Raw genomic sequence first — 72,089 nt, forward strand, 5'->3', positions numbered from 1 at the left:
GATATGCTCATGTGCGAGCAAATGCCCCCTCTACCACATAAGTGGGGGGATTTTAGTAGACACGTGGCCTGATGCAATAATCAGTTTCCCTAGTTCATTCCCAGTTTACCCATGTAAAGGATTGGACTTCCTAACCCCCCTAGTTAATTAGCCTCCCTTTTACCCTGTTAGCCCTTACCCTTAAAACCCCACAGACTAAGCTAGTAGCTTTTGGTTTTAGGGCTTACATGCCATCCATAGAAGAAGTAAAGTTACACGGTAGGGAACCTCAGTGCATGCTTGTGTGCATAAGTATTTACATGCTGGTTTCATTCATAAATTCTGGACCGCACATGCCCCGCCCAGATTATGCTCATGGCATGCCCCTTTTTCGTAAAAGAATTTTGTGCACATACCAAAAGTTATGCGCAAACGCGGGGGCCTTTTAAAATTGGTGCGGCATGTGCCAGCCTGACTTCTGCATGTAGCATGGGATCTTCTTGGTGTTTGGGTTCTTGCCAGGTTCTTGTGGCCTGGTTTGCCTCTGTTGGAAACAGGATGCTGGGCTTGATGGACCCTTGGTCTGACCCAGCATGGCTATTTCTTATGTTCTTATCTCCCTGCTTTGTCACACGCCAGGCTTTTAAAATTCATCCCTTGGTGAATCAGGCCCATACTTCCATCTTTATAGAGTGTAATTTTTCCAAAGACACATTTCTGTCAATTCTCTTTCTAAAGATTTCACAGCATTTAGGCAATAAATCAGGCCTGTGTGTCCTTTTCGTCAGCTGGAAAAGATGAGGAAGACTTTTACCTGATGCTATTGTTCAAAAGGGAATGCATGGCCACAATACCAAAGCAGGATGATCTGCTAATCGTAACAAACTCACTTAACAAAATGGGAACAGAAGTGATGAATCTCAACGCAGCATTGATTAAGAGCTATGGTGCATGGACATAGAGCTGATAAACCTTGTAACTAAATACACGGTTCCTTCTGACATATTGCATTAATAGAATACAAAATCAAATTATTTCAGTTCAAATGATATGCAAGCATCTAAGCAACTGTAATCATTGTTCATCAATGTTGCCATTGAAATTGTACATTTAAAATTTGTCATTGATAATCAAGGATTCTGGTGACTTGATCTCTTCTTTTTCTGCATTGGTCTGGTAATGATATACTTTTATTTCTGAAAGTGTACGGCAACAAGTGTGATCAGGTGTTAGAAAGGCATGAGATTTTTGTGCTAGAGTGTCCTCCTGGGGGCACTTACTTAGGCTGCCCTTCTAAATAGATGTTTACTTGGCAGTCATGTTCTGGGTAAGGGTCCAATCAACTTAATATTAGGCAACAGTTATCATGCAAGCAGATGGGCACCGGTGTAGGCAGCCAAGACAGCATATGCAAGCATTAACTCAAGATGCTGAGCACAAGATTTTCTGTCATGGTTTCGTTACACTCACTCATTTAGGGATAGTCCTCTTATTTTTATCCCAGGCAATCCGCTTTGCTGAGCTCCTGAGCATGGTCAAATATAATTTGACATTGCTTTAATCACAGTTGCTGACCAATGTATGGCAAAAAATTGACAACAGGCAGTTAGCACAATCAGACCTCAGCCAACCATGATCACGATAAGATAACTGACTATGGTCAAGTACAGGGCTACCATTTACGTCAATACTTTAACCTCATAAAATTAACTTTAATATAAATACAAAATAATTTAATTAACCCAAATGAAGGAAACAAAACCCAGTTTATCCTAACATAATCAGAACAAAATCTCAAATACAATAAGTTAGGCAAATAAAAAATCTGAAAACAGTTAATTAATATCAACCTCCAAAATAAACCAAAATGCACATACGCCAATAAAATGCTAAAAAAAAATCAAAATAATATATCAAATAACACTCAATTTCCATAATCTCTAATATAAACATACCTATCTACACCATTCTTTTAATAATATAACAATAACAATGTAATACCTTTATTATTTGAATGAATCACTTCTTACTTAAATTAAAGCAACAACAGCCACTACATAGACTGTATTTCAATCCATAGAATCTTCATCAGGAGAATCTTTTTAAAAGTTTATGAATACTAATTATTGTATATATATACTATTATTGTTATATTATTAAAATAATGGTGGTTGATAACTGGTATTGATATACTAGTGTAATGGGATTATGGAATTTGAATGTTATTTGAAATATTCATTTAACTTTTTTTGGTATATATTTTGGTTTTTTTTTTTTATTATATGTCTACTAGTCAAAGTACTTGGGGGTTGCTTGGGTTGTCTGACAGGCAGATGCAGTTGCTCTGCCATGACTGAAACTTCTCACAGGCACCACCCCCTTGGGTCCTGCAAAACTCTAATATATAGCTTCTTACTTTACTCCAATCCTCAAACAATTTCTCTCTCTGCTTCTTCTAATTCTCAACTCCAGTAGGGCTTTGTGGAAAACCCCAATTCTCCTTTCAGCTTCTCCCTTCTTAACTCCTTAGCATCACTGGGTGTAGCACCTGTTCCTTCTGCTTGGCTCAAGCCCCTCAAGATCCTTCCTCTGTGACAGCAGCTAATCCATGTGGAACAACCTCTTTTATACTACACCACTATCTTCCCCTTTAGGACAGAGTCACACTGTCACTCATGGATTGGCACACTCTTCCATGCACTCCACTTGTCTCCTAAAGCTGGAAAATTCCACATTTTAACATATAGGCTACATTCACTCTAACCAATTTCCAATATCCATATGCCATCTAATGGCCAGAGTGCCATATTATGACAGACAGACTGACTGACCAACAGAAGCTTTTTATATGTAAAGATTTGGTTGACTATGGGGGCTAATATGAATGGCTTTACATTTTTTGTTTAGCCTAATTTAGGCCTGGATTCTCTAAGATCACAGACCTTAGAGAATACGGCAGTAACGGGGAGTGGGGGGTGGGGGGTGGGCTTGCAAAAGCCGGCAGCGATCGCACCTCCACGGTGCAATTGCTGCCAGCTTTCACACCCAATAGCACTACTGGCACCGATAAGGGTTCTTACCTTTTCACAGCCAGCGATGTTTCCGCCGCGTCCTCCCTGGTGCCGCCCCTGACTCCTCCTCTTCCGGTGCTGCTGCCGCCCCGACTCTGCCTCGATTCGCACAAGAAAAGGGACTTTTTGCGTGCGATCCCATTAGAAAATGACCCCCTTATTGTATTTGAGACTTTGTGTGAGTTAATTATGTTGGGGTAAAGAGTTTTTTTGTTAATTTTGGTCTATTAAATTATTTTCATTTATATTAAACTTAGTTTTGAAGTTTAGTACAAGGCTACAATTTCTAATTAACTACATATTGCTATATAAATTCCTTTTTTAAAATTTTTCTTTTTCTAATACTATGATCTCAGACAGGTTGTTAAATCACTGTATGCTGTATGTTTTTGTAGTTTTTAAATTGCAGTTAAATAAGTTTGGAAATAAAGCACAGTCTACAGAGCATGACTTTGGTGTTCCAAAACATTTTGAATGATTTAGAAATGGGTTCCTATAAATAAACAGCCAAAACATTAGTCATGAAGACAAATGACTAATATTCGTGTTTTGTTTTTTTTAATAGTATTTACTCCTGGCCCTGGTTGGTACCTTTAAACACTGGTGTCTGTGATGTGGTTTATCTACCTGCTTTTACTTTCAACAGCATAAATGATCATGGTTCAAATCATGCCTCTTTCACAGGAGATGTGGATTGTTTTGCTGACTTCTTGCTGCATTCTGAGTTAGACATGCATTTTTTTTTTTTACTGGACGATTTACCTTCATTGGTCAACAGATGCAATCCATAGATAGAGATAAAAAAGAACAGATTCAAAAAACATTTGAGATGATGAAGTAATTTATAAAGGACATTTTCCTATTCTGTGCTTATGGGGAAAACGTGTGTATTGATTAAGAACATAAGAACATAAGAAATTGCCATACTGGGGCAGGCCAAGGGTCCATCAAGCCCAGCATCCTGTTTCCAAAAGTGGCCAATCCAAGCTACAAGTACCTGGCAAGTACCCAAAAACTATCACATGCTACTGATACCAGTAATAGCAGTGGCTATTCCCTAAGTCAAGTCTGGCAACAAACTCCAGAGCTTTATTGTGCATTGAGTGAAAAATAATTTTCTCCGATTAGTCTTAAATGTGCTACTTGCTAACTTCATGGAGTGCCCCCTAGTCCTTCTATTATCCGAAAGAGTAAATAACTGATTTACATCTTCCCATTCTAGACCTCTCATGATTTTAAACACCTCTATTATATCCTTCCTCATCTGTCCCTTCTCCAAACTGAAAAGTCCTAACCTCTTTAGCCTTTTCTCACAAGAGGAGCTGTTCCATCCCCTTTATCATTTTGGTCGCCCTTCTCTTTACCTTCTCCAGTGCAATTATATCTTTTTTCAGATGTGACGACCAGAACTGTACACAGTATTCAAGGTATGGTCTCACTATGGGGCGATATAGAGGCATTATGACATTTTCCGTTCTATTAATCATTCCCTTCTTAATAATTCCTAACATTCTGTTTGCTTTTTTGACTGCTGCAGCACACTGAGCCGAAGATTTCAATCCATTATCCACTATGATGCTTAAATCTTTTTACTGGGTGGTAGCTCCTAATATGGAACCTAACATCATGTAAATACAGCAAGGGTTATTTTTCCCTATATCATCACCTTGCACTTGTCCACATTAAATTTCATCTGCCATTTGGATGCCCAATCTTCCAGTCTCATAAGGTCCTCCTGCATTTTATCACAGTCCGCTTGTGATTTAAGTATTCCAAATAATTTTGTCTCATCTGGAAATGTGATTACTTTACTTGTCGTATTCCTTTTCAGATCATTTATAAATATTTTGAAAAGCACCGGTCCAAGTACAGATCCCTGAGGCGCTCCACTGTTTACCCTTTTCTACTGAGAACATTGAGCATTTAATCCTACTCTCTGGGGTAGATTTTAAAAGAAGCGCGCACGACCTGCCTTCCCCCATTCCCTTCCCCCTAACTTTACCTTCCCACCCCTTCCCCTAACCTTTCCTCCCCGTAGCCCTACTCTAGCCCCCCCAAAACTTTTAATTTACCTTTTGCGCATGCCTCTGGGCAAATGGCTGCTGGGCCTGGAGCATCTGACCCCGCCCCTGGACCGCCTCGGCCCGCCCATGCCCCACCCCCTTCCCGCCCCTTTAGTAAAGCCCCGGGACTTGCACGCATCCCGGGGCTTTATGCGCATCACTGGGCCTTTTGAAAATAGGCCCGACACTCGTAACCTTTTTAAAATTCGGCCCTCTTTTTGTAATCCACAAAAGGACACTGCCTCCTATCCCATGACTTTTAGTTTTCTTAGAAACCTATGATGACGGACTTTGTCAAACGCCTTCTGAAAATCCAAATACACTACATCTTCTGGTTCACCTTTATCCACATGTTTATTAACTAGAGATGTGATTCGGCCGAACTTTTTGGTTTGGGCTTCGTTATCAGCCCGCCACGGGAAATTTTGTTTTCCCGTGGTTCGGGCCAATTTTATTTCGTTTGCTCCCTTGAAATGATGCCCGAAACCCGCCCTATCCCTTCAGATTAAAAACAAAAAACAAAAAACCCCAAACCCACCCCAACCTTTCAAATGTAATTAGTTGCAACCCCCCACCTTCCTGACCCACAAAGCCTTGCCCGACCCCCCCCCCCCAAGACTTACCGAAAGTCCCTGGTGGTCCAGCGGGGGTTCCCGGGAGCGATCTCCCCCTCTCACGCCATCGGCTGCCACTAATCAAAATGGCGCCGATGGCCCTTTGCCCTTAGGGTGTGACAGGGCTATCGATGCCCTTGGCCGGCCTCTGTCCCATGGTAGGAGCAATGGATGGCCCGCACCATCTTAATATAGTGAATCCAGCAGCCCAATTTAGCCTTTCTTCATGGTGAAATATTTATGCTGCAGGATAAATTATTGGTACCTTTAGACACTTACTGATGATTTTCTTTTTTTCTTTATTATTATTAATTTATAAATTTTCATCAGATATAATCAACAAAATGCTAACAGGAAATATATCAGAGTTTAATAATCAAGAGCAGTGCTTCTCAACCCAGACCTTGAGGCACACCTAGCCAGTCAGGTTTTCAGAATATCCACAATGAATATGCATGAGAAAGATTTGCATACAAGGAAAGCAGGGCAAGATTCTTTTCTTAAGATATTCAGAGAGCTGGGTCTCTATTCAAACAGACCCAATTCTTTTTTGCCAAAGGGAGTTGCCAGCTACTTGGGCATTGTTGCATGCATTGTCCAGGCATTACAGTTTGGATGTACAGGTATAAGAATCTGCCTGCCTCCTTTGGGGCAAGTATTCTGAGGGCAGGCTTATCAAGGAAAGTGACAGCTGTCATGCTTAGCTGCCCAGATTTACTAGGTGGCTGCATTTAGCCAATGAAGAAAGGGATGACTTCGGGCACATTCCCTAGATGAGGGAGAGGGAGGGGGCTGAAGGAAGATTTATCCAGCAAGTGCTGATTTTCATTGCTAGGCAGCTAAATTTAGCCTCTAAGATTTAGAGCATTTTTCAATCTTTTAAAACCAGTTGTTTGGGGAGGAGGATGTTATTATTATTTATTTGATTTATATTCTGCTTTTTTTCTGACAATTCACAGTGGATTAAAGTCAGATGTTGTAGGTATTTGCCTATCCTCAGGGGACCTACAATCTTACACTCAATGAACAAGCTTACACTCAATGAACAAGCTTACACTTAATGAACACTCAATGATCATTTCTTTTGCTGAAATGCCAATTTCCTGTACCTGTATTTCTCTGATCCAATAACACTCACCCACTTATTCTTTCCCTCGCTACTAAAGTCTTACAGGATCGGACTCTTACCCCCCTTTTATTAAGATTACCATTAACTATGGAATATGATTATCATTAGTTTAATTGTTAGATATACTTAATATTTGTACTTAATGTTGTTCTTAATTTATTGTTAATAGATTTATTATGTACACATTATTTCTTTTTGACTGTAAAGCTTATTGCTGGTTTATTGTTTACTGTAAACCGAGGTGATGTTATTAACGTGCCGCGGTATATAAAAAAAACTTCGAAATAAATAAAAATCTTGTACTAGAGACATTGGACAGTAAAGTGACATGCCTAAGGTCACCAAGAGTGGCAATGGGATTTGAACCTTGTCTTCCTAGTTTATAACCCATTGCACTAGCCGCTAGGCTAATACTCTGAGAAAAAAAAAAAGCTATTACCAAAAATATTATTTCATTTCATTTTTTAATTCATTTTTTTTTGTTTCATTTGATATTTACTTTTGTTTATTTCCTTTAGTTTCTCCAAAATAAATAGCAAATAAAAAGAATGGGTCCTCCCCTCCCCTTGCTGTGAAAAATGTGAAACACTGCCAAAATACATTTTTTAAAACCCCAGGCCTTCCCATATCCTTTCACCCTCCCCAGGTCTGATCTTACTCAATCCATGGGTAATAATCACAAGAAGCAGTCAATATGGGGCAGAAGACATCCACCGTCGCTCATGCCCCATCAGGTTCCATTGTCCAAATTGCACTGACAGACCCTGAAGCCAGCACTATTTTGCTATATACCTCTGTCTGTCTATCTTACTGTGACCCAGTATCAGCAGAGAAACTACTAAATGGATTTAGATGGAACCTGATATTTGAGAGCTATAGACAAAGAAGAGTAAAAAAAAAATGATACGTTCAAACTATGTGAAATAAAGGTAGCCACTAGCCACTTTGTGTAAAGCTTTTATTGAATGAGGCCAAAGTACTTGTGTGCTTGATTATGTAGTCAATTTCCAAGATAGATGGCATAAACAATGAAAAGTGAATTTTAAAAGCCCAATGCGTGCATTTGGGGATGTGGGAATATGTTGAGCTTGCATGCACCGAGCGGATTTTAAAAGCCACCTGGATACACACATAAATGCCGCCGCATGCACATCTCGGAACTTCTCAAAAAGGGGCAGGCCATGGGCATGGTCTGGGCGGGGCATGAGCAGTACATGGGCGTTTTGATACTTGAACCAGAAATTTACATATAAATACGTACGTGATCCTACGTGCACAGAGGTCCCCTGCTGTGTAACTTTACTTCTGCTATGGATGGCGTGAAAGTTAAAAAAAACCAACAACCTAATTAGCCATATCTGAGGAATGTAAAGGGGCTAAGATAACCGGGGAATGTACAGGTTATCAAACCAGGGGGCCTTGAAGACCTATCTGTTAACTGGGAGAACTAGGGAGGAACTAGTAAAACAGGCTCTGCTTTGAAAGTTACCATCCCTGTTGGGAAAAAGTGTTGACATCAGTCATGTCTATTAGTGAGTCAGTGGGGACTACCTAGTCTTACTTAAATTTTCAACATTCCAGTATACCTAATGAAACTGACCAAATGAGGCAGGAAACTGCAAGGTAAGACCACGTTCTCATGGTACAAAAATAATAATAACCCAAGTACATAAGCATATCTGTTAGAACCAGTGGGAGTACGATTACCTACTTGTTAAAATTCTTGCATTCCTTGCAAACCCTATAGAGATCTTCTGGTCTAAGCAGTAGTTTTCTTCTAGGGTGATAGGAAAAAAAGTTTCTTGATTTTACAATGCCCTGTTGGATTGGTGTTACCAGAGTTATATTTGTATCCAATCTGCTTTAATTCCTATAGTAAATTAGAATGTTTAAAGCCCATGAGTTCTATTACTTGCCGATCTACTTAGCAGCTTGGTTCATGCATATACATTCTCTATGACACCATGTACCACATATGTAGGAATCGGGAGTTCTTTTGTTTCTAGCGATAGAAAAGAACTAAGATGAAATAAACAGAAAAGAATCACTAAGATATACAGAAAATTGACACAATGTGAAGAAATAGTGGTATATCCAATGTTGAGTAGGGAGACAAGCCCAATGAAGGCATAGAAAACAGAATAAACCCAGAAAAGCTGATCTTAGAGAAAATCCAAATCACATCAGAAATTACCAGCATACCCCTAAAAGATGAAAATCAAAGGTCATTTAAAAATGTAATGTAGGTTTTCAAATAGGTAATATGCATTTTACCATTGTGAAATGTAATTAAGATGTTAAGTTTCTTATGTTCTTATAATCTGATATTCACTCGTGGAGGCCTGATGGTCTAGCATTCTCCAAGATGACTTATCCCCAGCTGCTTCCTGAAGTTGCTGCAGAAATATACAAGTGGCTACCTTGATCTCACCAGACAATCTTATTTTCTGTCTTCCTCTTTTCCTGTTTCCTTGCACCTTACCAAGCATGATGGTCTTCCCTGTTCCATTGTTTACCTATATTACAAATCAATTTCTTCTTTTGCATCAAGACTTTAAGAGAACAAGAAGGCTTCATTTGACCAATATTTGACTGATTAGTTCTCCATGCTGTCCATGGACTCTTGTGCAATCATTTCCAATACCACATTTCAAATGTGCCAGTTTTCTTCCATTTGTTCTTTTGGAATGGCCAAGTTTGACAACTGTAGTACCTGATTCACTAAGGGGCAGATTTTCAAAGGGGTACGCACGTAAGATACATGCATACCCCCCGAAAACCTGCCCCAAGTTCCCCCTGTGCGCACAGAGCCTATGTTGAATAGGCTCGGGGGCCCGCGCAAGCCCCGGGACGCACGTAAGTCCCAGGGCTTTCCTGGAGGGGGGGGCATGTCAAGGGTGTGTCGGGGGGGGGGGCATGTCGCGGCGGCAAGTCATCTGGGGGGTGGGGCCGTGGGCGTGGTTCCGGCCCGAGGGCATTTTGGGGTGTGGCTGAAGCCTCCGAAACTGCTCCCAGGCCAGGGAATCGCGTGTGCCAGCAAGGCAGGAGTAACTTGTCTAACAAAGGTAGGGGGGGTTTTAGATAGGGCTGGGGGGAGGGTTAGGTAGGGGAAGGGAGGAGAAGCTGCGGGGGGGGGAGGTGGAAGGAAAGTTCCCTCCGAGGCAGGCTCCGCGGCTCAGCGCATGCAGGCTGCCGATTTCGCACAGACTTGTGCGTACCTACTCCAAATTTTAAAGGATACACGCATATCTATTAAAATCCGGTGTACTCTTGTTTGCGCCTGGTGCGCGAACAAAAGTACATGTGGGCATACTTTTTTAAAATCTACCCCTAAGAGGATAAATTTTAAACTGGCGTGCAGGCGCATATGTATGTGCATTTGCTGGCTGGTGCCCAGAGACACGTCTATGTGCGCATGGAATAAAATAGGCTATTAGGGATGTGAATCGTTTCTTGACGATTTAAAATATCGTCCGATATATTTTAAATTGTCAAAAATCGTTAGAGGCGCGATACAATAGGAATTCCCCCGATTTATCGTCAAAAATCGTAAATCGGGGGAGGGGGAGGGGAAGGGGGAGGGTGGGAAAACTGGCACACTAAAACAACCCTAAAACCCACCCCGACCCTTTAAAATAAATCCCCCACCCTCCCGAACCCCCCCAAAATGTTTTAAATTACCTGGGGTCCAGTGGGGGGGTCCCGGTGTGATCTTCCACTCTTGGGCCATGGCTGCATTAATAGAAATGGCGCAGGCGCTACCTTTGCCCTGTCATATGACAGGGCAAAGGTAGCGCCGGCGCCATTTTGGTTCCTGTCCCCCGACGTCACGAGCGCAGGAGATCACTCCCAGACCCCCGCTGGACCCCCTGGGACTTTTGGCCAGCTTGGGGGGGCCTCCTGACCCCCACAAGACTTGCCAAAAGTTAAGCAGGGGTCCGGGAGCGACCTCTTGCACTCGTTGCCGTATTGCAAAATGGCGCCGGCCGTATGGCCGTATTGCCGTATTGCCGTATTGCCTTCTAATTTCTTTAATGACTTTGGTGCACCAAATCTCTAGATTCTAAAGGTTTTGTTTTAATACATCAACTAGGTAAGTATCCAGTAGAAAATTACTCACCCATGCCTCTTATTGATTATCCTTTAATGTTACAAAGGCTATGTTTAAAAACATCTTCATGTTTATTTCATTAAAAACATTTTTTTCTAATGGAATTAGCCTTATTTACAAATGTTTCAATTTACATTCATTTTTTAAAAATAACCTATCTAAAAAAATCAAAAGTTGTTTTCCAATTGATTTCAAAGTATCTTCCTGTTTAGCAATGGCCCAGACAGCCTCTGGGGTCAAGCCAGGATTCCTGCAGTGAAACAATTGGCTTAACATCAAACTGGCAACATATGAACAAGAATCTTATCACGTCGGTGACTGAATATTTTGGCAAAAGGCTGGCATACTCCAGGGCACTATGTCACTAGATGACACTGGCATTCTTTCATTGATTTGTTCAGTCCTTCATGCTTTTCCCATATAAATTAAGAAACTATAGGCTGTGCTCTGACAAATTGGGCTGTTAGAAAAAAGAGCATGGCCCCCAAGATGTTTGGCAGCCCCGTGTTACTAAAATTTCTGATAGCATTCATCGGAGCACTGCATAATCGTGTAAGTAGAGTTTGCCCTGTTTTGCTTTGGTACTTTATTTATGGATTGAATATTTTATTAATGTCCACTGCGGTTCACTTTAGGCAGCTCTTTTCATCTGACTGGGTGGGGTAGAAATACAAAATGGAAACAAATTGTGAGCCACAGAATTTATATTCAGCCTCTCTGCAATCTCCTCTTCACCCTTCATCAGCTTGTGTCTTTTCAGGGCTGTATCCCTCTCCCAGATGTCATAATACACATTAGGAAGAGGGGCGTGGAAAGTGCAACGTGTTATGTTAGTAGGGGATATGAATTCAACCTATTTCTTTTTTAAGGGGTATTCTGGTTGTAAGGTCCATAGATACTCATTGTGACCTTGGGCAGGTCACTTCACCATCCACTGTCTCGGGTAGAAGCTTAGGGGGTCATTTACTATTTACCACACAAATCACAGAGATCACTAAGATCTCAAAATAAAGGATTATTAGCTGTGGCCAACATTACTGAATACTCAGCTAACAAAAATAAGAGACTGTGTGTTCCTCATAGCTGGCCCAACACTATGGAACTCACTTCCTGAAATACTATGACTGACTCCAGAAAGAAAGAAAGAAATTCAAAAGTGAACTGAAAACATGGTCATTGGTCAATAATTTCCTGCAGCATCCCTTGATCCCTTTTTAAAAATTGGCGTTACATTGTCAACCTTCTAGTCTTCAGGTACCATAGATGATATAATTGATAGTTTACAAATTTCCATAGCAGGTCCGCAATTTCATTTCTCAGTTCTTTCAGCACTCTGGGATGTATACTATCTGGTCAAATGATTTGCTACTCTTTAGTTTGCTACTTTCAAGTTTGCTGAGATTTGTTTCAGTTCATCAACTTTGAATATAATTTCTGGCATGGGTATATCTCTAAATGTATTAATAATGAACCTCCTCCCCTCTATTTGCAAGATCACATAAAAAGATGCTCATAAAAAGTAAATGATCTTCATAATAGGCATCATCGATTTGTGTAACCACTTTTTACTCTGCCTTATATATAATCATCGGTCATTGTCACAATCACTATCATCCAGATGTGAAATTGCAAATAAAATATCCAGTCTTTTCTAAAACTGTCTGAAATTGCCAAAATTCACAAAACTTATCTTATCCGGAAAAGATAACTTGTTTAAGTTCATAACATGGTCCCGTGTCGGGCTGGAACACTGGAATTGAAGTGGGCATTGGGTGTGATAAATTCATTACCAGCAGGCATCTGATTTATATTCAATGGTGTGATGTCAAGTTAAAGGAAAAGGAATACAAGAAAAACCTACAACTGAATAAGATAAGTTTTGTGAATGTTGGCGCTTTCAAGATTAAGTATGAATGTTTTCAGACAGTTTTAGAAAAGACTGGATATTTTACTTGCCACAAATATTTTTTTGCAGTTTCACATCTGGATGATAGCGATTGTGACAATGACCGATTATTTTATATAAGGCTGAGTAAAAAGTGGTTACACAGATCGATGATGCCTATTATGAAGGTCATTTACTATTTATGAGCATTTTTTAATGTGATCTTGCAAATAGAGGGAAAGAGGATCATTATTAATACATTTAGACATTCTCCACTCAACCTCAAAAAAATATTCAATTGATAGTGGAGTTATTTGAGGATTGGATGATGGGTATATCTCTTACATCTTCTTCAATGAATACTGAAGCAAAGAATGTATTTAGTCTCTCTGCTATGGCTTTGCCATTCCTAAGTGCTCCTTTTACCCCTTGATCATCTAATGGTCCAACTGACTCCCTAACATAAGAATAAGAACATAAGAAAATGCCATACTGGGTCAGACCAAGGGTCCATCAAGCCCAGCATCCTGTTTCAACAGTGGCCAATCCAGGCCATAAGAACCTGGCAAGTACCCAAAAACTAAGTCTATTCCATGTTACCATTGCTAATGGCAGTGGCTATTCTCTAAGTGAACTTAATAGCAGGTAATGGACTTCTCCTCCAAGAACTTATCCAATCCTTTTTTAAACACAGCTATACTAACTGCACTAACCACATCCTCTGGCAACAAATTCCAGAGTTTAATTGTGCATTGAGTAAAAAAGAACTTTCTCCGATTAGTTTTAAATGTGCCCCATGCTAACTTCATGGAGTGCCCCCTAGTCTTTCTACTATCCGAAAGAGTAAATAACCAATTCACAAGTACCAATTCTAGACCTCTCATGATTTTAAACACCTCTATCATATCCCCCCTCAGTCTTCTCTTCTCCAAACTGAAAAGTCCTAACCTCTTTAATCTTTCCTCATAGGGGAGCTGTTCCATTCCCCTTATCATTTTGGTAGCCCCTCTCTGTACCTTCTCCATCGCAATTATATCTTTTTTGAGATGCGGCGACCAGAATTGTACACAGTATTCAAGGTGCGGTCACACCATGGAGCAATACAGAGGCATTATGACATTTTCCGTTTTATTCACCATTCCCTTTCTAATAATGCCCAACATTCTGTTTGCTTTTTTTGACTGCTGCAGCACACTGTACCGATGATTTCAATGTGTTATCCACTATGACACCTAGATCTCTTTCTTGGGTTGTAGCACCTAATATGGAACCCAACATCGTGTAATTATAGCATGGGTTATTTTTCCCTATATGCATCACCTTGCACTTATCCACATTAAATTTCATCTGCCATTTGGATGCCCAATTTTCCAGTCTCACAAGGTCTTCCTGCAATTTATCACAATCTGCTTGTGATTTAACTACACTGAACAATTTTGTGTCATCTGCAAATTTGATTATCTCACTCGTCATATTTCTTTCCAGATCATTTATAAATATATTGAAAAGTAAGGGTCCCAATACAGATCCCTGAGGCACTCCACTGTCCACTCCCTTCCACTGAGAAAATTGCCCATTTAATCCTACTCTCTGTTTCCTGTCTTTTAGCCAGTTTGCAATCCACGAAAGGACATCGCCACCTATCCCATGACTTTTTACTTTTCCTAGAAGCCTCTCATGAGGAACTTTGTCAAACGCCTTCTGAAAATCCAAGTATAGTACTTATTTATTTAAGTCATTTCTATACCGTTTTATCAGTGATATTACTGTTCAAAGCGGTTTACAATAATAACATAAAATAGGAGAGCAATTAAATAATAATAAATAGATAAACCAAAAATCAAAAATCAAAAAATCAAAAGATAAAACAAAAAGTAAAACAAGGAATACAATAAGAGAGAATAAAAATACAGAGGGAATAATTATCAATGATATAACTTGTAATGGTAAAAAGAAAAAAATTTGGCGACTATTTTATAAAAACTCAAAGAACAGAAGATCATATAAATATGATTAACTTAAAACACATTTATATAAATAATAAAAACGCTAACTAAACAATGCTCATCTGATGTTGTTATTTCAGACTGGGAGTTGCCATATCTTTAAAAGCTATTTGGAATAGATGAGTTTTCAGTGCTTTTTTAAATTCCTTTGCGCTATGTATTTGCCTTAAGGGGTTCGGCAAAGCATTCCAGAGCGTGGGACCTACTACTGAGAAGGCCCGGTTTCTGGTCATATTTAGTGTAGCATTTTTTACTGATGGCACTTCCAGCACGTTTTGTCCTGCTGACCTGAGTTCTCTCTGGGGTTTGTAAACTCTTAACGAAGAACACAGCCAAGTAGAATCTGTATTGTTTAGTAAAGAGTGTACAAGTGACAGGATTTTATACTGAATTCGGTATTTAATAGGCAGCCAGTGTAAGTTAAATAGAACTGGAGAGATGTGTTGTGTTCGACTTGTGCCTGTAAGAAGTCTGGCTGCGGAATTCAGGATTAGCTGCAAAGGTTTGATGGTGTTCTCCGGCAAACCAATATATAAACCATTGCAGTAATCTAGACCGGTCAAAGCCAATGCTTGCAAGATGGATCGATAGTCACGAAAGAACAGAAGCGGACATAAACGTTTCAAAACGTGAAGTTTGAAAAACGAATTCTTCACTGTTTTTGAGATGTATTGGGTATATCTACCGGTTCACCTTTATCCACATATTTATTAACTCCTTCATAAAAGTGAAGCAGATTTGTGAGGCAAGACTTGCCCTGGGTAAAGCCATGCTGACTTTGTTCCATTAAACCATGTCTTTCTATTTGTTCTGTGATTTTGATGTTTAGAACACTTTCCACTATTTTTCCTGGCATTGAAGTCAGGCTAACTGGTCTGTAGTTTCCCGGATCGCCCCTGGAGCCCTTTTTAAATATTGGGGTTACATTTGCTATCCTCCAGTCTTCAGGTACAATGGATGATTTTAATGATAAGTTACAAATTTTTACTAATAGGTCTGAAATTTCAATTTTGAGTTCCTTCAGAACTCTGGGGTGTATACCATCTGGTCCAGGTGATTTACTACTCTTCAGTTTGTCAATCAGGCCTACCACATCTTCTAGGTTCATCGTGATTTGATTCAGTCCATCTGAATCATTACCCATGAAAACCTTCTCCATTATGGGTACCTCCCCAACATCCTCTTCAGTAAACACCGAAGCAAAGAAATCATTTAATTTTTCCGCAATGGCCTTATCTTCTCTAAGTGCCCCTTTAACCCCTCGATCATCTAACGGTCCAACTGACTCCCTCACAGGCTTTCTGCTTCGGTTATATTTAAAAAAGTTTTACTGTGAGTTTTTGCCTCTACAGCCAACTTCTTTTCAAATTCTCTCTTAGCCTGTCTTATCAATGTCTTACATTTAACTTGCCAATGTTTATGCTTTATCCTATTTTCTTCTGTTGGATCCTTCTTCCAATTTTTAAATGAAGATCTTTTGGCTAAAATAGCTTTTTTCACCTCCCCTTTTAACCATGCCGGTAATCGTTTTGCCTTCTTTCCACCTTTCTTAATGTGTGGAATACATCTGGACTGTGCTTCTAGAATGGTATTTTTAACAATGACCACGCCTCTTGGACATTTTTTACTTTTGTAGCTGATCCTTTCAGTTTTTTTCTAACAATTTTTCTCATTTTATCAAAGTTTCCCTTTTGAAAGTTTAGCACGAGAGCCTTGGATTTGCACACTGTTCCTTTTCCAGTCATTAAATAAAATTTGATCATATTATGATCACTATTGCCAAGCGGCCCCACCACTGTTACCTCTCTCACCAAGTCCTGTGCTCCACTGAGAATTAGATCTAAAATTGCTCCCTCTCTCGTTGGTTTCTGAACCAATTGCTCCATAAAGCTATCATTTATTCCATCCAGGAACGTTATCTCTCTAGCGTGACCCGATGATACATTTACCCAGTCTATATTGGGGCTTTTTTACCTCAAATGTACCTGAAAACGTTTTTCTTCCTCTATGTGTTGAATCTGAAGTACCAGGCTTCAGTCTTGTACTTGTCTTTGAGCCTCCTGCAACTGTGTCCTTAAAGCCTGATGAACGCATCAATCAGGGGATGTGCAAATATGTCAGGCTGGCGAACAACCAAGCAGATTTTAAAAGCCACCCAGATACATGCCTCTGTGTGGACATCTCAGAACTTCTGAAAAACGGGATGGAGCAAGGGCTTGACCTGTGTGGGTATGTGCAGGATATGGGCTTTCAAAGATTTTAACCTGAAATTTGTGCATAAATTCCTACCTTCATTGGTGCATGCTGGGTTCCCTTGCCACCTAACTTTACCTCTGCTATGGATGACATGTAAGTGATAAAACAAAAAACTCTAGGCAAATCAGTGGGGTTTTAAGGGTCGGGGCTAACAGGAGTGAAGGCTATTAAAGCAAGGGGATTTGGAAGACCTGTTCCTTGACTTGGTGAACTATGAATGAACTGGGAAAACTGGCAATGGTGTCAGCAAGTGACCCTTTTAAAATTACCCCACATGTGGTAGAAGCAGGATTTGTGTGTGCATGCATGCATCCACGTAAAATTCAGCACATGTGTGCGCAGCCAAGCAACTTTATAACATGCATATGTTGTAAAATAGCCACATCCTTGTGTGCAGGCCGATGAACATGTGTATATGTGCGCCCATACACCAGTTTAAAAGTTACTATTTTAATATGGAAATCTCTCTCACCAGTTGAGTAGCCTCACTCTCCACTTGAGACACTCTGCTGTTGGCTGTGTATAACTCTTTTGCTAGCTGATTAGTCTCTTCTACAAGCTCTGCCTGAGCCTGCTCACTCTTAGGAATTTGTCTTGGAGCTATCACAATCTATCTTCTTGGTTCCTTTGCTGCTTTTGGCATCATCCTTCTCATCTTTTTTAACTGGCAGATGCCAAGGCTCATATTTAGCTCCTTTTGAAACTTATTTTGCAAAGCTTCTGAGTATCTTGTAGCTGAGATTCTAAGAAAGTAGTATTCTTGTCAAACTGGGCCTTTATGGCCTGCAAGCTCACTCACCTCCAGGCATCTCTTGGCATCTTCTATGGTTTGGAATTCATCCGTCTTCCTTACCAGTTGAATCCTCGTCTCTTTGATTTGGAGTTTATCATTTTTAGCTTCATCTTCAATAATCTTTTTTGTCTCAACCATTTCCTGTAATTTGGAGCTGTGTCCATATCTCCTGGGTCTGGCTAGCTACCTCCCTTTTCACTTGAGATGACTCCAAAGTAAACCTCTGTAGTTCTCCAGAAAGTTGACTGGTCCTTTCTTCTAGATTTATTCAGTCTCATTCAGTTTCCTGAAATTTAGCTTGGGAGCCCTGTAAACTTACTTCAGCTTTCTCCTATTCTTCAGTCCCCTCTTCACAAATTACTCTCCCTCCCATCCCTGATAACGACACCAAATCCATGAGTGATGACCTTGCCCACTTTTTTCAGGACAAAATATCTAAGCTTATTTCCAGCTTTCCTCCCTCCACCTCCCTCCCAAACACCCCTGTTAAAATCCATCACACAACCTTAGACTCCTTTGAGCCCACCTCTTCCACCGAAATAGAAACCCTCCTTAAGAAAATTAAACCTGCATCACATCCCACTGATACCATCCCCCCTAAATACCTCCTCACAATCCCCAACCTGATATCTAAGCCATTAGCCAATATCATCAGTTATTCCATCTCTTCTAGATACGTCCCCTCCTCTTTAAAACAAGCTATAGTCAAACCTATCCTTAAGAAACCTAACCTCAACCCCTCTGAACTGTCCAACTGTCAACCTATTTCAATCCTCCCCTTCTTAGCCAAACTAATGGAAAAAATTAACAACATCCAACTCTGATCACCTTGAAAAATACAATATATTACACCCCTTTCAATTTGGCTTCCACAAATTCCTCAGTACCAAAACTCTACTAATCTCCCTCACTGACACCCTCCTTAAAGGTATGGATAATGGCCACTCCTTCATCCTTGCCATGCTAGACATCTCCTCCGCCTTTGACACCATCAACCACAAGATTCTCCTAAACCGCCTATCCGAAATTGGCATTGCTGGCATCGCCCTTCTCTGGCTTAAATCCTACCTCGATAATAGACTCTACATAGTCAAAATTGGTAACAGTGAATCTGAACCCATCAACCTAACTCGTGGTATACCCCAAGGATCCTCCCTATCCTCCACCCTTTTTAATATATACATGCTACCCCTGTTAGCATGTATATATCCCAGTCATGGACCTGTTATGGTCACCAGCCGTGGCGGTCCATGGCTGGGACTGACTGTCATGGCCTCCAGTCGCGGCAGACCGCGAACGGGGCAAGTGCCTACCCGCGGGGTCTGTCAATACCCCAGGCTCCTGTAGGCACAGGCAGTTCTCTCCTGCACTTCCTTCTCGGCCGTTGCTGCTGATGGTGTCTGGCCGCATGGCTCCTCATCAGCTGGGCTAGCTCTGCCCCCCTTGGGGGATGACTAGGGCCACGTGCGCGGCTGGCTCCAAATTTAAAGGAACCACGACAGGAAGTTGTCGTGGTTCCTCTTCTGGACTCTTTCCTGTATCTAGGTATTTACGGCAAGGTCTGCTCCTCAGACCTTGCCTTGGTATTGAGGCTTGTGAGGTAGTTGCTTGTGCTCAGGGCCCTGGTTCCGTTCCTTGTCCTGCTCCGGATACTTCTTGGACTGCTTCCTTCGCTTTGGATCCGGACTGGTTGCTGTGTTTCCCTGGTTTTGACCCTGGACTGGCTTCGGACCTTTCTCCTGATTCGCTCCCAGACTGGCTTCGGACCATTCTCCTGTCTTGCTTCTGGACTGGCTTATGACCCTTCTTTGGACTTTGACCCTGGAACTGGCTCTTGACTATTCTTCGACTCATGCTCCTGGACTGTCTACGACCTGCTGGAGGCGCCAGCCATCTGGAATCCATGACCTGCAGGAGGTGCCTGCATCCGGACCTGCCTTCAGTCTTCGGTGAGTCTCCTAAGTCCCAGTGGCCAGGTTCCTATGGGCTCCGCCTGGGGGAACCACGAGCTTCCAGGGCAAAGTCTTCAGTCTACTACCGTATCTTCAAGCCTTGCCCTCTGATGGTAGGGACCAGAGAGGGTTGATTCTCTCTTTGGTAGCATTAACCTTACCTCGGACTAAGGGTCCACCTCCTGGTTCGTAACAACCCCTCTGCCATCTCCTATTGGATCTAGGACTCACTCATTTCATTTACGCAGACAATGTCCAAATCCTTATCCCCATTACTAAATTCATCTCTATATCCCTTAAAACCTGGGAAACCTGTCTAGCTTCAATCACCATCCTCCTCTCTAGTCTTAATCTCTCCCTCAATGCCTCCAAAACTGAACTCATTATTATATCACACAATCCCAACACCTTGACATCCACTGACAACAACTTCCCACCTCCCTCAATTCCTATCTCCCAACCCATACGAGACCTTGGCGTAATTCTAGATAACCAACTAAAGCTCAAAATATTCATAAATTCTAACATGAAAGAATGTTACCACAAACTTCATGTCCTCAAAAAACTTAAACCCCTCCTTTACTTTAATGACTTCTGCACTGTCCTCCAGGCCATAATATTCTCCAAATTAGACTATTGCAACTCCATCCTGCAAGGTCTCCCATCAGCCACCATCAAACCACTCCAAATGCTACAAAATGACGCTGCCAGAGTTCTCACTAACACTTGCAGAAAGGACCACATCACCCCCATTCTTAGAGACCTCCACTGATTCCCTATCTTATTCAGAATCCGCTATAAGAATCTCACCATCATACATAAGACACTACATAACCATAATGTTCACTGGCTCAACAACTCACTTCACTTCCACACTTCCATTAGACCCACCAGATCCACATACAATGGCTCACTACACACAGCCCCCTCACTAAATCCCCCCACCTCACTGCCACAAAAGAAAGAGCTAATATCTATAGCAGGACCTTCGAACTGGAATGACATGCCTCCGGACCTGCGGCTGGAACCCTGTTCCCACAAATTAAAAAAAAACCTGAAAACCTGGCTTTTCCAACAAACTTACACATACCCCCCCCCCCCCCCCTCATTTCCCTGCCCTTCCAACCATAAAGCTGTATATATTGACTAGTAAATTCCTAGTTTATAATGTATATATTGACTCTGTAAATTCCTAATTTATAATGTTGTAATAGTATAATGTTATATATCTATTTTCTCCTTATCCAGTTCTACCTTGTTAATTTACCCTATGTTCTGTTTTATGTAATGCACAGTTCTATTTTCACATATTGCTTCTTCATCTGAGAAAAACTGATTTAAATGTTCCCACTGTTCTCATTCATTTCAACCATCTCAAAGCTCCCTCTAACTGCAGCTCCAGCCCTACCTTTGCCTGTAGTTTTTATGCCATTTTGTTGATATGGTTCTTCCCTTCTGATTCCCTCTCTCCACCGTGTCCCCAAGCTAGCTGTCTCAGGTCTCGCCCTGTATCTGAAGCTAGTCTAGCTGGGGGATATTTTCTCTTCTTCTAACCTGTTACCTGTCCTATATTTTTTTTTCTTCTTTCGTCTTTTTGAATCTTGGTCTCTTTGTGTTATCACGCCCCCTTTATCTTTCTCCATATCTACTATGTCACTATCCTTTTTGTCAGTATCAGTGGGGCCTAGTTCTGGCAGGTCGCCAAATCTTTCAGTTTGGCAATAGTGGCACCTTACATCTGTGAAGTTACCCCAGCCTGATTATCTAGAAAACAATGTAAGGGGACTCCTCTCCTATTATTCCCTTCCAGTATTTTTTCATTCCTTTCTGTATCTTAAGGGCACAACTCCTTCTCATGACCATTCTCTGCACAAAGAGGCAAACTTTCAAAACTGCTCATGTGTGTCCATTTAAGCATGTGTATGGGTGCGTGCACATTTGCTACTGTATTTTACTACCTGTGCATAAACAATATGTGCACACTATAAAACATGAATACTTATGTGCACAAGTTCATACTTATCCGGATAAGTTCCAATTTATCTGGCTAAGTAGCAGCAAAGCTACTACCTAGCCAGATAAGCCTGAAAAGAACTACTTATCCATCTAAGTAGCCCTTAATTGTCTTATCCAGCTATGTACAATAGCTGGATAAGTCTAAAAAGCACTACTTAGCCAGATAAGTAACATTTTTCAGACTTTTCCAGCTAAGTAGCAGCAAAGTCACTACTTTTCTGGAAAAGTCAAAATTTAGCCAGATAACAATGTAAAAACATAAGGAGTTGCCATACTGGGTCAGACTGAGGATCCATCGAGCCCAGCATCCTGTTTGCAACAGTGGACAATCCAGGTTACAAGTACCTGGCAAGTACCCACCATTAAATAGATCCCATGGTAATAATATCAATAATAGCAGTGGCTATTCCCTAAATCAGCTTGATTAATAGTAGTTTATGGACTTCTCCTCTAGGAAATTATCCAAACCACTTTTAAACCCAGCTGTTTTTAAACCAGGCCTTAGCTCCGCAGCCAGTACAGCTTCACATGCTTCCCCAGCAGTGAGTACATCATCATGCTCGTGCAGCATGAACACCTTCATTGCGCTCATACCCCTTGCGTGCAGTCAACATTCCTTTAGCAGGGATCCCATAATTCTTTCCACTACCATCAAGTATCCCATACCTTCCCACATCACAAACATCCCAACCGTGATCCAGGCAACCATCGTATTAGAGTAGCAACAGCAGAAGCGCTGGGCTGGGATCATGCTAAGAGGCTACCATGATCTGGGAGAAGACCTTCTAAAAAGGAAGGTATAGGGGCAGGGGCATAAAAGGGAAAGGGCTAGGGTGGGAGGCAGGGGGTGGGGGAGGGGGACTCCCTGCCAAAAAAATTATTTTTAAACATTGAAATGGGCTATTTTGGTTTGGGGCAACAAGTTTGGCCTCAAAGGGCCTTTGAAACTCAGGTGGGAGGGAGGTAGGGGACAAGTATGGGCCTGTAGGCCCACAATATAACAACTTAGTTGTTAATTGGTTTCCCCCCTGTTTTATTGTAAACCGGTACGATAAGACCTTGTCTTGAGTATCGGTATAGTAAAAGAATTTAAATAAAATAAAATAAAAATTATATATATATATGTATCTGTGTGTGTGTGTGTGTTTTACAACAGCAACGTAACTTAACCAGCTATATTCTTTTGAGTATAGCCTGTTAAGTATGACATTATCTGGCTAATCATAGCTGAAAGACTTTGTACCTAGCCGTCAATATTCAAAAAAGTATCCGGTTATGTTTAAGGTTATCTGGCTATGGTTAGTCAGATACATTTCACAGGGGATATTTGGTGGGATATTTACCCCACTGAATATCCAGGACAAGTTATCAGGCAAATTTTAGCCGGATAACATGTCCACTAAATGGCCAACTGAATATTGACCTCCCTGTGTGCAAGTGCGCATACGTGAGGGGATAGCTGTGTGTGGGACTGAGGTGTATATGTGACTGAGTGGGGTGCGTGAGTCATGGTCTTTCCTCCCTTCCCTTCCCTTCCCTCCCCGTTTCCCCCTCTCTAGTCTTTTCTTCCATCTCAGATCATCCTTCCCCTTTCTACCTTTCTCCTCCCTTTCCTCTCTTTCTGCCTTCCCTACAGTCTCCTCTCACCATCTTCCCCTCCTTTCCTTCTTTTTACTCATCTCTAATTTTATTGGTTCTTCTCTTCAGTCAGAAGGAACTGGAAACTGCTTTGGCACTTCAGAATACTCCCCCCCACACACACACATTCACAGTCCTAAGCTACTTTCATTTCAATTTGATGATTTGCCTTCAGCATGCAGGAAGTTGCAAAACTAAAACATCCTGCATAAAGATGGACGGACAGACCCTCGCTCTCACTGAAGCAAATGGGCCTATAAAATTAAAAAAATTAAAAAAAAGAGAACAAGACAGAAAGAGAGAAAGTGAGAAACATTGGTGAAATAAACAGGTTTCCTAGGCAGGTAAAGAATCTACGAAATGGGCTACTTAATATCATGAACAAAACGTTGGCATGCTATTTCTTTGACAGATGATTTGTACATCAGTGGACTATGATTCACATAAGCATGGTTCAGGGATTCTTTGTTTAAATGCCCTTATTCAGTTCTTTTCAGCCCATTCACGAGAATGCTCTACTCTGAAATTCTCCTTTATATTTCTTCAATACCTAAAGTGAATACTTAAGTTCCACTGGCAGTAATTAAGGCACTCATTTTTCTCATTATTCTCATCCCCTTTAACCTCTACCGATGATTATCCAATGTGTCAGGATGTGGCTTCCCTTTACTCCCAGGTGTTTTATGAGAAAACGGACTTTTTTTTTTCCCTTTAATAAACTGTTGGAGTCCTTGCTGAAATGTAAAAATTAAAGCAAACATGCAATTTCTTTGCATAAACATATTTTTCAATCTGCTGGATATTTTTTGCTTTAACTCTCATGAGAATTCCAAGTCAACCATGCAAGGCATAAAACAGACATTGTAAATGAATGGATCCAAAAAGTGCACGGATATTTAAGCATCCATGGTCATATCTCAGGGCTGCACTTTCAACATTTCTCAATCACTTAAGATGTTCTGAAATTAATTTCAATTGTCTCAAAAAATGCTTCTGTTTTTATTTTACAGGTTGAGATATACAGCATACAGAAAAGTGTACACAACAATAATTACTGGGCTCCAATGGTTGCCATTCATTTACATATATAGTAAGTCCCAAATGAGTCAAGCCAAATGATTAGCTGGGACTTATATGCACACCCTTAGCTAAATTAATTCATTTTTGTATAACCCCGTCCCGGGGAACTTACTGTATTCCGGTGGGGCCATAAAAGATTTAATAGTCTTTTTGGCACTCCTGGTTAGCTTTAACATTGTTCTCTTTCCCTAGGGTCAGGATCCTTTGTTGGCAGATGATGGAGGCAGGGAAAATTTACTTTCAGGGCCCAGAGAGACAGAGGTGACCTCTCTACACATTTTTCCACTTGCTGTATTCCCTGGGAGAGGGGTGCGTGTCTTCACTAGGTAAGCTGGATGTGCCAAAGAAAAACTACTAGGGTCACTGATTTAGTGTCCAGAAATACAGTTTTTACTGATAGAAAAGTCAGATGAAATATGTCACAATTCAATTCAATCCATAGCGCCACATGACTTGTCTGTTACAGTCTCTTTCCTCAATCTGTGCAGGAATCTCTAAAAAAGGGCAAAGGAGACATCCACCCTCCAGGGCTTGGCTAAGTGGAGTTCCCAGGTGAGCAGATTATCCTTTAGCTGGATGGAAAACCACTTTCCAGAATTGGTAAAAATGGAAAAATGCAGTCTCTGCACAGAGAGTTGCAAGCTCTCTCTCTCTCTAGGGGGTGAAGACTCCTGATGGGGGCCCTCAGCGTTCGCAAAGTCCTTACGGTTAGGTGCTCTTCCAATACTCTCATCTTTATACAAATCCTTAATGGGTGGGATCCAAGCTGGAACAGCAGCTCCAGTTGTTCCTTCTGGTGGGCAGGAAGAGGGGCAGCAAACACCTCCTTCCACAGCTTCTTGGGACAACTTAGTTTTCCCCAAAACTGAGGTAAATCACCGGAAGGTCCTGGCATCAGGCAACCTCCTTCCTCTGACTTTGTTGAGGGTGTAGAGGGGCAGACCTTTCCTTACCTGGGTGGCTCCAAACCCAAGGTTCCCTGTGCCCTTAGCCCAGGCTTTCTACAAATTAAAGCCTTCCAATAGCCCAAAATATCTCAGCATGCTCATCCTGCTCTCCAGAGAGTGGATAAGCAAGGTACTACATCCCCCCCTCCCCACCCCCGAGCCAAGTCACAAATTCCAAGCAGGGTTTGCTGCAGTCCTAAGAGTAAGCAAAAAATCCAAAATAAGCAGAAGATCCTACACACCTCATAAACCTTCAAAATTAATGCACACTGCTCCCCAAAGCTCTCAAGAGAGAGCTGTTTAAAAAGCCTCACAAAGGAGATGACCGTTCCAGCACCCTCCACGGGAAGGGCTGTACAGAATGGTAACCTCTCCACTCACTAACCTATACTGCCATTAGCTGGGAAAGGAATTACCCAGGGCTTACTGGTAACATGACAGTGGTATCCGTCACATATCGATTGGGGTTTGTATGTTTAGATCTAAGGAAAATAATTACATAAAATATATTCTTTAATTAAGCATTCTGCACTCCCTTTAATAATCATAAGAAATAAAAAAAGAAAGAATTCGAATAGCAGTCGAGCTATGGGATGGAAGGTTTTTGTAGTTTTTTGCACTAAATACCATATGTACGATTATCCGCCTTGTATGGAGAGGTCATAAGCACCCAGTACAAAGAGCTCCTAGATCTCAGAGAAAGAGTATTGCCTCTAGCATGGCAAGACCCAATATGGCAGCATAAGGAGAGGACGCACTATTTGAATTCTCTTATCAGCACTGCTTAGCTTTATTTTTTAACTTTTCAATGATGGTTAGACACAAGGGAAGAGTGAGGAGGCCTCCCCAAGACCTCCAGCAGTGAACTTAAAGCAGCTGCTGATTACAGACTTTCTCTTGCATTTGAGCCCTGTTTCATTAATGAGTCTGGTGCCAGGATAGAGGGAAAAGTAGCTCCTGTCCTCCCCTGGAGATGGAAACTTCATTAATCCCAGATGTTAGTCACTCCTCTAACATCTGCAAGCAGCGGTGGAGTGACCTCTCCCTCTAGGCCTGAAAGTGGTAAGGGGATAGCTCTTTTAGGGGGACCTGCTGCAGATGAGCTGGTTGGAGATGGAGTAAGGGAGGCAGTGAAGATCATGGCAGGTGTCCAGAACATTTAGAGGAGTGTGAGAGGTTGAGGAGAGGCTCCCCTGAAGAGACAAATTAGTGTCCTGCCCCTGGGATAAATGAAGTGGATAGTCCTTTAATTGAGGATACACTTTTCAAATTTGAGATCCAGTTATCCCTTGGGAAAACCTGCCACAGTAACTTTGCAGGTATGGAGTAGACTGCTTCCTCAATGGCAATGTTGAGTGTGAAAAATGTTCCTTGCTCTCAGGTGCAAGAGAGAGGTTTAGCAAGTCACCATGTTAAAATTAAGGATATTGAACAGCATAACCAGCATAACCTTGCTCCTTGCTCCTGGGCTCAACACAGGCTATGTTGCTCCAAGATAAAAGTTTGATCCATAGAGAGCTGGAAAATTTGAAAATACATTCAACTTCCCAATGGTTTCCTTGATATCCCCAGTTGACGGTGCGAATTCCAGGAGATGCTATTCCTCCCTTTGGTAAAGTTTTCGATTTTCCATCTGGAAGAAGGGTTGGAAATCAAGTGGGGAATATAGCATGGTTCTTAGAGAAATCAAAGGAAGATGAGGTGACTAATTATGCCATCGATTGCAATCTCTCAGGACAGAGACTGTATTTATTACGACTTTTGTTTTTAGGAAGTGACAGGTGTTATTTTATGGCCATCTTGAGGTGCATAAAAAGGCTCTCCACTTAGGTGCTAAAATGTTCATTAGATTTCCTTGCAAATGTTTATTAGTTCTGGGTAATACACATAATATTTTCTTTGAGATTTTTCAGCTGTGTTCTTTGTTGGATTTTAAAAATCAGCATGTGTCAGGATCTCTTAACATTAGTGGATGAGGGTCTGGAAGTATGGTATGCTGATCGTGCTCTAAGGTATGTTGTTATAGGACTTACCTTTCTTGTAATAGTTTTCTATTTACTAGGTTATTTTTTTTTTTATGAGTCTCCTTTTATTTATTTGGATCTCTATATTTCTAGTGGTTTAATTGTAGGTATGTGGGGGTCTTTTTTTTTCTTTAACATTTTTTTTTCTTCTTGATGGAATCATTGGTACACCATGCCCTTATACTCTGTTTTTCTTTGTATCAAGTTATTAATTTGTCTATATGCAGAAATGCTTTTTTTTTTTTTTTTTTAAAGAATCTAGCAAGGCAGACAAAGGTATATAGAGGAGATCTTCAGGAACCTAGTAGAGCAGACCCACTCTGGCAGCCTCTATGATGTGAAAGTATTGACACTGTGTTAACCAAGAGACAGGAGCTATGCCCGTCAATAAATATAATCACCAGATTTTTCCAGCTATGGAAGTGAGTTTGCATTTTGAATCTCCCCTTGCCAGAGTCCCACTTTTTGGGGGGATAGGCTTCAAGCGGATATAAGATCCCTTGGAGCATGCTCAATAGTCGGAGAGTTAGACACAGCTGAAGAAGCTAGGAGGAAGGAGCCAGAGATCCCTCCCATGATCTCAGCAGAGAGGGCTAAGTGCTGGAGATCTCAGAGCAGAGAGACAACAGAGAAGGAGAGCTGTTTTTCAGATTACTTCAGAGTCTAAGTGTGTTGATTTTTGAAGAGTTTACTTCTTGGTCTGAAGAGAAGGGTTGCCCCCTGCCTCCCTGAGGATTGGGATTGGATATCTTTTTGATCAAGCAACCAGACAAGTGAGAATGGAGACAGAATGAGACTTCTGAAGACAGAATTAAGAGCTTCAGCGTTGGATAATTTGATTACATTTTAAGGTTTGGGGAAGTTTGAAACACATTTTTTGATATTTTTGGATTGGGGATATTTTTCCAACAGATTGGCTGATGCTAGAAGCCACACTTTAGTTGTTCCTCCCCACTGGTGAGGATATATTGACTGAGGATGAAGGTGGAAGAGATAGGAGAGTGATGAGAGGGTTCACCAGGGACAAGGAAACCCTATGTTTTATTTTGGTTATCTGTTTTATGCCGATTCTCAATTTTTGTGAGTTTTTGCCTGGACCCTGTTCCTTAATTTGCAGTAAAGGATTTATGATGAACGAAAATTTCTGGACTCCTTTTGAATTTTTTTTTCCCTGCTGCTTCCAGTGAAAGGGATGAATGTCTGGCCCACTGGGTTGAGTTTACTTTCTACCGATTTTGTTTCCTTGCTCCTGTTCAGGACTCTATTGCACCTTATTGAGATTTGGTACCTAGAGTGTGAGCTGAGAGTAAGCCAGAGATTTTCTTCCTCCCCATCTGGACTTGGACCCGGATCCATGCACCTCTAGTTATGGATAAAGCACTAGCTGAAGGACCCACTACAACCATATAAGTAGGAGTTAAGTCTCAAGGATTTACTTTATCTGTCCGAAGAAAGAAATTACTGTGGAAACTGTCCTGGACTAGATGGATAAACAGACTGGATTTAAGCATTGCCCCCAACCATCTTTAAAATCTTGATTGAGGTTACTTGTTTATTTCTACCTGCGGTACATTAAGGAATGTTTGTGTTAAATCCTTACTAAACCTCAATGTGGTTTGTACTGCAGGGGCTTCCAATCTGACGGGGACACTGAGAAAATGGTGGACTGAGCGATGGGGGAAAGAAAGGATGCTATAGCATTTAACTTTAAAAGGGGAGACTATAATGAAATGAGAAAATAAGTTAGAAGGAAAATAAATGGAGCAGTGGTGTTGGTTAAAGATTTGCATGAAGCGCAGACTGTTTAAAAATGTCATCTTAGAAGCAAGAGAAAATGTATTCCACAAGTTAGGAAGGGTCAAACGATGGCCAATATGTTTAAACAGTGCTCTGAAAATCAGGTCCTAATGAGAAAAACAGGAAAGGACATAAGAAGCAGCAAATTAGATATAAGAAATTAATAAGGCAAGTTAAGAGAGAAATTGAGCAGAAACTTGCCAAATAGGCAAGAACTATTAATAAAAACATTTTCAAGTATATTAAAAGCAAGAAGGCTGTGAAGGAGTCGTTTGAATCATTACATGATGATCAGGGTGTAAGAAATGTGCACTCAGGAAATAAAAGGTCATAGCACCCAAACTTAATGAATTATTTGTTTTGGTCTTCATAGTAGATGATTTTGGGAAGATAACCACACTGAAACCAATTTTCGTAGTTGATGATTCAGAGGTACCGAAGCAGATCACTGAGAATTTGGAAGAGGTGCTAGAGCAAATAGGCAAATAGTAGCACATCAGCAGGACATGATGATATTTATCCCAGAGTAAGAGTCCTGAAGGAGCTCAAATATGAATTTCCAGGCCTGCCGCTAGTAATCTGTCACCTATCATAAAATTAGCAACTATACCAGGGAACTGAAAGGTAGCCAAGATAATGCACTTTTTAAATAAGGATTGCAGGGGTGATCTAGGAAACTATTGATCAATGAGCCTGATGTCAGTGACAGCAAAATGACAGAAGCTATTTTTAAGAACAGAATAACTGGGAGTATGGATAATCATTGCTTAATGGAGAAGATCCAGCACAGATTTTTTAACGAAAGGATATCATATCTTAATAATCAATTATAATTCTTTGAAGATCTAAATAACCAAGTGGCTAGGAGTGAGTCTATCAATATATAGCATTTCTGGATTTTCAGAAGGCTTTTGATAAAGTCCCTTGTGAGAGGATTCTGAGGGAAAAAAACCACGTTGCATAGGAGGCAATATCCTATTATAGGTGTGCAAGTTTTTGTATCATTATTTCATTTCATTGGTGTGGAGTTTTCATTCCACTTTTTTTTTTAATTTTGTGTTTGAAAAATACAGGTAGCAGCAGCCAACCCTGGCTTCTCCTTCCTATACTTCAAACATTGCGTTCCTTAAAAATAAAACAGCGCCCCCTTCGAGCCTTATCCCCATCTCACCTTACTGCTCGAACCCTGCCTTCAAGCTCAAACGCAATCATGAGCATCTTCATGGAGCAGAAGATATCCCTCAGACAATTCTGCCCTGCTGGAACTCTATTCCAGACAGTGCTGGCAGATGAGGAGGTCGATGTTGTTTTGTTGTCTGGAGGAATACCTGCACCTCATTACACAAGCATCTTTGTTTCAACAAAATGATGCCAGCCTCAGGGCCCACCTGCACCATTCAGAATATAGGGCTAGTGAGGCAGGGGGTGTCGGGGGATCACTCCCACCTCATGAAGATGCTTATGATTTCAGGGGTGGGATGGGGGAGATGGTGAAAAGGCCTGGTAGCACTTTTTTTTTTTTTTTTAAGAATTGCAATTTTGTGGTGGGGTGGGGCAGGGCATGGGGCTGGCTGCAACTGTGCTGCTTTTTTGTTTGTTTTTTTAATAAAACAAAAAGAAAACAACATATTGCTTTTCCTTCATTTTGTAATCAAAACTAAATGAAGCAAAACAAGGAATGTTGCTGAAATCTCCTGTTTCATTTCAAATAAAAACACATCCCTACCTCTATTTTGGATGGATAACTGATTAAATAATAGGAAACGAAGAGTAGGATTAAATGGTCAGTTTTGCCAATGGGAAAAATAAGTGAAAAGTGGAGTGCTCCCGTGGTCTGTCCTGCAGACCAGGGTTTAACAGATGCATTAGTTAAACTGGAAAAGGGAGCAATGAGTGAGGGGATCAGATCTGTGGATGACACAAAATGATTAAAAGTATTTGAAACACAAGAGATTCTGTGGAAATGCAGGAGGACCTTGCAAGACTGGGAAATTGGCCATCTTAATGGTAACCTGGAAAAGTGCAGAGTGATGCATGCAGGGATGGGACACCCTGCAGTTCTGGTGGGCCAGTGCTTGCGTTGTAGCCATGGTTCTGCAAACACATTTTCAATGGGAAACCCTGCACAAGCCTTCCCCCTTTTTGTTTTTTAATCGATTTTCAAAATGAAACAAGATTCTGATGAAATTATGTCAGAATTTAAATCATTCCATTTTGAAAACGACCCAAAACAAAATAGGAAATTTCATCTCATTTCCTACTTTGATTCTCCTGAATGCCCACTCCTAATGTATGCAGCTATACAGAGAGCTAATCTCAATGCAGCTTAATACATGGAAACAAATTTGTTTCTCAACTTCCATTTATTAACAGGTAACAAGAAATGGAAAATGTACAACTTCTGAATTATGACATAAAATCAAGAATAATTGTCTGAGTCCTTGAAAGTTTATGAGTTGGGAGTCATTCTCAAGGTACATTCACTGAATTACTGGGTAAAAGCAATGGATTCTGAAGGCTCTGGAAAGAAAGACAGATGAGACAGTGTTGCAGTTCTCTCTGAGAACTGCTGGCACCAATTAGATATTCTTCTCTACAGGAGAACATTCCCCAGCACACCTCACAGCTTGCCCAATCAAAGCACAGTTTACTAAGGTTTCACAGTGCATTCTGAGTGAAAATCAATGTGAATGTGGATGGAAGTATTCTCTTCAGCTAGCAGATAGCAGCAGACAACATAAACAAACATAAGCATGGAGAACTGACAATAAGACTTGTAAGATAACGTAAGGTTACTTTTGTGTCAGGACAGCTAGATTTTTAAAAAGTTTGAGCAAGTATCTGGAGGATAGTTTGGTTAACAATTACTGGCAGGCAGATGTGGGGATCATCACATTTTACTTCTGAGAATGAGCAACAAGGAATAGATCTCCTCATTGGAATATTCAGGGGACTTCACTGTAGCTTTTAGGATGCTGGGCTCAGTTGACCAATGATCTGACTCTATATGGTGCTTCTTATATAATATCTAGAGAAATGGACCAGTATGCAAAGCAGATTTGTGAAATAATTCATGAGTGTGTTAAATGACTTTGAGCCTAATGCTTCAGAAACATGTGTGATCAATTAATCAAGATCATTGAAAGTGCTATCTCAGATACGACGGTTGGGAAAACTGGTGCACCATTTCTCTCCATGCTCAGCTTTCCTCTGCTTCACCCATGTTTCCAGATCTTGCCCATTTTCCAATGTCATTGCCTTAGACTGCTTGTCTGCATTCCTCTGTCTCTTTGGCCTCTGTCATGGCCTCCATTAATAGTTACTCAGAGTACATGACAAGCAAATTTAATTTTCCTTTTGATATATCTTCTACCAAAGCACCTCCATCTCCTATTATCTCAAACTCTTTCTTTTGAAGTCATATCCTTCCAACTAAACTTCTGTCATTTTTTTATATTATCAGATTTCACATGCATACATTTTTCTCATGATCCCTGTACTAAAAATCTGTTTCAATTCTGTATTCTACTACTGAAATGTATGCATGCAGTAGCCTGTTCTTTGGCTTTTAATCTAGGTTCTTCCTGAGAAAGTACTGTGCATTAAATGGTTAAATTGTACTCTGACTGTAATATGATAATAATCCCAACAAATAGAAGACTTCCCACAAAAGAATATGCAGGAAAATCTCTGTATAATGTGTGAGGAAATGAGAGAAACAGCAGCAATAGCAGGAAAATATGTTAGATCCTGCTACCAGACCAGAAATGAAAGATGACCAAGGACAATACCGTCCGTCATCAGAATCCTGGAACTGTCCTTGTTATGCTCTTTTCTGAACTTTGCAAGGTAGATATGAGGAATGTGCACTGAACATTTTCTGGTTTCATTTTTTTATTTGTTTTGGTTTGTTGTCTGTTTTGTTTCATCTATTAAAATAAAACAAAACAAAAAAAACTCCTTTTTACGTGAACTGTGATCCTGTTGGCAGGAAGGAGATTCTAGGGTGAGTAGGAGGTTAGAATGGGGAGAGGAGTGAGCTCTGAAATGTCATTTTCTCCAAATGGGGACGAGGCAGGGGGAGGGGAAGAGGCTGCGACCAGATCCCAAGATTTGTAATTGTTTAGCTTTACTGGGAGGGGAGGGAGGGCTCAGCCCAGAAGGACTCCTTTCTTATATATTGGGTGGGGTGGGGGGTTAGGGGAATCGTGCCATCCTTTGAATATAACCAGCTAAGTCACAAGTTATCTGGGTGAACTTACTGGCAATATTCTAAGATAACTAGTTAGGTTTAAAATTAACTGGCTAGCGCTGGCTGGATAACTATATTTGGGATATTCAGCAGAATGTTCATCCTACTGAATATTCAGGATGACTTAGCTGGATAAGTTACTATGTTCCTACGTGTGCTGATTCTGGGTTTTTACACGGAGGTAACAATGTCCTGTAGGGTAGGGATTTCCCATTGTGTATATCCGGCTGGATTAAGGGTTTATAGAAACCCAGGACACCGACTTTCAGGAAACACCCTAATTATACATCATTACCTATGTACACACAGGTTTTACAGACAGTAACAGTATGCTACTGATGCATCACATGCCAGGTAAGAAAATGGCCCCACAGAATACTTTTATTATACTGTAGTCATGTGTAAGTTTTCTCTTTAGATGAAACAGGTTAATATTTGCCACTCTTCTGGCCCCTGTGGGTTAATCAAGAATCTTTCTTCACAAAACCATCCAATTTGAAATCCTGATATGTTGCCAGCAGCTACATGTGTATAGTACCTTAGGTCAATTCAACCTTGCTTCAAAATCAATGAAAATTCACCTTTGGCTTAATCCAAAATCCATAAACTAAGAGAAATACTGTCCCTCTTTTCATTGCTTGTCTCTGGGGATTTGATAAAGTATTCTTTTCAGGTCTGAAACATTTCACAAGATTACAAGATTCTTTTTTTTCTCTTTTCATTCAAGGGCAAAATATGTTGATGTGTCATGTTGCTAGCCGCAGGACAAGAAACGTGGATATTTCCTTGTGCAATGCAGGGTCCATTCGTAACTGGTAACAGGTTCTCTTCTCCTTCATTAACCCAAAATGTGCTATATAGAGCAGCAGTTTCACAGCACTCTTAATTTTATAACTCATAGCCCTCAAGGTGCTAGCAATACTGAGATAGCCACAGTGAACCTTTATAAACATCTGAGGACCAGTCTGAGTTCCCAGGGGCGGGACTACAGGTCTGGGCCGAAAGCAACTATGCAATCCTTCCCAGTTCAGATGACACCCAGAGCTCTAGCCTCAATTGGAGCAGACCCTGGATTAAGACTAAGCCCAGGTCTTTTTCCTCTACATTACTTGCCCTCCTAGGGTAACCTTTGGCACCCAACAAACCTTCCAGGGCCAAGATGAGTCATGAGGCAGTGCCTCTATGGCTGATAGTAATGCCTCTAATGAGACAGGATTCACCCCAGCTATGACTAAAGCAATATGGTTAATTGTCAGTTATACAAGACATCTTCTCTATACCATTCTTCCCCACAATTCCAACTTAAAATATTCCATTAAAACTTAGGGAAAGGATTTTTTTTAATGAATTTAGCCCTGGGTAGCCAATGCTATTGCTGGCCTCACAGGGGCATATATATTTTTGTAGTGCAGGGAGAACCCCAGTCCAACAAAGTTAGATTTGGCTCTCCAGAGTCCACAGAAACCATATCTTCCCCATACACGCCCATCATCTGCAGAGCCTTGGAATAATCTTATACTGGCAGATCATTCCCGACACCTTCTTTGTCGGCGTTGGATAGCACTATTCACCAGGAACCCCTGGAGAAGGGCAGCCGAATTCCCTTAGTCCTCCATATTTTTCTGAGACAGATCCCCATGTGATAAAGCTGATATTATTGAAGTAATATCCACATTTCCCTTGTAGGCACTGGAGCACATTGTGTCATGTGCCTGCTATCTGACTGCTCATTGATGGTGGGATTTTCCTCTTTTTCTTTCAGAGGAAAGTCCCTCTGGTATATAGAATGTTTGGTGGATTCAACCTTTTTAAGTCCTGATGGGCCGATACCACTGCAGGTAAGGAGTCAAACTAAAGTGGGTGCTCTGGTTGGGGAATTTGGAACTAGAATCCCCTCTTCCCCAGTTCAATGCGGGGTGTCCCAACCTGAAGTATTTGTTTCATCTACTCCATTAAGCCACCCTGAGAAACCTGCTGTAATAATTTTGGACTCCTTATGGACAGCAGATACTATATTGGAACCTGCCCTTTCTTCTATGATAGATTCTGTGCCGGGTTCTAAGGGGAATTTTTCTGTTCAGGTCAATGAGCATTCCCAGAAGATTCAGCAACAAGCTGAATAGAGACTTTTTTGACCAAAAAAAATTAGAATCCTTAAGATGAAAAAAGCTTAGTCCATTGCTTATCAGATTCATTTACATATACTGTTCAACAAAAAGAGTAGCTCTGTCCTTAATCACTGAATTAGAATCTTCAAGGAAACGAGAAACATCAAATACGTCATCTTTTAGATCACATTCATGAGACTGAGAAGAGACTACATTTGTTGAAGGCAAATAATTTTTTGAAACAGCAGAAATGACTTCCTTGGAGACTCTCAGGAGATCTAAAAATCTCCTGAACATCTCCAAGGGTGAAATAGTAGAACACCTAGGAAAATTCAGAAATTTCAAATTAAATCTTTTGGCATATTGCAATTACCTACATTTTCCAGTTTCCTATGTAAAGCAAGATTATCTTTAATAATAGCAGTATTGTGCTCAGTTAAATCAGAACATTTATCTCCTAAAGCAACTGTTTTCCCTGATGTGGTTAACGAAACTAAGTTTTGTAGGAAAATGTTTTTGGAAAGAAAACAAAAAGTTCTGGATATAGGTGCAGCATTTTTATTGAAATTCCCATGTAAATGTATGCTTAAGAGTTAGTTATATTAGTTTTATTTTTTTTTATGATCCAACCCAGCTGGATAATTTCCTGATGGTCAGTTCCTCTTGGTATGAATGCTGTTCCATAAGTATGCATATCAACCCAATTTAAAGATGGCTTATTATCTTTGTTTTTTCTTTAATTTTCCTGGTAATTTCTCCCCATGATGTGGTCTATAAGCAGCCTTCTCAGTTTTAGTTTCTGCTTTACTTGATTTCCTTATTTTTCATGATGTACTCAGGCTATCTGTATTTTTCTTTCAACTTTATTTTTATCATATTTAAACAAATATACCAAGAAACATGTCTTGCACAGAAAAGTGGATAATTAAGAAAAAAAAAGGAAACATCTACCATAAAGAAAAAATAATGAAAGAAATACACGAAAACCCACTAAATTAAAATGAGAGAAAAGGCCACAAATCAAGGAAAAACATAAGATGAAAGAAAAAGTGGGACAGCTCACTGAATCTACAACCCAAAAATATACAGAAGGATACACACAAATTTTGGCCAAGAAGATGAGCGTGCAGGCTAATTTCTCTGGTGCATTTATGGAGCAATGAGGAAGGGAAGGGGATGGCCCCCTTCTCTACGTTAGTTGAGAATTACGGTATAGACAAAGTTCAGAGGTTCAGTATTTGCAGTTGTCGAAGGCTCTACATGGGCTTGTGAATTTAGACAGTCCTTTTCGGCCTTTGAAAGGAATGGAGCGTTTTCTTTTTTTAATAATTTTTTCTTTCTTGATTTTCAATTACACACCAAGAAAACATTCTTGTGTAGAATGCAGTTTTACAAAAACATTTTAAACACACACAAAAATGTTCCCCCCTCCAATCTGCTTATACAGTCCTCGTATCCTGGGGAAGATTCTTTACACAACCTTAGGAATACTTTTAATGTTTAAGAAAAGACAGGTTCTTATACAGGAGTAATATACTTTCAAATGGATCCAGCTGTAGGCTTTTAGTACTCTTAAGTCTCCAACACAGGAGAAGATGTTATTAAATCAAGGGAGTGCTTTTTTAGAAAATTTTCTAATTGTTCTGGTTGGAAGAACATATATGAAATATTTCTATATTTTATACTGCATTTACAAGGATATTTAAGTATATACATAGCTCCCAACTTTTAAACCTGAGACCTCAAATTCAAGAACTGCTTCCTTCTAAGTTGAGTGCTTCTTGCTAGATCTGGGAAAATCCCAACATTTAAACCCAAAGGCATTTCAGCTCTATTATGAAAATACGATCTTAAAACCCAGTCTCTATCGGATTCGAGTAGAAACGTCACTATCAATGTTGCGGGTTTCACTTGCTCCTCTTTGGGTGGTTTCTATTAGATTCGTAATATCCAATCCTGGTGAATCTGGTAATACTGGTGCCACTGGTGTTAGTACTTGGAACTCTTTTTTCCCCTTTTTCCTTTTCTTTTAAAAGGAGGAATGTAATACACCCGTGCTGTTGGGGGGATTGCCGCTTCCGGAATCTTCGATATCTGTAATAGATATTGTCTCCACATATCGCGTGGGGTCACCATCGCATCTTTGGGGAAATTGAATAACCGTAGGTTTCTCCCTTTTAATTGATTTTCCATATTTTCCATACGGTTCAGCAAAATTGTGTTCTCTTTGGATATTTCTCATCTCTTTCATCTCAGTCTCAACATTTTCACTTTTAACCTTTTGAATTTTCACTTCTTCCTCCACCCTTTCCACAATGTTATTAATCATGAATAGTAAAGGATTTATCTTGTTAAAAAGATTATCATTAACTGTTTGCACAGCTTCCCAGATCTTTTCTAAAGAAAACTCTTCAGGCTTTGTTAGTTCCTTCTTTTTAGGAAGTTTAAAAACTACTTTCCTTTCTGTTATAGGCTGTTCTGTACAGCCTACAGCGTCTCCCAGGCCAGGCTCTCCACCGGAGTATTACGTCAGATGTTCCTCTCCTCCTCCTTCATCGTCTGCCCGAGATCCTCCGGTGGTGAGGCTCTCACTCCTCTGGAACAGCCTGCTCCCATTTGCCTCTTGCAAGGCTGCAGGGTTCCCTGGGGACATCCGCATAATCGGGGAAAAGGTAGTCTGGAGCTCTTGCGGGGAGGCAGTTTCCTCCGCCTCCCGCTCTCCCCGCCACAACCAATCATCCGGTTTCTGCTCCTGTATGACATGTGAGTCCATCGGGCCCTGAATTCAACCTGCTGAAGCTGAACTCAAGCTCTCTTTCTTTTACTCTCCGTTTTCTTGCAGTGTGCGGCATTTTTCAAACTCACAAGAAATTTCTTTTCAGAGCCCTCATTACACACGTCCGCTCCTGTCGGCCATCTTGGATCTCCGAATGGAGCATTTTCTGAGTGACTATAACGTGAAGAGGCGGGGTATTACCCTTGTTTATAATGATATTTTATTTAGTTAATTTGGAACCGTGACTATATCTGGTCTTGTGGATGTTTGCAGTGCTGATTTGAGTATGGCTTTAACTAGTAGGGATTAGAAAGGAATGTGGGCCTCTGCCCATCATGTCTCAATATGTGCCAAAAGGGTTGCTCTAATGTTTAGGTTGCTGTACCAAACATACTGGATGCTCCATTTTTACTCAAAAATATACCCCGAGGCTAGTAACCTGTTGAAGAGGCTGCAGGGAGATTGGCAATCCCACCACACGTGCCAAAAGAAGCCTAAGTGTCCAATTTTTTTTGGTCACAGGTTACTCAGGCTACAGCAGACATCTTAGGGTATCCTGTTTTTATTGGGCTGAGCCTTGGGCTTTTGGGAAGGTGGGTTGGCTCTTCAATACCATTTAAGAGCAGGGCATTGTTGGGGAGCTGTTGTTAACTGCCCAATTTGCAATAACAAAATTCTAGAAAGCCAACCCAATTATGGACTATTGGTGGGCCCAAATTAAAGATCTTGCAGATATTGAGCGTTTGCAATATGATCGACAGAATGCTCATTCAAAGTTTTTAAAAATTTGGGGGCCTTACCTGGAATATTATGATCAACAACGGGGTCATGTTTTGTAACCTTTGATGGCTCCCTTATAATATGATGCCAGATGTGGTATATTTTTAATTTTGTTTCATGAAATGTCAGAGAACCTTGTACTGTTGTATTGCTTTAGAAGAATCAGTTATGTTTTTCTTTGAAAATTGTTTAAATAAATAAAGATTTATTAAAAAAAAAAATCAGTCATCTGCTGCAGAAGGGACTTTACCACACAAAAAGATGTCAGTTGACTGGGTTTGAAAAATACTTATCTAATATTACGATACCTGACTAAGCATTATGCCAGAAACTTCAAATAGAACATAGCACCAATCTGCAATAATTTCGGTTTCAACAACAAAAACTGTCTTCATCTTAACTGAATGGCATGAGCCACATCTGGAAAAATTCAAATTTTACATTGATAGAATAACCCCTCCCTAAACTTAAAGAATAATTTCAGTATCCAGGCCTTATCTGGTTCCAAAACCAAATTGACCACAGAGATGGTAACTTTTAAACCAATGCATGTAAATGGTGAAATTTTAAAACGGACATGCGCCAATGTTATTTCCTGTTTTACCAATTCCTCTCCAGTTTACCCAGTTAACATAAAGGTACTCCAACCCCCCCAGTTTGATAGCCTGTACATGCCCCATTTACATTTAGATTTATTAGCATTTGTGAATTGCCAAACGCTAAAAAGGTCTAAGCAATGAACAAGAATCAATCATAAAAATAAAATCATAAAATAGAAATCAGTATGACAATACAGTAAAATAAGATAGAGTAAACATAAAATAGTCATAAAAAAGTATCACAGTTAACCCAGATCCTTTACATCCCTCAGATATGGCTCTTTTTTGTTTTTTAAACTTACACACCATCCATAGCAGAAGTAAAGTTACGTGGCAAGGAACCTTGGTGAACATCGGATAGCGTATTTATGCGCAAATTTCAGATTCAAGTATCGAAACACCCATATACTGCCTATGCCCCACCCAGGCCATGCCCATGCCTCGCCCCTTTTGAGAAGTTCCAACATGTGTGCACAGTGGAATTTATGTGCATATCCAGGCGGCTTTTAAAATCTGCTTGGTGTGCACCAGCTCAACATATTTGCGCATCCCCTAATTGATGTTTTTAAAATTCACCTTTAAGGTTGCAACATTAATATGACTTGCACCATAATCCCGATGCCTAGGCTCAGTCCCAACAATGTGGCCTGGATTAGAGGCCCAGTCCCGATGCTAGGCCCTTGGCCTAGACCTGGAAGCCAGAGACCAGGTTATGGTAGTCCTCTTCTTCCTTCTTCTTTTCTTAAAATGACATTATCCACTTGAGGATGAGTCAGAGTAACTTATCACCAGCGCTTTCCCCCTCAGTGAAGAGTGCCATTTTGATTTACACCTGTTTAAATGAACTGCTGTACAACAAAATGGGCTTCCTCTAATGAAGAAGGTGCTGGAGGTAAGTTACTCTGCCTCGTCCTCAAGTGGATGATGTCATTTTAAGAAGAGGAGAAGAAGAAAGAAGAGGAGCTTTGTGGCCTGGTCTCTGGTCTCTGGGCCGAGGGCTGGCATTGGGATCCAGCATCTGGACTTGATCCTGGCATTGGGCCTGGGCTGAGGCCCAGGTGTCAGAAACCTATCACTAGGCCAGGCCCCACTGTTGGGCCTAGGCCTGGGCTGAGGTCTCACTAGACCCCGGTGTTGGGACCAGGCTTCTAGGCCAGGTCCTGGCATTGGACCTTGGTCTAGGCCCAGGCCCAGGTGTCAGGACACAACCTCCAGGACCAGGATCTGGGCTGAGGCCTAGGCTTTGGAATTGGGCCTCTGGACTGAGTTCCGGTGTTCAGCCTGGTCTTATGCTGAGGCCGAGGCCCGGTGTCTGGCCTAGGCCCTGGCATCATGAACAGACCTCCAAACCGGGCCTTAGCATAGGGCCTAGGCCATGGTTGCCATGTCCTCCTGGGGCCTAGGTCTTCGCATAGCTAAGAATTCAGCCTGGGCTTAGGCCTCATCATTGGATCTCCTCCAGACCAGGTAAGTGGGGGCTGGGGAGGATCCTAGCCATAGCATTTTTCCAGGTAGGGAGGCCCCATTTCTTTAAGGCCTTTTTTATTTTATGTTTATTTTGTTTTTGGAAACTTAAGAAAACTAAATACATTTTAAACTAAACAAAATTTGTGGAAAACCCCCCCCCCCCCCCATTCCTCCTCATCACAAATAAAGATACAAAACTCATTTTTTTCCAGCATATCCCTACTGTGAACAAGGTGTCAGAAAATGTTTTACTTTCCTGAAAAAGATGCTACGACAGGAGTGCGAGGAGATCCTTTATTCACCTAGGGGGATCAGTGTCTTGTTTCAGAGTAATATATACTGTGGGTACAATAAAATTAAGAATTTAGGCGTGCCCACTCTGTGTATCATACTTGCATTAAGTGATAATGATTCCAATTTATTTAAAAATACAGCAGGAAAAGGTGGTAACACTACATTTGCTCACTGAATTAATTTACAAGTGGCAAAGTTGCCATTAAGAGGAGAAAAGTAGAAAGAAACAGAAAAGGGACATCATAATTCTAAGCTTGAGAAAAAATAGAGAATGAGAGACAGAAAATGAAAGTCAACCAGAAAAGTCCCGGGTATTGTTGGGGAATCATGTGAATATGGGATCCCTGGGTATACAGAACAAGATTTCTTTGAGTACTGAATGCAAGGATCTAATGAAAAAGAAGCCCACTATAAATAACACAGGTATACTACACCAATATCTAGAGACCATCATCAATTGAGAGATTATTGGCAGTATTGCATCAATTTTAATTTTATACCGCCTTCTATTTTTTACCCTCATATGTTATAATCAATGGCCTCACAATACCATAGTCCTATTTTTTGTAAAACATTTTTTGAATTTTGCTTGTAAAACATCAAAACTTAAAAAAAAAAAAATAAAAAAACTTATCTTTTCCAGAAAGACAGACCCGGCATGCAGACATTGGGATAACTTCTAATTTGGAAGAAAATGAATTGAGTGCACAGGGAGAGCGGGCGTTCGCTTGGGTGCAAAGAGTCCTGGCATAACTCTAACCAGCAATAACATATACAGAATGTGCGCTGGGAAAACATGTTCATTTCATTACTCATTTCATACTGACATAGCAAATGAGAGTAGACAAAGACCAAAAACATCCGTCCTTCTTTGTAGGGTATTTTGTTTTGGCAGTGTGCTAACATTCTTAAAGGTGAATTTTAAAAGGCAGGTGTGCGCCAAAATCAGGACATCTGTGTGCATGTAGAAGCTTGCACACATCCACCCGATTTCGTAAGACGCCGAGATGCGGGGACAATTGCACAAATATCTCGCATTGGAGGAAAAAGGGGTGTTGCGTGGGTGGGGTGTGGGCACGCGCCTAGTTCCAGCGCCATATAGCCTTAATTCTGCTTTGGAGGAGGCGTAAGCAAAAAAAAAATCAAAAAAGTTACAGCCGTCTATGAGGGTTTTAAAAGGTCTGGGGTAAATGGGGGAAGTACAGGCAAAAGAACCAGATGGGTTTGGAGGAAATAGCTGTAGACTGGGGAAACTAGTGGATGAACTCGCCAAACTGGTCATGGCCTGGACATAAGAACATAAGAAATTGCCATGCTGGGTCAGAACAAGGGTCCATCAAGCCCAGCATCCTATTTCCAACAGAGGCAAAACCAGGCCACAAGAACCTGGCAAGTACCCAAACACTAAGAAGATCCCATTCTATTACAAAATTCCTTCACTTATGCAGCTCAAACCAGACTTTATGCTGCTGGGCATAGAAGCTTAAAATTAGTCTCAAATATACGCACACCTATGTTACTTTATAACATGCACATATGTGTGCACATGTTATAAAATGGCCATCTATCTGGGCATACGCATATATGCGCATCCGTGCACCTGTTTGAAAGTTACCGTCTTTGTGTGTGCTAAACCATTAACACACATTAAATGGTTTTAGTATGCCTTAAAAACAAAACAAATTTGTTTTTTTTCTATTTCATTTTAAAAGCAACATGAAAGGAAACGGCTAATATCACTGATATTTTCATTTCATTTCAAAAGAAATGCACATCCATACTATAACACTGCTGACTTGATTTTACTGATCTGCGGCATTAAATTCAAATCTACGGTAAGAGGATAACTTTCAAACAACTGTGCGCAGTGGCATATACCGGTATGCGCATATATGGCCTCATGCAGGTTTTGATAGTATTTTATAACCCATGTGTATCAGATATGCGTGCATTATAAAATATGAGTATCTTTACCCAGTAACATATGTGCGCATATGTATGCTTACACACGAATACATGCAATGCATTGAAAGTGAGTATTTCAATGCATTGAGCCTGTCGACGTTTCCTACCTATTTTTTTAAATATACGCATGTATATTTTACACGTGAAAATAAAGTAGGACGTACATAAATTAAGATTTATGTGCAAAAGTCAGTGTATTATAAAACATGCATGCGTAATTGAAATTCCTCCACCAATTGGCATAGGCCTTCTTCAGGGTCTTTGAGACCCTTATGGCTCTTCAGCCTGAACTTCCCACAGTTCGCCCAGACCTCTCCTTGACCAACAGTACATAATAATCACGTTTAATAATCACTTAAGCAAGACCATTCGCAGGTGTAAAATAACACGAGTAAGTTGACAAATTTGCGCACGGAAGTATCTTTTAAAATAGCAACTTAAGCACATAAGTGTGGGCCCTGCCCCAGAACGACCCTAAGCTACCCCCTTTTAATGCACGCAAAAACAAAAATGCGCGCGTATGTTTGATGTTTATAAAATAGCATGTACGCGAGTTGGTTCTTAGTCTTCCAGGGAGGAAGACTAAGAACCAATGTCAGGAAGTATTTCTTCACGGAAAGGGTGGTGGATGCCTGGAATGCCCTTCCGGAGGAAGTGGTAAAGTCTAAAACTGTGAACGACTTCAAAGGGGCGTGGGATAAATACTGTGGATCCATCAAGTCTAGAGGGCGTGAATAAAGAGGAGGCAGCAAAACACTGCACAGAGCGGCAGTAGCCACAGAGGCATTCAAACACTGCACGGAGCGGCAATAGCCACAGAGGCATTCACGGAGCGGGATGCCAGTGGCCAGTAGTTGGTGTTCCACCTTCATGGAGCGGAAGGATGGAGGGCTGCTATCTCAAAAAAAAAAATATAAATAAATAAATAAATAAATGAATAAATAAATAAAAACAGGGGTGGGTAAGAGTATGGGGTAAGGGTGTGGCCTACTTGTTACAGCAGTTGCTACCCCTAATTGAGCTGGACGTTCACTTGGATGCAGATACGGCGCTGCTCTCTAAATTGGTGGTGGGGTGGAGGGGAATTAGGGCTGGAGGGTACTGGAAGCCAATAGTAACAGGTGGGAGAGAAAAAAAAAGGGGAAAAATGGATAAAGGGCATAGCTTGCTGGGCAGACTAGATGGGCCATTTGGTCTCCTTCTGCCGTCATTTCTATGTTTCTATGTTTCTATGTTAGATGCTACTTTTGCGAATCTATTCATAACTCTGAAAATTCACCCCTAAACGTTTTGCCTATAGACAGAACGCCCTATTTAGGATTCATTTTTCCCATTGACTCTTACTATGCAGGCTAGTTATTCATGCCCTAAATGTGACATTAGACCACAAATCTAGTGGCTAATAGGGGTGTGCATTCGGATTGACCGCATTAGTAAAACGCAACTCATATTTTTTTTTTACTTAAAAAATTGATTCGACATAAACGATCGGATTTCCCACATATCGAACATAGATATGTTCGATATGTGGGAAATCGCGATTGTTGAGCCAAAATAAAAATATAAACCCCCTCACCCTCCTTAATCCCCCCCCCCCCCGACTTACCACAACTCCCTGGTGATGGAGCGAGGAGTGAGGACGCCATTTCTGCAATCCTTGGCGAGAAGCATGTGACGTCGGCGGCACGTCGAGTGACGCCGGCGTCACGTGATTCCCGGCTCGTTCGCGCCGGACGGCTCGTTCGGCCCAAAAAGAACTTTTGGCCAGCTTGGGGGGGTCAGGAGGCCCCCCCAAGCTGGCCAAAAGTTCTTTTTGGGCCGAACGAGCCGTCCGGCGCGAACGAGCCGGGAATCACGTGACGCCGACGTCACTCGACGTGCCACCGACGTCACATGCTTCTCGCCAAGGATTGCAGAAATGACGTCCTCACTCCTCGCTCGATCACCAGGGAGTTGTGGTAAGTCTGGGGGGGGGGATTAAGGAGGGTGAGGGGGTTTAAATTTTTTTTTTGCACATATGTACATATACCCAACTCATTGGATTTTTTTTATGTCCATATTGGCCGCAAGTGGGACCCCCTTTCGGACATAAAAAATATGAACATAAAATTTTGCTCTGCACATCCCTAGTGGCTAACATTGTGCATTTCAATGGTTATCAAATGTGTATTCTTATCCTTAATTATCAAAAGTCTTGCTTATTGAAAGACAATTTAAAACACCAGTCCCTTCTGGGTTTTGTTTTTTTTTGTACAGGTTTTAACTTGTTGCTAATTAGTATTTATTAAAGGATTATTTTATCAACTTTTTGCTGTTTTCATTGCAGGCTGTCAGGGAACTGGAAGGTGTGAGTGAGAAAGGAAGTTGCCTCCTCCTGTGCTACCCGATAAACTGAACAGTCAATAGAGTGCCTTAGGTCTCAATATGTGAGCGCTCATCACCATTTTAATACTGCCCCTCAGCTTTTATCATGGCAAAATGCACAGAGGCACAAAAGAAAGTGTTGTTTCATTTTTAGTTTATTTTTTTTTTATCATAGCACTGAGGCAAACCTCAGGAGCATGAAGTGGATGGCACAAACTGCGATATTAGTGAGTCCACTCCTCAGTGATGAATGATCTGATCCAACATTTTGCTTCCTTGCTTAAATAATCTTGGTTATCGGTTGGAAATAGGTTATTTTGGGAGTACCTATACTCACCAGTAGATAAGTGAAAAGAGGAACTAGTAACTATTGTAGTGTGATATACAGTATTTAATGAAGGCTAGAAAAAAACACCAATGGGGCACCATTGTATATTCAATGCAATTCAAGACACAAGTACCTTTACCCACATTGACCTGAGGGCTTTTTAGGGGGCAGGGATAAGCCTGCTAATGCTAGATGGAGCGCACTGTTAACCGACATTTGGACACGTGTTCGACGCGCTAGCTTTAACCCTTATTCAGTAAGGGGTAATAGCGCATCAAAAACGAGCGTCCAACCCCCCCCCCCCCCCGAGACTAATAGCGCCTGCAACATGCAAATGCATGTTGCGGGCGCTATTAGTCATTCCCGTGCGATACAGTAAGTAAAATGTGCAACCAAGTCGCACATTTTACTTTAGGAAATTAGCGCCTACCCAAAGGTAGGCGCTAATTTCTGCCGGCGCCGGCGCAGTGCACAGAAAAGCAGTAAAAACTGCTTTTCTGTGCACCCTCCGACTTAATATCATGGGGATATTAAGTCGGAGGCCCCAAAAGTTAAAAAAAAAGTTAAAAATTAAAAGAAATAAAAAAATTTAAAATGGGCCCGCGGCTCGCGGGTTGAAAACCGGACGCTCAAGTTTGCTGGCGTCCGGTTTCCGAACCCACGGCTGTCAGCGGGTTTAAGAACCGATGCCGGCAAAATTGTCCGTCGGCTGTCAAACTCGCTGACAGCCGCCGCTTCCATCAAAAAAGAGGCGCTAGGGATGCGCTAGTGTCCCTAGCGCCTCTTTTTACCGAGGGCCCTAATTTAAATAAATTAAGTTACTGAATGGCACGCAAGGGAGAGTGGCCTGTGCGCGCGCCGGAAGAGCGGGTCCTCGCCTGCTCTCCCGCATGGTTTACTGTATCGGCCTGATATATGGTAGACTTACCCAGATAAGTACCTCTGAATTTCTCTCCTAAAGTTACCCAAGCACATTCCCGACCTCAGAGATAATGGGATAAGATACAATAATGTCTGGAGTAGCATAAGCCAAAGCAAAGCTCTGTACTGAGACATAGGGGTGTGCATTCAATTTAACTAAATGGGTAAGCTGAATCCAAATGGCTCATTTTCATTTTGATTCATTTTACACAAAACAAATGCAGCAGTCTTACCAAAAGCATGGATATTTCTGTTCATTTTGGGGCAGATTTTATAAATCTGCGCACACGCGTACTTTTGTTCGCGCACCAGGCACAAACAAGAGTACGCGGGATTTCAATAGATATGCGTGTAGCCGCGCGTATCCATTAAAATCCGGGGTCGGCAGCCTGCGCGCGCCAAGCCAGGCAGCCTGCCTCCGTTCCCTCAGAGGCCGCTCTGAAATCGGAGCGGCCTTGGAGGGAACTTTCCTTCGCCCTCCCCCACCTTCCCCCTCCCTTCCCCTCCCTAACCCACCCCCCGGCCCTATCTAAACCTCCCCCTACCTCTATCACGAAAGTTACGCCTGCTCAAAGCGGGCGTAACTTTGCGCGCGCCGGGCCGGCTGCCGAGCTCCATGTTCCGGTCCGGGGGCTGGAACAGGGGCCGCTGTCACGCCCCCGGAATGCCCCTGGGCCAGAACCACGCCCCTGGACATGCCCCGAAACGCTGCGTCACTCCCGACATGCCCCCGAAATGCCGCGTCAATCTCGGCACGCCCCCCGACACGCCCCCGACACGCCCCTCCATGCAAGCCCTGGGACTTACGCGCATCCCGGGGCTTGCGCGTGCCGCCGAGCCTATGCAAACTAGGCTCGGCGCGCGCAGGGGGGGTTTGGGGTAGGTTTTCGGGGGGTAAGCGCGTACCCCTTTGAAAATCTACCTCTTTATGTTTTGGCAAATACCGTGTTATTTGACAAGAGTACTTTTTTTTTTTTTTTTTAAATACGTGACTCCAAGGCTGGCATTAAATTTGCCATGTTAAAATGGGAGGCTTCGCCACACAGTAATTTATAGCATTGCAGGGTAAAAGCTAATAGTCTCATCTACATGGAACTTACATGTGATGAGCACTATTAGCTACGTGCTCAATTGGATGCACATTTTGGACATGCTAATCCCTGTATTGCAATGGGCGTAAGTCTAGCGCATCCAAAACACGTGTCCAACCGTGGGTTAAGTGGAGCTCTGACCTGAGCACCTGATATTGCATCAGTCTGTTAGCCAGTTAAGTTGATAGCTGGATAGTCAGTAGGTGGGCAGCGGGAGGATCAAGCACAGTGCTACTTATCCTATTAACTTAAATGGATAAGTAGCAATAGTTTTTCTTATCCAGTTAAGTTATTCGGATAAGATAAACCTGCCATATAATTTATTCTGCAGATATTCAGTGGCATAGCCGTACTACTAAATATACCATGTAACTTAGCCGGATAAGGTATATCTGGCTAAGTTACATACCTGCATATCTTTCAGTACTGGAACCCATGTCTTAGTGCTTTTTATTATATTTATAATAATAATTATTATTATTATGCAATTAGAGGTAGATTTTAAAAGGGTGCGCACAGCCTGTGAGGGAACTTCCCTTCCCCCTAACCTGACCTTCCCACCCCTTTCCCTAACTTTTCCCCACCCTAGCCCTACTCTCCCCTGACCTTTGTCTTACCTTTTGCACCTGCCTCTGGGCAGGAGCAAGTTGTGCGCGCCGGCAGCCTGCCAACACGCGACCCTCCGACACAGCGGCAATGGCCGCTGTGTCGGAGGCCTCTGGCCCCGCCCCTTTAGTAATTCCCCGGGACTTACACACGTCCCAGGGCTTTACGTGCGTCGCCAGGCCTTTTACAAATAGGCCCAGCGCGCGTAAATCCTTTGCATTTATGCATGTCAGGCTTTTAAAATCCGGCCCTTAATTTTTTTTATTTTATATTAATGAGTGATTGAGCATTACCAAATATTTTAAATCCAGCTTATAAGAATAACTTGAAATTGCATCCACAGTTTTGTCTTAACTGACCTAAATGGCATTTGGTGCATCCATCCAGGTATATCTGATAGAGATGTGAATCATGTCCTCGATCGTCTTAACGATCGATTTCGGCTGGGAGGGGGAGGGAATCGTATTGTTGCCGTTTGGGTTTTAAAGTATCGTGAAAATCGTGAAAATCGTGAGCCGGCACACTAAAAACCCCCTAAAAAACCCACCCCCGAGCCTTTAAATTAAATCCCCCACCCTCCCGAACCCCCCCCCCAAATGCCTTAAATTACCTGGGGGTCCAGCGGCGGTCCGGAATGGCAGCGGTCCGGAACGGCCTCCTGCAATTGAATAGTGTTGTCTTCAGCAGGCGCCATTTTTCAAAATGGCGGCGAAAAATGGCGGCGGCCATAGACCAACACGATTCGACTGCAGGAGGTCGTTCCGGACCCCCGCTGGACTTTTGGCAAGTCTTGTGGGGGTCAGGAGGCCCCCCAAGCTGGCCAAAAGTCCCTGGGGTCCAGCGGGGGTCCGGAAAATGATCTCCTGCCGCGAATCGTTTTCCGTACGGAAAATGGCGCCGGCAGGAGATCGACTGCAGGAGGTCGTTCAGCGGGGGTTCCGGACCACCGCTGAACGACCTCCTGCAGTCGATCTCCTGCCGGCGCCATTTTCCGTACGGAAAACGATTTGCGGCAGGAGAGATCATTTTCCGGACCCCCGCTGGACCCCCAGGGACTTTTGGCCAGCTTGGGGGGCCTCCTGACCCCCACAAGACTTGCCAAAAGTCCAGCGGGGGTCCGGAACGACCTCCTGCAGTCGAATCGTGTTGGTCTATGGCCACGCCATTTTGCGCCGCCATTTTGAAAAATGGCGCCTGCTGAAGACAACACTATTCAATTGCAGGAGGCCGTTCCGGACCGCCGCTGGACCCCCAGGTAATTTAAGGCATTTGGGGGGGGGGGGGTTCGGGAGGGTGGGGGATTTAATTTAAAGGGTCGGGGGTGGGTTTTAGGGGGTTTTAGTGTGCCGGTTTTCCTGCCCTCCCCCTTCCCCCGATTTACGATTTTTTGACGATAAATCGGGGGAATTGGTATTGTATCGTGGCCCTAACGATTTTTGACGATTTAAAATATATCGGACGATATTTTAAATCGTCAAAAAACGATTCACATCCCTAATATCTGAGCCCCAGCCAGTAAGGATTCAGGACCTTCCTTAGACATACACCCTGGCCGCCATTGGATAGAGCCAGGGATTAAGCTTGAATCGCCTACCTAGAAACTTCTGTAACAACAAAGAAGGGTTAAAACGGACCTGCATAGCCATGCTCCACTAAAGTAAACAAATTGATGAGTGGACCAGATGTTTACCTTCCTGCTGCAAAGGACATGCTCCCTTCTTCTAGTCAAGCAATTACCAGTTTTCCCGAGCAATAAAAGAAACAGCTGAAAAATAAACATGGTGCAAGCACAGACTTCAGATTCCTCTTTAATGATATAACCCCTTTTCTGCCAGAGTAAATTCACTGTCTGTTCTGCCACATCAGAACGGAACCGTTCTAACCTTTGTTCACTCAGTCCACTTAGGATCCACTGAAGTCTCGGTTTTCAGCATGGTGTGGCACGTAGAAAGATGCCTCCGTGCCCGGTGCTGGGAAGGCGCTACGACTCAAAGGCTTTTAATTTATTCTCGCTAAAGCTCTGCCAGGTCCAGGGTGCATGATTGCTAATCTCAGACTGAGAAGCAGGGCAGACTGCCACTTCGCTCCTTCCCTGTTGCCATCCTCCTTTTACATTTCCACGCTCCCGGCTTCACGCTTCTCTCTTTTCACCCCACCAATAAAAAGTGATATCCAATGCCCAAGGGCTATGTCATGTATAAGAAGCTAGATATTAAGTCTAGTTTTTAAAATGAGGGACTTCAACATGACTTGCTACTCAGAGAGAGCGAGAGAGGGAGAGGGAGAGGGAGGGAGAGAGAGAGAGTAGTAGTAGTAGATATATAAACATAGATATAGAAAGAAGGATAAATATAAATATATATTTAACAGAATGCAGTACGTGTTTGCTGCTTTGGAGAGAGGTTGGTTTACTCTACAGCTTGCCAAACAACAGGGAGATAATTAGACTGCACTTGTTTGATGAGGTTTCCCTAAATGCTTTGTTTTTCCTTTCTAATTGAGAATTCCAGTGGAGTTAACACCTTTCACTTCTCCTTGTCCACCCTCATCTTATTTATTACGCCTCTGACACCTTCCATTATGCTTCCCCTTTGCTCATTTTCCTTTCAGCCGAGAGGAATCTAATGCACTATGTTTGCATTCAAAGTAATATTCTTCCCATGGCATCGGCGACAACTTTGTGTTGTTTCATATACCCTCATTAAAGAATGGATTAGCATTAATTATGCAATAGAAATGTTCATGGGAACAGGCTGAAGGTGACAGCACGTTGTGGCTTTTGGGTTTTTTTTTTTTTTTTTTGGCATGGTTAAATTAAGGGAATATAAGTTGAAAAACTGAGATTTATGACACTTTCTGGTGTGTTTTTAATTTGCAGCATAAGGTCAGGATCACGGCAGCAATTTTATTATTATTATTATTTTGTACATCATTTTCCCAAACCATTGTAGTGATGCTAATGAAATTGTTTGAACTAAACTATTTTTGCATCCTCACACGTTATTTATTACAGATTAAAAGAGAAGGGGGGAGACCTCAAGCTTTCATGAAAACATTACTCACATTTCCAACAGGTATAATTTAATTACGATTAAGAAAAAAAATAATCTACCATCCTTTGATCCCCTGGAAAAATAGAGGACTGACACAAGTGGTGTTTGAATGCAATTGCAACTGAGAAGAGAATATGACTCAGGCAAGAGAGCTAACCTAGGGTTCTAGTCCTACCTATTCTCTTGGTTTCCCTTTGTGTGACTTTGGCTAAGTCGCTTTTATCTCCCTATGCATGTCTCAGTGAATCCAGCTGTTATTTCTGTGATATTATTATTCTCTCTTGTCTTCATAGGCTGCTGTGTGATCCAAACATTAAAGTTGAAATCATGAATATCCTCATCTTAGGCTTCATGCAAGCTTCGAGAGTGACAATCATGAAGAGCCTGCATTCGTGTTTGAAGACATGGCACAAGGACACATTTATTAAATTTATTTATTACGTTTTTTTATACCATCACTAAGACAAGCCATCATAACGGTTTACAAATCATAAAAGTAAATAAAATAGCAAATACAATCAAAACAACTTTAGAAGAATAACAATTTTAAATATTATGTATTTATCTATCAAGTTTTTTATACACATCTTCATCACTTCTATGTAAGTAGAAGATCAAATGCTATATTAATTAAGGAATAAGGCTAAGGGTAGATTTAGCTATATGGCATGTGAGCCCTGGTCAGAGTTAGTCAATATGAGGACAATTGTCAAAGCCATTTTCACATGGGCCTACTGATTTACAGATGTAAAATGGCTGTTTAACCACTGGCTCCCTCAATATGGCTAAACGTATTTCTGTTCTACAACAAAGCATGCTCTTTTAGCCATCCTAATAGGGGGTGCTTCCAGGAAAATAATTTACGTAGATTGCATTTTCAACTCCATGAGCATTATTTTCCCTAATTGAAGTAGCCACCCAAAAAGGAGGTGGAAAAATACAGTATGTGGGTACTTTGTACTATTTTCTCTTTGAAATGTGCCCGGGTTCAAAGTCCCTGGCTGAAGGATCTGAATATGTACATCTTGGAGGAGGGGAGGTGCAAGGGAGATATGTTACAGACCTTCAGATTCCTGAAAGGTATTGATGATAAACAAACTTTAAAACTTATCTGTTGAAAAGAAAACTGTAGAACTAGGGGGTCATGAAATGAAACTCCAGGGTGGATGACTCAGAACCAACATTAAGAAATATTTCTTTACAGAAATATTATAACAATTTATAACAAGAGCGCCGGTGTGCGCATGTTATAAAATCGGCCCATCCATGTGTGCGCCCCAGGAACTGTGCACACATGGACGCGTACGCGGACTTTTTAAAATTGACCCCTAAGTGATTTGTAAAGGGAATGGAATAAACACTGCAGATCCATAGGGGCTTAGATGTAGGAAATGAAAAAAGGGGTATATGGGGGGTAACCTGCATGGACTGGCAGTTACTACCCTTGGCAAAAGGCATGGGGGATAACCTGCACAGAACAGCAGTTAGTACCATGAGCAACTTGTTGGGCAGACTGGGTGGACCATTTGGTCTGTATCTGCCATCATTATTATGGTACTATGGCAAAAAAAATAACTAAAATCTTTATCTCAATGTGGAGAGTCTGAATATGTTCCCCATACACCATTTTCTAAGCACTTAAAATGAAGAAATAATAAATGCACAAGTGCCCATCAGCAAAACTCAAAATAAATCGAGCCATTGCCAGTCAATTAAAAATTATGAAATTTAAAAATAATTGAAGATCTTAGAAAATTTGGTACAAGGGAAAAATGTCTGGTTTTCATGTACATGTAAATGCTAGCTTATGGTTAAAGTATTTTACAATGTGTATGTTAATTTATAATGCTGTATGGATCCAAATAGGTAGATGCTCAATGGCCATGATCTTCACATTGTAGGTCAGTATTCTAAAGTAATGCAAGCACAGTAAAAAAGCAAAAACATATGCAGGTACACAAATATAGACCTAGAAGATAACAGATCAGGAATATAAAACACATGTAGTCTTTCCAGTTTCATTCCTGGTGCATGCCATCTTCATAACTAGGGATCCTCTATATTTATTGAATGTAAAATTTGTAATTGGTTTTTTTTGTTGAAGTCATCAAGAACCATATTTTAAGTATGTGTCTAAGTCTTAAGCAGTTCTCTAATACAAAATATATTCACCAGTCCTCAAAAGAAGCCATAAATATTATTTCAATTGCATAAACAGAGACCTTCATAAGGTATACCTATGGTTGCACAATATTTAGTGCAAAATTGCTTAATATAACAGTTTTAATCATCAGTCTTTCTGAACTGCTTGGGTTTTTGGGTTTTTTTAGGTTCATTTAAGAAAAGTAAATATCCAATGTTGTTCCTATCCACAAACCTGACACAGCTCATATGTTTCAAATAAATCTGCCTTAGGAGAGACTTCAAAAACTTTTCAGATGTCAAAAACTGTGTATTGACTAAGGGCTTTCCTGCACAAAGATACAAACAGATCATTATATACATAATGAGGTGTTCGCTAAAGAACCAATGAAAATGTCATAAGAACATAAGAAATTGCCATGTTGGGTCAGACCAAGGTTCCATCAAGCCCATCATCCTGTTTCCAACAGAGGCCAAATCAGGCCACAAGAACCTGGCAAGTGCCCAAAGACCAAGAAGATCCCATGCTACTGTTGCCAGTAATAGCAAAGGTCATTCCCTAAGTCAACTTGATTAATAGCAGATAATGGACTTCTCCTCCAAGAACTTATCCAAACCTTTTTTGAATCCAGCTACACTAACTGCACTAACCACATTTTCTGGCAACAAATTCCAGAGCTTAATTATACGTTGAGTGAAAAAGAATGTTCTCTGATTAGTCTTAAATATGCTACTTGCTAACTTCAAGGAATGCCCCCTAGTCCTTCTATTATCGAAAAGTGTAAATAACCAATTCACATCTACTCGTTCAAGACCTCTCTTCTCCAAGCTGAGCAGTCGTAACCTCTTCAGCCTTTCCTCAAAGGGGAGCTCTTCCATCTCTTTATCATTTTGGTTGCCCTTCTCTGTACCTACTCCATCGCAACTATATCTTTTTTGAGATGCAGTGACCAGAATTGTACATAGTGGGCTGGATTTTAAAAGCCGTACGTGCATAAATCCAGAGGATTTATGCGTGTAGGGGGGGGTTATGTGCGCCGCGCCTATTTTATAAAAGGCCGGCAACGTGCATAAAGCCCCAGGATGCATCTAAGACCCAGGGCTTTACAAAAGGGGCAGTCCAGGGCAGGGCCAGAGGCCTCTGGCACAGCAGCCATTTGCCACTGATCCAGAGGATCACGTGCTGGCAGGCTGCCGGCGTGTTCAACCTGCACCTGCCTCCAGATAGGCGCAAAAGGTAAAATAACAATTTGGGGGGTTAGGTTAGGGGAAGGGGTGGGAAGGTCAGGCTAAGGGGTAGGGAAAGGGGGAAGCCCGCGGACGTTGGCGCATGCAGGGTGCACAATTGTGCACCCCCTTGCGCGCACCAATCCCCGATTTTATAACATGCGTGTGCATTTTATAAAATCGGGCATACATGTGTACGTACCGGGTAGCGTGTGCACATGTGCGCCCGCGTGTATGTTTGAAAATTCACCCCAGTATTCAAGGTGCGGTCTCACCATGGAGCGATGCAGAGGCATTATGACATTTTCCGTTCTATTAACCATTCCCTTCCTAATAATTCCTAACAATCTGTTTGCTTTTTTGTCCGCTGAAGCACACTGAGCTGACAATTTTAAAGTATTATCCACTATGAAGCTTAGATCTTTTTCCTGGATGGTAGCTCCTAATATGGAACCTAACATTGTATAATTACAGCAAGGGTTATTTTTCCCTATATGCAACACTTGCACTTGTCCACATTTAATTTCATCTGCCATTTGGATACCCAATCTTTCAGTCTCACAAGGTCCTCCTGTAATGTATCTCAATCTGCTTGTGATTTATCTACTTTGAATAATTTGTATCACCCACAAATTTGATAACCTCACTCGTCGTATTCCTTTCCAGATTATTTATAAATATATTGAAAAACACCGGTCCAAGTACAGATCCCTGAGGCACTCCACTGTTTATCCTTTTCCACTGAGAAAATTGACCATTTAATCCTAATCTCTGTTTCCTGTCTTTTAACCGGTTTGTAATCCACGAAAAGACATCACCTCCTATCCCATTGCCTCTTAGAAGCCTCTCATGAGGACTTTGTTAAACTTCTGAAAAGCCAAATACACTACATCTATTGGTTCACCTTTATCCACATGTTTATTAACCCCTTCAAAAAAATGAAGCAGATTTGTTAGGCAAGACTTCCCTTGGATAAATACATGTTGACTGTGTTCCATTAAACCATGTCTTTCTACATGCTATATGATTTTGATCTTTAGAAAAACTACATAATACTCTCCTTCATTCTACTCAATGCCCAATCAATTGTTAAGAAAATTCTTCTCATCACAGATCTACTCACCAACTCAAAACCTGACTTCATTGCTATAACCAAAATGTGGATCAAAAACACTGACTCCATACTAATCAACCAACTTGATAATCCAAACTACCAAACGTTTTCAATACCCAGACCAAAAAAAAAAAAAAGGATGCGGCCTAATGCTAATCGCCAAAAAAAACCTACAGTTGAAACCCAAACATAACTGTGCCCTACGAAGTCGCACTATTTGACTTCACCAAACTACAAATATGCCTGATCTACTGTCCCCCTGGATCACTAGACCACAACTGCTCGCCACTAATAGAATTTCTCATGTCCAGTACCACACTAAGTAAACCTATCATCATTCTTGGAGACTTCAACATCCACATGGACAAACTCCCTCACTCAAAAACATGCAAAACCAATCATTGATGCTCTATCAGCAATGCAACTAAAACAAATAATTAATACCCCAACACACAAAGCTGGACACACTTTAGACCTCATCTTCATTAACCCCAATACATGGCTAACCTTTAACACAAACATTATCAACATCCCCTGGTCAGACCGCCACCTGATCAGAGCCAATTTGACTCACAACGCTAACCTCAAAACACAAAATACCATAACAACAATGACATATCGACTGCCTTTCAACAATGAAATCCTTCAAGAAAAACTTAAATCCGCACTAACAAAGATAGACCTATCAAGCGCCGAAAATGCCACAAAAATCATGGCTAAACATCACCAAAAATACCGCTGACAACTTAAACCCCACCATCACAAAAACAATTAAGAACTCACAAAATACTAAACAATGGTACAATGACAACATCAGAGTGGCCAAATGCCAGCTCCGGAAGAAAGAAAAAGCATGGCGTAAAACTAAATCAACAGCTCTACTAACTGCATTCAAAGCTACCTATCCCACTACAAAAATCTCAACAATGCCAAAAAAGAATTCTACTCAAAGAAAATTAATAAGTTCCAAAACAACCCAAGAATGTTATTCTCAATTGTAAAAAACCTCACAAAAACTGAGAATATCCAGAAAACTCCGTCCACCAAAATCGGAAGCAACGAGTTCGCCGAATTCTTCATTAAGAAAATAATAAATCTAAACAACAACCTCAAGTCCAACAGCCAAAACATCAAAATGACAATAAAAGATATACCAAAATGGGCAAACTTCGACACAGCCTCAACCCTAGAAATACAGGCAATCATCAAAAAAATGAACCCTGCAATCCACCCCCTTGACAGCATCCCTATAACAACCATAAAAAACATAGAATCCACTCTAAGACACTCACAGATATCGTAAACCTATCCCTGATGGAAGGAAACTACCCCAACTGTCTCAAATCAGCAATGATTAAACTGATTCTAAAAAAGAATAATTTGGACCCTGACAACCCTCTAAACTACCGCCCCATCTCTAACCTATCCCTCATATCCAAGATCATCGAAAAAGTAGTACACTCCCATCTGACCTACAAAAAAACAACATCCTACAACCAACGCAATTCGGCTTCAGAAAAAACCTAAACACAGAATCACTGCTACTCTCACTGAATGTCATCATTCTCAAAGGCTTTGACACTGGTCACAAATACCTTCTTATCCTCCTAGACCTATCAGCAGCTTTCAACACAGTTAACCACACAATACTCCTAGACCGCCTAACAGAAATTGGACTAACCGACGGCACCTTAAGATGGTTCTCATCTTATCTATCCAACAGAAACTACCAAGTGTCAATTAACAGCAACCTCTCCAATAAAATAAACTTGAACACTGGAGTTCCCCAAGGATCCGCACTATCCGCCACCCTCTTCAACATTTACTCACTGCCAATATGTCAACTTCTAAATAACCTCAACGTGACTCACTTCATTTACGCGGACGACATTCAAATACTTCTACCAATTCAAAACACACTGGAAGAAACCTATAAGAAAACAACCTCATACCTATCTACAATCAAACAGCTACTAACAAATCTAAAAAACTCATAATAAACATCGATAAAACCGAAATAATAATCTTGGAATGTAAACCCACCCCCTCACCTCATCCTCCACTAAAGCTGAAAAACCAAATAGCAACAATCTCCCCAGTAACACAGGCAAGGAACCTAGGAGTCATTATTGACAGTGAACTATCTTTCAAGAATCACATAAACAAAATCAAGAATGGATACCACAAATTATTAACCCTAAGGCGACTAAAACCATTCCTTACCCCACAAGATTTCAGATATATACTTCAACTACTAAGTTTCTCAAACATCGACTATTGCAACTCCCTTCTACTTGGTCTACCAGTTTCCATCTTCAAACCACTCCAAATACTGCAAAACGCAGCCGCCAGAATCCTAACAGGCAAAAAAAAAGAACATATAACCCCCACCCTTATATCACTTCACTGGCTCCCAATCAAATACAGAATAGAATACAAGACACACCATCACACACAAATTAATTCATAAAGATCAAGCAAACTGGGCTGAATTAAACATCACTCTCCATAAACCCAAATGACACCTACGATCAAACAAAGGCCTCCTGACAGTCCCCTCCATCAAATCTACACAACTCACAACAATTCCAGAAAGAGATTTCTCCATCGCCAGCCCCAAACTTTGAAACACACTCCCGACTGAACTAAGGCTACAACCCAACCTAAAAACATTCAAGAAAGAACTGAAAACACTGCTGTTCACCAGAGCCTACCTAGACACACTTGAACAACCGAACCAGCCCCTCACAACAAAAGACCTCCGAGACAACCATAATCAAACAAACATCCCTCAAAACATTTCACCATAATAATCTAATATCTCCCTCCCCCATCATAATAATACTATTATATCACCCAACTATGTAATTATACCAGAATGTACCATCGCATGCTGCCCCAGTGTACATTATGACTGCTTTAATACTGATGTAATATCTACTGTACCACTCAAATCTTTCTAAACCATTATGATAGCGAAACTGAATGACAGTATATAAAACTCGATAAATAAATAAATAAATAGAATAGTTTCCACTATTTTTCCCGGCACTGAAGACAGACTCACTGGTCTATAGATTCCCGGATCGCCCCTGGAGCACTATTTAAATATTGGGGTTACATTGGCCACCCTCCAGTCTTCAGGTACAATGGATGATTTTAATGATAGGTTACAAATTTTAACTAATAGATAAGAAATTTCATTTTTGAGTTCCTTCAGTACCCTAGGATGCATACCATCCGGTCCAGGTGTCAAGTTCAAAAAATAAAATGATTTGCCAATTGGTGGGCATCTATAAACTAAAATCAATCACATAGCTCTTATTCAGTCTTCTCATTCAGGCTTTCTGGCACTCCTATTTTAAGAGAAAAAAACCCAGTATTGTATTGATTGGATATATCCAAGTTGTTCCTGGTATTGATAATCCATACATATCATACTGCAAGCACAGTTTATGCTGATCATGTCTTGAAGTTCAAGCAGCAAAGTTTGAGAAAGTGCAGCTTGCAGAACATGTTCCTTAATATGTGTCCCCACAGAAAAGCAATCATGGGTGGATCTGGAAAGATGGAGTGCATTTTTAGTATATATCAATGTCAGCTTTTACTATACACTAAAGCCAGAACATAAAAACATAAGACTTGCCATACTGGGTCAGACCAAAATGTCCATCAAGGCCAGTATCCTGTTTCCAACAGGTGTCAAGTACCTGGCAGAATCCCAAGGCATAATTAGATTCCATGCTGCTTATCCCAGGGATAAGCAATGGATTTCCCCTAGTCCGCTTTAATAGTTGTTTATGGACTTTGCCTCCAGAAACTTCTCAGAGCCTTTTTTAAATTTGGCTACACGTGGCTACCACATCCTCAGACAATTAATTCCAGAGCTTAATTATGCATTGAGTAAAAAATACATTTTCTCTTATTAGTTTTAAGTGTATCACCTAGTAACTTCATTGTGGTCCCTGTAGCAGTCAGTAGATGATCCAGATAGGATCTGGAAGCTAGAGTATTCCCTGGATCTCAGCCTCTGGTAAATCACGGCTCCATCACAAGGCTAGTGGTGCTTTTGTGGTTTATGCTGTTGGGTTGCCCTCCCCCTTGATGTCTGCCTGTTACAGCCCACAGCTTCTAAAAAAAAAACCCCAAAAATCAATTCCTTTCACTTGGTGATGTTATAGGATTCTCTATAGGGTTCCCTTTCTCCTCGCTCCAATAGCAAAAGTCTTAAGCAGTCTTGCTTACTACTGAGGCACAGCTGTGTTTCTCAAAAAGATTTAAAAAACCCCACAAATCAATTCCATTCACTGGTGGTAATGCTTCAGGATTACCTGCTAGTGCCCCTCCTCCTCAGTTCATTGGTAATGTCTCTGCCTCTTCTTCTAATTTTCAGAGAAGGGCTTCTCAAAGAAAGAATGTGTCTTTAACTCATGCATTGCTGCAGGCTTTCCTTGATAGTATACAAGGCCAGCCAATTTTAACTCACACAGTTCATGAGAGAAACTCGATGGGTGTTTCACTTCCACCAACCTAATTTTGGATGCTACCTTAGGTCAAAACTTCACTGGGTTCTGATCTCTCCTCTGAAGTGTCCAGAGGGGTGATCTCATCCTCTGGCTTTTTAGTCTTCTCCATTTCTGTGGCCTCAGCCATTAACCCTTCTTGTTCTCTAGCTTTCTGGGCCTTTTGTACCTGCCATGATAATTGCCCCCAATCAATGCGAGCTGCAACATTATTTCCCGGGCTGACAGCCCCCCCCCCCCCCCCCCCCTTGTTGCTCCTCCCCCTGTTTGGGTCAAGGGATTCTTCCCAGCACTAAGCACTCTGGGAGCTGAAGTTTCCCTGTCTTCTCTTCTTAACCTGGGATTTTTAATCTTTATCCTAGGTCTGCTCAGGTCTGTATGTGTTGGCACAGAGTATGGAGGGACTGTGTTAGATAGTAAGAGTCAGTTTTTGCTGAAGCATTTTGGTGTGACATAAAGGATTAATTAATTAATTTATTTATTTAAAAGTGTTTGTATACCGTCTTTACAAACAGTGTTTAATCAAAACAGTTTACATAACTAAATAAAAAAACAAATGTAAATAAAGATTTAAATTTAAAAGAACATAAAGATTATCAAATTGTAAAAGCTCAAAATTACAAAAATATATAATAAAAATAAAAATCTAAAACAATGAAAATTTTACATAAAAAAATAAATTAATATATAATAATGTTGTGCCCTATGTGATGGAGAAGTAGTTATGTTATTTAGTGTGTGATATATGGAAAGCAGATTGAAATAAATGTGTTTTTAGGGATTTTTTGAAGTGTTTGGAGTTGGATATGGATCTTAAAGAGTCTGGTAATGCGTTCCATAAGATTGGTCCAATGACAGAGAATGATCTTTTTCTGGTGATGTCAAGACGGGCCTGTCGTGGTGATGGGATGTCTAAGAGGTTTTTGTCCAGTGATCTTAGATGTCTGGTGGGTTTGTAAATCCGGAGAATGGAACATAAGGTAATTGAATTAGGAGTGTAGATGAGAGAGTGTATAATGGACAGGATCTTGAATTGTATTCTGTATTTAATTGGTAACCAATGTAATGATTGAAGTATCGGAGTGAAGTGATTTTTTATGGAAGAGTTTGTTAAGATACGTGCTGCTGCGTTTTGGATCAGTTAAAGTGAGTGAAGTGTGTTATCTGGGAGACCTTATTTAGTCCTTTATGAGAGAGAAACAGTTATAATGATTCATAGATAAAGCATGCAGCTTTGTGGAGTTCATTGTTAAACATGCAGCTCTCCTCTCCATGGGCCACAGACCTCTTCTCCTAAAAACTGGAAACTTCAAGGTTTCTCACACACACACACATACACAGAAACAAAGTAGAAGATGGAGACAAGACAAATATAAACAGAATAAGAATACTACTTACAGCCAGCTGTTAGTTAGGGATTTAAATCTTGTTCTTGGTGTTCAGTGAGAACAAAGTAGCTCTACCAGTTCTGAAGACTGGGGAACACTTGTCATCTGTCCAGACATAGATTGTAGACTCAGAATATATTTTTATAGACCTTATGGATACAAGTGCACTTTTAGCTTCTGGGGCATACATATTCTTATTAAAGTAATGTTTCCTTGCTATATAATTGCTTTTATTTTACATGACAATTATATTTATGCTAATTTTTGGTTATTATTCTGGTGTCCCACAGAATGTGTTTTATTTAGAAGTGTAAGGCTAATGGTCCAATATATGAGAGAGAATGTCTGGACAATATGCAATTAGAGGTAGTGAATATATCACAAGACATCCACCATTTCAGTATAGTGTTACAACACCCAGTAGTTTTCCTTATCAGTTAGACTGACAATATTTCAAGAGGGCTTTCAGACAAAGAAAACTGCACAATGCATGTCCAGACATAGGGATAAGACTTTAGTACTTGGTGGGATGGGCAGATTTTCTACAGAGAGCTAAAAGGATCACTTCAGCAAGACCAATCTCCACATTGAAAACCAAAATCTCTGGTACTGTTTTCAGACCTCCCCCGAGATAATGCTTACAGTCATAGACTGGAGAGATAAGAGGGCACTCATCCAGAAAAGGAGTAGTTTTTGCTAGGCCTTTGCGCATGTTATAAAATCCAGGACAGTGCACACAAGGGGGGTGGAATATTGCAATTTTCGCAAGGCGACAAATCGCGATCTTCCACATTTCACTCCCAGTCTGCTCCTATTAAGAAGCGGACTGGAAGGGAAGTTTCCTACCCCCTTACCTACCCTCCCTCCCTCTTCCCCTCCCTTCCCCGACACCTTAAGTTCCTACCTTGTTTTTTGTTTCAGAACTTATGCCAGCACCTGAGCTGACGTAAGTTGTGCGCACCAGCAGCCTGCTGGCACATGATCCCCTGGCACAGCGGCAAATGGCTGCTGTACCAGCAGCCTCCAGCCCTGCCCTGCCCTACCCCCTGGACTGCCCCTCCCTGCTCCCTGGACTGCTTCTTTGCTGAGGCCCAGCACTTGTGTACGTAATGGGGGTTATGCACGTGGCCGGGCCCCTTTTAAAATGCACACGGCGTGCGCAAGGCCCAGCCATGCATGTAACCCCCATATTTTATGCAAGCGGGGGAATAAAAATTTGGCCTTATGTTTCCTATCCCTACTTTTGATAGGCGATTGATCAGAATGGAGTGAAATGCTAAGAGAAATTAGGGAAACCAACCAAATTGGTAGTGCAGTAATAATGGGAGACTTCAATTACCCCAATATAGACTGGGTAAATGTATCATCGGGTCACGCTAGAGAGATAACGTTCCTGGATGGAATAAATGATAGCTTTATGGAGCAAATGGTTCAGGAACCGACGAGAGAGGGAGCAATTTTAGATCTAATTCTCAGTGGAGCACAGGACTTGGTGAGAGAGGTAACGGTGGTGGGGCCGCTAGGCAATAGTGATCATAATATGATCAGATTTGATTTAATGACTGGAAAAGGAACAGTGTGCAAATCCAAAGCTCTCGTGCTAAACTTTCAAAAGGGAAACTTTGATAAAATGAGAAAAATTGTTAGAAAAAAACTGAAAGGAGCAGCTACAAAAGTAAAAAATGTCCAAGAGGCGTGGTCATTGTTAAAAAATACCATTCTAGAAGCACAGTCCAGATGTATTCCACACATTAAGAAAGGTGGAAAGAAGGCAAAACGATTACCGGCATGGTTAAAAGGGGAGGTGAAAGAAGCTATTTTAGCCAAAAGATCTTCATTCAAAAATTGGAAGAAGGATCCAACAGAAGAAAATAGGATAAAGCATAAACATTGGCAAGTTAAATGTAAGACATTGATAAGACAGGCTAAGAGAGAATTTGAAAAAAAGTTGGCTGTAGAGGCAAAAACTCACAGTAAAAACTTTTTTAAATATATCCGAAGCAGAAAGCCTGTGAGGGAGTCAGTTGGACCTTTAGATGATCGAGGGGTTAAAGGGGCACTTAGAGAAGATAAGGCCATCGCGGAAAGATTAAATGATTTCTTTGCTTCGGTGTTTACTGAAGAGGATGTTGGGGAGGTACCCGTAATGGAGAAGGTTTTCATGGGTAATGATTCAGATGGACTGAATCAAATCACGGTGAACCTAGAAGATGTGGTAGGCCTGATTGACAAACTGAAGAGTAGTAAATCACCTGGACCGGATGGTATACACCCCAGAGTTCTGAAGGAACTAAAAAATGAAATTTCAGACCTATTAGTAAAAATTTGTAACTTATCATTAAAATCATCCATTGTACCTGAAGACTGGAGGATAGCAAATGTAACCCCAATATTTAAAAAGGGCTCCAGGGGCGATCCGGGAAACTACAGACCGGTTAGCCTGACTTCAGTGCCAGGAAAAATAGTGGAAAGTGTTCTAAACATCAAAATCACAGAACATATAGAAAGACATGGTTTAATGGAACAAAGTCAGCATGGCTTTACCCAGGGCAAGTCTTGCCTCACAAATCTGCTTCACTTTTTTGAAGGAGTTAATAAACATGTAGATAAAGGTGAACCGGTAGATATAGTATACTTGGATTTTCAGAAGGCGTTTGACAAAGTTCCTCATGAGAGGCTTCTAGGAAAAGTAAAAAGTCATGGGATAGGTGGCGATGTCCTTTCGTGGATTGCAAACTGGCTAAAAGACAGGAAACAGAGAGTAGGATTAAATGGGCAATTTTCTCAGTGGAAGGGAGTGGACAGTGGAGTGCCTCAGGGATCTGTATTGGGACCCTTACTGTTCAATATATTTATAAATGATCTGGAAAGAAATACGACGAGTGAGATAATCAAATTTGCAGATGACACAAAATTGTGCAGAGTAGTTAAATCACAAGCAGATTGTGATAAATTGCAGGAAGACCTTGTGAGACTGGAAAATTGGGCATCCAAATGGCAGATGAAATTTAATGTGGAAAAGTGCAAGGTGATGCATATAGGGAAAAATAACCCATGCTATAATTACACGATGTTGGGTTCCATATTAGGTGCTACAACCCAAGAAAGAGATCTAGGTGTCATAGTGGATAACACATTGAAATCGTCGGTTCAGTGTGCTGCGGCAGTCAAAAAAGCAAACAGAATGTTGGGAATTATTAGAAAAGGAATGATGAATAAAACGGAAAATGTCATAATGCCTCTGTATCGCTCCATGGTGAGACCGCACCTTGAATACTGTGTACAATTCTGGTCGCCGCATCTCAAAAAAGATATAATTGCGATGGAGAAGGTACAGAGAAGGGCTACCAAAATGATAAGGGGAATGGAACAACTCCCCTATGAGGAAAGACTAAAGAGATTAGGACTTTTCAGCTTGGAGAAGAGACGACTGAGGGGGGATATGATAGAGGTGTTTAAAATCATGAGAGGTCTAGAACGGGTAGATGTGAATCGGTTATTTACTCTTTCAGATAGTAGAAGGACTAGGGGACACTCCATGAAGTTAGCATGGGGCACATTTAAAACTAATCGGAGAAAGTTCTTTTTTACTCAACGCACAATTAAACTCTGGAATTTGTTGCCAGAGAATGTGGTTCGTGCAGGTAGTATAGCTGTGTTTAAAAAAGGATTGGATAAGTTCTTGGAGGAGAAGTCCATTACCTGCTATTAGGTTCACTTAGAGAATAGCCACTGCCATTAGCAATGGTTACATGGAATAGACTTAGTTTTTGGGTACTTGCCAGGTTCTTATGGCCTGGATTGGCCACTGTTGGAAACAGGATGCTGGGCTTGATGGACCCTTGGTCTGACCCAGTATGGCATTTTCTTATGTTCTTATGTTCTTATGTTCTTATGGAGTGATCAATTGTGTCAAATCCAAGAAAGCAAGAAAGAAACATGTGGCACAGTCGAATCCATGACTAAAAATATCAAAGAGAAACAGCAAAAGTGTCTCAGTATTTTAATTAGATTGAAAATGATACTGGTGATCGTCTAATGCATGATGAGCATTCAATAATTCCTGGAGTTTATTCAATACCACTTTTTTTAGTAATTTGGCAGGAAAGGGAAGATTACTTATAGGACAATAACTATTTAAATTGTTATGGTCAGAAGTAGACTTTTTATGCAGGCTTAATGTTGCGGGACCGGGCCGTACCCCGGTCCCTCCACCCACCTTGGGGCCGGCCCGGCCCGTACGAGTTCCTCTTTGGCCTCCCAGGCCCATTCCGCGGCCTGCTGCGGCGTCTCCACTGCGAGGGAGACGCCGTCGATTCCCCGTTGCTGGCCCTGCCCCCTAGGCGTGCGCGCGCGCAGGGGCTCTCCTCTTAAGGGGGCCAGCGCGGGAAAACCAAGGACAGCTCCAGAATGACGTCAGACGCTGCACGGTATATTACCCTGCAGCTGGGACAGATCCTTGCCTTGCAACAAGGTTCTCAGGAGTTCCTGACTTGCTAGTTGCTGTCTGCTTTTGGTCTGCTTCTGTCTTCGACCCGGCTTGTTCCTGACTCCGTCTCCTGCCTCCGCCCCTTGGTTCTGGTTTCGACGTCTGACTTCTGGCTCCTGACCCGGCTCCGTCACCGACTTAGTCTTTGGCTGCTGTTCCTGGCTTGGTACTGTCTCTGACCTCTGGCTCCGACCCGGCTCCGTCCATGACTCTGTCTTCTGCCTCATCCTTGGCTTGGTTTCTCCTCCGACTCCCGGCTTCCGACTCAGCTGTCTTCCTGGTCTTAGCTGGCCCAGAAGATTCACCTAAGTCCCAGCGGCTGGACTCCTACGGGCTCCTCCTGGGGGAGTACCGGCTTCCAGGGTGAAGTCTCGTCAGTCACCGGGGCCCAACGTCATCCGTACTTTCAGCCTTCGCCTAGTCCTTGGTCGCATAGGACTCCACCGTGTCTGTGTCGAGGCCTTCTCTGAGCCCTCCGAGCCGCCTCCCGGTTGGGACGCCTGCCGTGGTTCTCCACAGCGCGCCATCTTCTGTTCCAACCGGCCCAAGGGTCCACAACCCTAACACTTAACGACTGATGATTTCAATATTTTAGGAAGACTTCCTTCCTGAAAGGAGCAATTAATCAAATCTCTCAAAATCCATGATAATTCATTCTTGATACTTTTGAGCATTTGGACAAAGGGCAAAAATTAGGTTTTAATTTGCTTATTAATTCAGAAACTTCACTTGATCCTACTGTGGAAAAGGTATCCCAGAGAGTATTTGACTCCCTTATCTCTGTAAAGGTATCTTGAGAAAAAGACAAAGTAATCTTTTTGATCTTGTTATTGAAAAAAATTAGCAAACTCTTGGGTGCTTAGATTAGTTTGACAGACAGAGGAGGAGGAGGCCATCCAGTGCTCCTACCATGTGTCAGGGGCCGGCCAATGGCATGGATACCCTGTCACATGGTAAGGGCAATGGGCCATCGGCACCATTTTGATTAGTGGCAGCCGACGGCCCGGGAGTGGGAGATCGCTCCCGGGACCCCCACTGGACCACCAGGTACCTTTAAAAAGTTTTTTGGGGGGGGGGGGGGGTTGGGAGGGTGGGGGAAGCTAAGGGATTCATTTTAAAGGGTCGGGGTGGGTTTAGGGGTTATTTTTGTGTGCCGTTTTTCCTGCCCTCCCCAAAACGATAAGAGAACCCCCAAGAACAATATCATGGGGTTTTCCTATCGTTTTGGTGGAGCCCCTGATTTCTGACGATTTTGAAAATATCGACGATATTTTCAATCATCCGAAGCCCGATTCACATCCCTAAAAAAGATGGCTCCCTTTGCCCCTGCATTGACTACAATGGCCTAAACAAAATTATCCTCAAGGATCGCTACCCACTGCCTCTCATCTCTGAGCTTTTCAACAGGCTTCAAGGAGCAAAGATCTTTTCAAAATTAGACCTCTGCAGCGCCTATAATCTGATCCGGATCCACGAGGGTGACGAGTGGAAGACTGCCTTTAACACACGCGATGGTCAATTTGAATACCTTGTGATGCCATTTGTGTTGTGCAACGCACCTGTGGTATTTCAAAACCTGATGAACGAGGTTTTCAGAGATTTATTTATTTATTTAAAGGATTTATATACCGGAGGTTCCTGTATAATATACATATCACCCCGGTTTACAATGAACAGTAAATATCGCTTCAAGTTAGAGGCTTACAATGAACATGGTTAATCCAAATAACAGGGAAATATAAATAATAATGTTAACAATTAAGAAGTGATAATAAATAGATAATAACAATAAATACATAAATAAAATAGAAATAAATAGAAATAAATAAGTAACTAACAGTAAAACTAACAGTAAAACATCTATAACAGTGCGTTGTCATATATCTTGATATTCTAGTCTTCTCACAAGACCTTCAAATCCATCGCCGGGATGTCTCTCGAGTTCTTCAGCAGCTGCGAGATCAACTATTCACCAAGCTTGAGAAGTGCTCCTTCGAACAAGAGACCGTCCCTTTCCTGGGCTATGTGTTATCTAGCCAGGGGTTTAGAATGGACTCTCAGAAATTGAAGAGCATCCGTGATTGGCCTCAACCTATGGACCTCAAGGCTCTCCAGAGATTCCTTGGCTTCGCCAATTACTATTGCTCTTTTATTCAACATTATTCAAAACTGACCACACCACTCACAGTCATGACTCACAAGGGGGCCAAACCCTCTCAATGGTCACCCAAAGCTATGATGGCATTTCAGGATCTCAAGACTGCCTTCCTTAAAGAACCTTATCTCTGCCATCCGGACCCTACATGCCCGTTTGTGGTTGAGGTCGACACCTCCGATGTCAGACTAAGAGCCGTATTGAGTCACCCCCGTTCTTTCTTCTCGACGCTTCTCACTGGCGGAACGCAATTACGCCATCGGGGATAAAGAACGGTTGGCCATCAAGTTGACTTTTAAGGAATGGCGACCCTGGCTCGAAGGGGCTCATCATCAGATTACCATATATATGGATCATAAAAATCTCGAGTATCTACATCATGCCCAGCATCTGATAGTGGTGTGCATTTGGTCCCTACGTATTGGCAATCCACAACGGATGTTGCCATATTTGTGGGGAAGCGAAACTTATCGCGATTCCCCACGAATACACACATCTTCGCCAAATTATTCGGCCGCATAAATAAATAAATTTAAACAACCCCCCCCCCCTCCTGACCCCCCCCCCCAAGACTTACCAAAACTCCGTGGTGGTCCAGCGGGGGATCCTGGAGCCATCTCCTGCACTCTCACACCGTCTGTGCCGGTTTCATAATGGCGCCGATAGCCTTTAACCTACTATGTCACAGGGGCTACCGGTGCCATTGGTCAGCCCCTGTCACATGGCCATTGGCGCCATCTTGTGCTCTACCATGTGACAGGGGCTGACCAATGGCACCGGTAGCCCCTTTGACATAGTATGGGCAAAGGCTATCGGCGCCATTTTGATTACTGGCAGCCGATGGCCTGAGGGCAGGAGATCACTCCGGGACCCCCGTTGGACCCCCAGGGACTTTTGGCCAGCTTGGGGGGGGTCTCCTGACCCCCACAAGACTTGCCAAAAGTCCAGCGGGGGTCCAGGAACGACCTCCTGCACTCCGGCCGTCAGATACCAGTACTCAAAATGGTGCCTATCGCCTTTGCCCTCACTATGTCACAGGGACGACGGTTGGCCCCTGTGACATAGTGAGGGCAAAGGCGATCAGCTGCCAGTATTCAAAATGGCACCGATAGCCTTTGCCCATACTATGTCACAGGGGCTACCGGTGCCATTGGTCAGCCCCTGTCACATGGTAGGAGCACAATATGGCGCCGATGGCCATGTGACAGGGGCTGACCAATGGCATCGGTAGCCCCTGTGACATAGTAGGTCAAAGGCTATCAGCGCCATGATGAAACTAGCACAGAGGGTGTGAGAGTGCAGGGGATGGCTCCTGAACCCCCCGCTAGACCACCAGGGAGTTTTGGTTAGTCTTGGGGGGTGGGGTCAGGAGGTTGGGGGGTTGTAGTTAATTTTAATTTTAGCTGGGACACAAATAGAAATCGCCGTATTAACGCTTCGGGGCGCCATACGGCCGAATGCAATGTATCTGCTCCCCGACAAATCCGAATCCCGAATGCAACATATGGCATCCCTCTGCACATCCCTAGCATCTAAACCACTGCCAGGCCCGCTGGTCCCTCTTCTTTACGTGATTAAGAACATGCCATACTGGGGCAGACCAAGGGTCCATCAAGCCCAGCATCCTGTTTCCAACAGTGGCCAATCCAAGAACAAGGCAAGTACCCAAAAACTAAGTCTATTCCATGTTACCATTGCTAGTAATAGCAGTGGCTATTTTCTAAGTCAACTTAATTAATAGCAGGTAATGGACTTCTCCTCCAAGAACTTACCCAATCCTTTTTTAAACACAGCTATACTAACTGCACTAACCACATCCTCTGGCAACAAATTCCAGAGTTTAATTGTGCGTTGAGTGAAGAAGAACTTTCTCTGTTTAGTTTTAAATGTGCCACATGCTAACTTCATGGAGTGCCTCCTAGTCTTTCTATTATCCGAAAGAGTAAATAACCGATTCACATCTACCCATTCTAGACCTCTCATGATTTTAAACACCTCTATCCTATCTCCCCTCTGCCGTCTCTTCTCCAAGCTGAAAAGTCCTAACCTCTTTAGTCTTTCCTCATAGGGGAGCTGTTCCATTCCCCTTATGTTATCCGTGGATAACATAAGGGGAATGGAGCATAGGGAACAGCTCATAGGGGAGCTGTTCCATTCCCCAATGTTATCCGTGGGATAAACATTGTGGATCCATCAGGTCCAGAGGACACGTATAAAAGAGCAGGTAGCAAAACACTGCACGGAGCGGCAGTAGCCACAGAGGCATTCACGGAGCGGGATGCCAGTGGCCAGTGGTAGGTGTTCTACCTTCACGGAGCGGAAGGATGGAGGGCTGTCATCTCCCAATTAAATTAAAAAAAAAAAAACCAGGGATGGGATCCATCAGGTCTAGAGGACGCATATAAAGAGCAGGTAGTAAAACACTGCACGGAGCGGCAGTAGCCACAGAGGCATTCACAGAGCGGGATGCCAGTGGCCAGTGGTAGGTGTCCACCTTCACGGAGCGGAAGGATGAAGGGCAGACATCTCCCAATTAAAAAAAAAACCAAAAGAAAAAAACAGGGATGGGTTCATGGGCTATAGGTATTACCAATTATTAGGCTTTTCAATATTTGATGATAGTTAATGTGACTTTCAAGGCATACTTCACTTTCAATGCATATCCAGCATAGCTCCCTGCTTCAACGACAGGGGAGAAGAAAAACTAATACTTCACACATATCCAGCATTGCCCTCTGCTTCATGGCAGAGAGCTATGCTGCCGCTTACCCAACTAATCAAACTTAATATTTCACTTGGAAGCAGCTCCATCACTGCTCTCTACATTAATAGTGGGGGTGAAAGGGAATTAGAACATAAGGTTACTAAGAGCCAAGAGAAACAGATAAGTATGAGAAAAAATAAGTGTGAAGCTTGCTGGGCAGACTGGATGGACCAATTGGTCTTCTTCTGCCGTCATTTCTATGTTCCTATGTTTATAATTTTGGTAGCCCTTCTCTGTACCTTCTCCATCGCAATTATATCTTTTTTGAGATGCGGCGACCAGAATTGTACACACTATTCAAAGTGCGGTCTCACCATGGAGC

Source organism: Rhinatrema bivittatum, chromosome 3 (genome assembly GCF_901001135.1).
Source record: "Rhinatrema bivittatum chromosome 3, aRhiBiv1.1, whole genome shotgun sequence".
Lineage (NCBI taxonomy): Eukaryota > Metazoa > Chordata > Amphibia > Gymnophiona > Rhinatrematidae > Rhinatrema > Rhinatrema bivittatum.